Below are 62,948 nucleotides of genomic sequence, written 5' to 3' on the forward strand. Positions count from 1 at the left end.
GTATGAACGAAGAGAATAACTCCTATAATATAAATATTAAACGATCTAGATTGCTCAAAACACAGTAAAACCCAGCTTGGTACTTAACTTAGACGGTGTCTCCTGGGAAACCGACGAAGAAGCCATAATTCACTAGAAAATATCCAAAAATCGAGAGCACAAGAAAAATGCGGGTTACTGCACAAGTCGTGCTAAACGGAGTTGGGTTCTGAGCGGATGCATTGTAGTAGTACCGAGTGAGGTTGAACGGCTCTCCTCTATTGGGGTTCTCTGTCGTGGATTAATCTAAATAGTGCGGGACCTCTGGATTATACGCCCAATTTTATACCGACACCATTAGGTGAGCGAGCTAGTTAACCTAGCACTCCTTTACATTTTTTCTCTGGTATATTTAGCAGTAAATTACCTAAGAATAAGTGCTTAAATGGAGCTTATTCACTGGGCGGCACAGGTTCGAGCCCAGAAACAAAGTTGTTAGACATAGCGCATGTTTTCCTTCATACCTAACTATATTTTGTTTATGCTTTGTATACCACTAATGTTACAGTATTATAATAATGAATGTATACATACAGTATTTACTAATTTCACAAATAGAATTAAATATTTGTTTCCATTTTTTATTATTGTAATGTTTTGAGACTGAGACAGACTTAAGGTCAGGTAAAACAGGGTAGGCGCAAATTTTATTTTTGTATTTGATACAGTATTTGGTTATGACCAATGTAAAGAGGGGTATTACTGTACAGTACCTTAATGTATCACAACCATATCCTTAGCACTCTGAAGAAGAGCATATTTTTCTAGAGGCAAAAAAATCATACCAGCTATTGAAAGTGAATTTTTATAGCATAATCATGGATTATCAAATCATACACCAATGCTTGCAGTCACACACCAGTACCCTGTATCTGTTTAAAGGGCAGAATCATCCACCGGTAATGTTATTCCTTATAATAAATCTAAAAACATACATATTTGATTTCTACTGACATTGAGGATGAGAACATTAGAGCAAGAGGAGTTAAGAGTCCATCTTAATTTTCTATGAAGATACTACCATATAGAGGTATTGGGTCCTTTAACTGCCCAAATAGTACTACATTGGATCCCACCCTTTGCCTACACATACACCGAATAGTCTGGCCTATTCTTTACACATTTTCCTCTTTCCTCATATACCGAACAACACTCAGATAACAAAAAAAAATTCTTCACTCAAGTGGTTAACTACTGCACTCTTAATTGTTCAGTGGTTACTTGCCACTTAGAAAGAGTAGAAGAAACTCTTTAGCTATGGTCAGCAGCTCTTCTAGGAGAAGGACACTCCAAAATTAAACCATTGTCCTCTAGTCTTAGGTAGTGCAATAGCCTCTGTACCACGGTATTCCACTTTCTTGAGTTAGAGTTCCTTTGTTTAAGGGTACAGTCAGGCACTCTACTTTATCTATATCCTTATTTCTTTACCTCACTGGGCTATTTTCCCTGTTGGAGCCCTTGGACTTTTAGCATCTAGGTTTTTCAACTATGGTTGTACCTTAGCATATTAATACTGTAATAAAAATGCACACAAACTACTGTAGGAATAACTAGCTAATCTTTGCATTAACCATTATGCTCACATGTACAGGGCTTTCTACTTTCAACTTAACTGTTTCCTTAGGTTTCTTCCAACCACAGCTATTATTTTTACCATTTATTTAAGAACAAGTACTTTGAGCCAGTCCTGTAAGAATCTAGAAAGATGACTCCTTGCCAAACTACTCTAGAATTAGAATAGTTCCCTCTGAACTCCTGAAGATTGTACAATTAGCTGAAGATACTCATCATCTTTACCATGAAAATTTTTATCTCTACTTTTTGCCTTATGAAATTAAGCTTGAAATTATTTCTCTCCTCTCTCATTCTGAATTTACATCAGATATAAGTCTTCATCTCCTCTTTCCATGATTTTCTGGACCTTCTGACAGGTTCTTTTCTGTCCAGTTGTTCCTCACCCCTTCAAATGACATGTCCACACCATCTCAATCTTTGAATTCTTAGGTACTGCATTTTGCCAGTTGTAAGTACCCCCATTTTTCCAAAATTTTTTAATACGATTGTCCAACAGAATTCGCACATTGAATCTTGACATTCTATTTTCCTTGTCAGCATCAATATGTTTCTTCTCCTTAGCAAAGTGAAGGACTTCTGTACCAATCATAAGTCTTTTCTTTCTTTACTTGATGTGACAGCATTGTACTAAGGCACAAGTAACCCAATAACAACAACAGCAGCAACAAATTTCTGCCTATCAAAGAAGCCCTTATTAAATGTTCTAATATCAGTTCAACTTTCTTAATAATATTCAGAAGAGAGCAAACAAATGTAGTTACTAAAAGCACATTTGAAAAAAGTACGAGTTCCAACAAGTAGTAACAATGTTATTTTCATTAGTAAAATAAATTTTTGAATATACTTACCCGATAATCATGTAGCTGTCAACTCCGTTGCCCGACAGAATTCTACGGGAGGGATACGCCAGCTATCACTATACTAGAAGGGGGTGTACTCACAAGCGCCACCTGTGGCCAGGTACTACAGTACTTGTTGTTGACGCCACCTCACTTTTTCCTCGGTCCACTGGTTCTCTATGGGGAGGAAGGGTGGGTCAATTAAATCATGATTATCGGGTAAGTATATTCAAAAATTTATTTTACTAATGAAAATAACATTTTTCAATATTAAACTTACCCGATAATCATGTAGCTGATTCACACCCAGGGGGGTGGGTGAAAAACCAGTGTACAAGACTAAAGGATAGCTAAGTATCCCGTATTTCATATAATCAGTTATCCACAATAACAATGAAATAATAAGTACCTGGTAAGGAAGTCGACTTGAACCGTTACTCTGCCTTTAATAAGATCGTCTTCCTTACTGAGCGCAGCGTTCCTCTTGGAAGGCTGAATCAACTCAAAGGTGCTAAAGTATACAGGGCTGCAACCCATACTAAAGGACCTCATCACAACCTTTAACCTTGGCGCTTCTCAAGAAAGAATTGACCACCCGCCAAATCAACAAGGATGTGGAAGGCTTCTTAGCCGACCGTACAACCCATAAAAAGTATTCAAGAGAAAGGTTAAAAGGTTATGGGATTATGGGAATGTAGTGGCTGAGCCCTCGCCTACTACTGCATTCGTTGCTACGAATGGTCCCAGGGTGTAGCAGTACTCGTAAAGAGACTGGACATCTTTGAGATAGAATGATGCGAACACTGACTTGCTTCTCCAATAGGTTGCATCCATAACACTCTGCAGAGAATGGCTCTGTTTGAAGGCCACTGAAGTAGCCACAGCTCCCACTTCATGTGTCCTTACCTTCAGCAAAGCAAGGTCTTCTTCCTTCAGATGAGAATGTGTTTCTCTAATCAGAAGCCTGAATAGTAAGAAACTGAGTTCTTAGAACTTGGAAAAGAAGGTTTCTTGATAGCACACTATAAGGCTTCTGATTGTCCTTGTAAAGGTTAAGACCTTTTTAGATAGTACCTAAGAGCTATAACTGGGCAAAGTACTCTCTCCAGTTCATTCCCCACCAAGTTGGACAGGCTTGGGATCTCGAACGACTTAGGCCAAGGACGTGAAGGAAGCTCGTTTAGCAAAAACCGAGCTGCAAGGAACATGTAGCCGTTTCAGATGTGAAAACAATGATCCTGCTGAAGGCGTGGATCTCACTTACTCTTTTAGCTGTTGTCAAGCACACGAGGAAAAGAGTTTTTAATGTGAGGTCCTAAAAAGAGGCTGATTGGAGAGGTTCAAATCTTGATGACATAAGGAACCTTAGGACCACGTCTAGATTCCAGCCTGGAGTGGACAACCGACGTTCCTTTGAGGTCTCAAAAGACCTAGGGAGGTCCTGTAGATCTTTGTTGGTGGAAAGATCCAAGCCTCTGTGGCGGAAAACCGCTGCCAACATACTTCTGTAACCCTTGATCGTAGGAGCTGAAAGGGATCTTACTTTCCTTAGATATAACAGGAAGTCAGCAATCTGGGTTACAGTGGTACTGGTTGAGGAAACTGCATTGGTCTTGTACCAGCTACGGAAGACTTCCCCTTGAGACTGATAGATTCTGAGAGTGGATGTTCTCCTTGCTTTGGCAATCGCTCTGGCTGCCTCCTTCGAAAAGCCCCTAGCTCTTGAGAGTCTTTCGAAAGTCTGAAGGCAGTCAGACGAAGAGCGTGGAGGTTCGGGTGTACCTTCTTTACGTGAGGTAGACGTAGAAGGTTCACTCCTAGAGGAAGAGTCCTGGGAATGTCGACCAGCCATTGCAGTACCTCTAAGAACCATTCTCTCGCGGGCCAGAGCGGAGCCAACCAACGTCAGCCGTGTCCCTTTGCGAGAGGAGAACTTCTGAAGTACCCTGTTGACAATCTTGAACGGCGGGAATGCATACAGGTCGAGATGGAACCAATCCAGCAGAAAAGCATCCACGTGAACTGCTGCTGGGCCTGGAATCGGAGAACAATACAATAGGAGTCTCTAGGTTATCGAGGTAGCGAACAGATCTATGGTTGGCTGACCCCACAGGGCCCAAAGTCTGCTGCAAACATTCTTGTGAAGGGTCCACTCTGTGGGGATGACCTGACCCTTCCGTCTGAGGTGATCTGCCATGACATTCATACCGCCCTGAATGAACCTCGTTACCAGCGTGAGCTTTCGATCTTTAGACCAGATGAGGAGGTCCCTTGCGATCTAGAACAACTTCACGAAAGAGTCCCTCCCTGCTTGAAGGTGTAAGCCAGGGCTGTGGTGTTGTCAGAGTCCACCTCCACCACTTTGTTAAGCTGGAGGGACTTGAAGTTTATCAAGGCCAGAAGAACCGCCAACAACTCCTGCAATTGATGTGAAGTGTCCTTTGCTCCTGATTACATGTTCTCGATCATTCCTGTCCGTCCAAAGTCGCACCCCATCCCGTGTCTGATGTGTCCGAGAGGAGACGGCGGTCGGGTTTCTGAACAGCCAAAGGTAGACTTCCTTGAGAAGAAAGCTGTTCTTACACCACGCGAGAGAAGACCTCCTCTCTTCGGAAACAGGAACTGAGACCGTCTCTAGCGTCATGTCCTTTATCCAGTGAGCAGCTAGATGATACTGAAGGGGGGGAGGTGGATTCTCCCTAACACGATGAACAGGGCCAGCGATGAAAGTGTCCCTGTTAGACTCATCCACTACCTGACTGAGCATCGGTTCCTTCTCAGCATGCTCTGGATGCATTCTAGGGCTTGGAAGATCCTTGGGGCCGACGGAAAAGCCCGAAAAGCTCGACTCTGAAGATCCATACCCAGGGAGACAATGGTCTGGGATGGGATGAGCTGAGACTCCTCAAAATTGACCAGGAGGCCCAGTTCCTTGGTCAGATCCATAGTCCATCTGAGAATCTCCAGACAGAGACGACTTGTGGGAGCTCTTAAAAGCCAGTCGTCTGACGGAGCCGGACACAAGATCATGGTACTGCTGCACAGTCTGTGAACTGTCAACCATGGGGAAGCGAGGAAGTACAGTGACAACCCGAAGCTGTCTAGACTGTCTGGGTCGTACAGACAACTCCTTATCGGGTTGCTGAGGTTGCCGCACTGCGTCACAACAAGTCACTTCTGCTGGTTGTTGAACGTCTTCCCAGTGACACACTGACTCCGTAAACAAAAAATCCTTTAACAAGGACTAAGCTTGGACTGTATGTCTTGCAACACAGCTCAAGGTCTATGGGAGCAGGTGTGGTAACAGACGGGGTTAGTGACTGAAGTGGAACCATTACCTTCCCTGGAAGCATGTTATGCTTAAATAAAAGTCCATAGGAGGCTACGCAGCTAAAGGCTCCTCTCCAAATGACAGAGTCCTCAAGGGAATATCAGAAGGAGGGAGAAAAGCACATTCTCATCTACAGGGACCATATCCGAGAAAAGTTAAGTTCTCTCAGTGAGGGTTTCAATGGTGCAAAAGCAGCAGACTAGAAGGCAACATTATGAAACTGCTTGACAGTCTAGTGAGTTGGCAACAACCAAAGATGTATGACTGAGAAGCATGCGGTAAGGTATGCAGAGCATGTTGTATGCAGAGCATGCTGTATGCAGAGCATGCTGTATGTAGAGCATGTTGTATGCAGAGCATGCTGTATGCAGAGCATGTTGTATGCAGAGCATGCTGAATGCAGAGCATGCTGTATGAAGAGCATGTTGTATGCAGAGCATGCTGTATGTAGAGCATGTTGTATGCAGAGCATGCTGAATGCAGAGCATGCTGTAAGCAGAGCATGCTGTATGCAGAGCATGCTGTATGCAGAGCATGCTGTATGTAGAGCATGCTGTAAGGTAAGCAGAGCGTGTTGCATGGCGTTTAACATTTCTCAGAAATTCCATGACTAGTGCTAGAGTGCTTCATGCATGCTTGCATGGGGTTTTAATATCAACATAATATTTACCTTACATTCATAACTCATGATTCATTTTTGTTTTGAAGATATTTTTGCCATATTTTGCGATATTGTTAAAAATATATTGCAAGGAATACATAGATATTTTTATATAAGTAAGACAAATAACCTCCATTATCATAATGTTTGTGTAGGCATACATGAATATGATTACAAATGCAAGTTATGAAAGTAATGAGGTGTTATTATTGTCATTTGTTATTTCTCAAGTTGAGGAGAAAGTGGCAGATGCATGCGTTGAGGTGGCTGACTCATAGCATGAGGTTGCTGCCTCAAGAGTTGCGCTTGCTGTAAGGGTTGCGGATGCGCAGTAGCAGGTTCCTGAGGAACGAGTTAAGGTTCCTGAGGTGTGAGCTGCGAGAGTTGAGATAGCGGCTGCGCAGAACGCAGTTCTTGTCTCGCGAGTTGAGGTTCCTGAGGAGCTAGCCTAAGCTGCAGCGAGTGCTGAGGTGGCTGCCTCATTGATGGAAGAGGTTGTCGTACCTCAAGAGATTGTTGCCTCGCTGGTGGAACCGCAAGCGGAAGCGGAGGAAGAAAGGCATAAGACTCCTGCTCCCATTGCTGAGGTTGCCTTAAGGAAGGTTAAGGTTGCTGCACAACGCTGGTAACTGGCAACTCAGAACGCGGAGAGGTAGCCTGAGGAACCTCAACTTCGTACGCCTGGCAGACTGGACTGCGGTGAGGCGGAGCTCTCGCAGGAGGAGGCGGAGGTTGCTGCACACCGCTGGTAACTGGCAACTCACGCATTAAGACCCCAAGCTGCGACTGCATGGACTGCAGCAAAGTCGTCTTGGGATCAACAGACGATAAGGTCTGTTGTGGCATCGCCTTACCTCTCTTAGGAGGTGTGCAGTCACCTGAGACTGAGGAGAGTCAGAGCTAACCCAATGACTGCATCCGGGTTGTTGAACTCTAACTTCGTACGTCTGGCATAGGTCTGGACTTTACGTTTAAGAGGTCTTGAGACCTGAGACCAGCGTTTTCTCCCCGAAATTTCTTCTGCAGACGAGCAAAATAAGGGCTCAATCGTCTGCGGGTGGGAGTGACGGTCTCTTAAGACACGCCCGCAACCACCGAGGATACTTCTGTGCGCCGATCAAGGCCTGCCGAACCCTTTTGCCCTTCGACATTGCTTCTCCCCTGGGCTTGGGAGCTTGCAAGAGGTCCCGGACTGGGAGGACGACTGGCACGCACAGAAGTACCCTCACGCACAACACTGACACACTTTGCGCTAATCACTTATCACTTTTGATTTTCTGTTTGCACTTATTTCACTGAACTCGAAACTTTAAGTGGTTTGTACCTGAAACACGCAATTCTATCCTTTCTCAAAAGTTAGTAATTGCGAAAACAGAATTACAATGTAACAGAAAAATCTAATGAAAGATAAATAATTCAGTGGCTGGAAAGAGACTAAACACTAGATCAAATAAACTACGTTTAAAATCTCTCACCGCATAAAGCTTGAGAACAAGAAAAACTCTAGAAACGTTTACCTTCTTCCCCTAAAGAGACTAGGGAGAAGAGCAAAAACGATAACAACGTTACTCGCTTGAACGAAACGTTTATCCTCCTCTTTCTCCCTCCGTCTCTATCTCTCTCTCTCTCTCTCTCTCTCTCTTGACTTAGAACCTGAGAGAAGAGCCCAATCATATATATCGTTAAAACATATTATTGTTAAAGGAAAAAATTTCCCAAAATGAAAAGTTCCTTTGTAGAATTAAAACCATTAAGTTAAGAAAGAATGAACAAAACGCTAGACACGGTTACTCTTACTGCAACGTGACACCGTGAAAATTCTCTCTCTATCGTAACGATAGAGCGCAAGTTGAACGTTCTGAAACGTCAACAACTGCAGAGACAAAACAAAACGTTAGTTCAACTTTGAAAACAGTACGAGACTATCAAAGAAATTCTTTCAAAAACATTAAAATAGCATAATATGTTAACAGGTAAAACCGAAATGACGGGCTCAATGTTAATTAACTTCGGTACAAGAAAAGACCGCCTACCATTAGGAAAGGTCGAATATATAAAAATTAATTTTAATAATTTTATAATAAAAGGAAGTTAATCGAAGAGGCCTATAAAAGGCGGAGAGATATAAAATAAATCTATAACTTTTGTTAAGCAAAATTAAGAAAGAGTCTATACTCTCTTAGACACCAACACTTCCGTCAAAGGGAAGGGTCGGCCATTTAAAGGTGAAAGAGAGTTCATACTCTCTTCGTCACCATAATTAAATTAATTCCAAAAGCTAACTAAGCTAATATAGAAGTTTCTAGTATAGCGAATAGCTGCAAATTTTAGAGAAATACTTCACCAAACCGTGAACAATACTCCAAAATCATAAGCGTATCCAAGAACGTCTTGCCGGAAGCACGACAGAGGAAAAAGTGAGGTGGCGTCAACAACAAGTACTGTAGTACCTGGCCACAGGTGGCGCTTGTGAGTACACCCCCTTCTAGTATAGTGATAGCTGGCGTATCCCTCCCGTAGAATTCTGTCGGGCAACGGAGTTGACAGCTACATGATTATCGGGTAAGTTTAATATTGAAAACTATGTCTTTCCATACACTGGCTTATAAAGAACATGAAAAGAAAAAGATCGTATGACATTTTGCTATGAGATAAGAAAAGCTGTTAAGTAATGAAATTCCATAATAAAATCCTTCCAGTTTTTGCTCTGAGATAAAGCAAGATACTGGAGGGTTTAAAATATGTTCATTCAATTCCTTGCTCTGAAATACGTAATTATAAATATTGTAACCAAAACTATAATAATTCCTCTTCTTACCCTGAAATTGGGGAAGATACATGCCTGACGAAGATCCAAAAATTCCAATACTGTATTCCACTTCTTAATTTGGTGTTAAGGAATATGTTATTGGCTAATAAAGACCCTGAAATACAATCATACCACTTAGTTCTGGAACATCTTTTAAGTTTTCCTTAGTTAAGTATCTAGCATTTCCACTTTCTGTTTTGAGGTTCTGATGTTACTGTATAAGTAAATCCTGCCAAATTTGAGACCATATAATTAATCTGCAATGGAAGGACACAGACATGGTTTTGAATATTTATGAAAACCGGGCACAATAAAAGTTTCATTTGAATTTGTGCACAAAATTTATGCGTAGTACTGAATAGGCATTAATAAATTTCAATGTGCTTTAGAAAAAATATTTTGGCTATGCTACACTTTAGATAAATACTGTACTATGGTAATTCCTCATTACTAACAAGTAAAGGGAACAAAATTCTCATGAATTTAATATAAATTCCACCTATTAAAATGAAACACATTACTGTAAACAGTCCCCAAAGGAAAATATTCCTAAGTGATAGAAATACCCATAATCTACTTATTACTAAAAATATCAATAATGTGGCCTCATGGAACCTGCTAGTAATGAGAGATTACAATAAAATGTATAACAATAATATTCTATACAATATCAATTTAAAAATATAAATATCCGAGCACCATGGTAAACATCACCAGTAACATCAAAAATGAAACTAAGAAGTACGTTCGGATTGGAATCCATAAAATCTTTGCTTTCAGACGGAGGCTCGTCACATACAAAAGAAATGAGTCTATGTCTTGTTGAGGCGTCAGCTGGTATACAAATGGTCTTGCGTGCAAAGTGCTTCCGACCTGAAAATTCAAAAGTACGATAGTTAAGACTGAACCCTTGGTCCAAAAAGTTGCTGTGTTATTATTTGCCACAATATTTTACAGCATTATATTACACTTTACACATCAAAACCCCATCTTTATCATCTCACTGGAGAAATTAAAACAAAACCTAAAATCAATGCACATCACTTGCATGAAAGGATACATTAAACGTACAGGAAACAGTTCTACTTGGAGAGAAAATTAGCCTTTGTTCACTAGCAAGGTGGAGATGAAGTCTGCAAGTTTGAGAACTAAAAAAGATAATCATGATAAATCATCTCACCCGTTTGGCAATTTTTTTCTACCCTGCTACCACGATTAGGGATTTTCTATCACTGTTTAAAGTAGCCTTTCTCTAAAGAGTTTAGTTTCCAGTCTTAAAGGTTATGCCCTACATTTCTTCAGTTTCCTATGACCTGCATACGTTTGCATGGCATGATGTTGTATACTGTAATCTACATTTTACATTTTTCTGTTGTGTGTACTTCATTGTATCTAAGTGTCAAGACTACAATCAGTGGTAAACATAAAAACCTCTTGTTTTGTTGATTTGTGATTTAGTAATCTTATTTACTATTAGACTTCCCAGATACACTTCTCTCAAATGTGTCACTGAACTGTGTTTAGGTCTACTCCTCATACACAAATTATTGTTACACTCCCTTCCCAAATTTCCATTAAAAGGTCACATGGACAAGTGTTTGCATGCAACCCTTAAGAGCCGTTCATTAAAGAATTTATATTTACTATCCTCTTCTTCAATGCTACTAAAACCAGTTTTTTCAATTTCTTTCTTTATATTTAAAAAATCTGACTTATGACAGGGTTTACAGTTTATAAAAATAGTGTGGATACTATCATAAAAGGCATCATCAATCTCTTTTCTTGTCCATACATTTACATATTTTGAAATCTATTCTAGGATTTACCTACTAATAATGTGCTTCAAAAACACTTCTTATTTTGAGCAATAGTATTTCTCCCTTAATGTGGCTTCCAAATTTCCCAATACCCTAACATATTACTTAATGCAGGTTTTACAAAGTATAATATGTACTCCAGGAACAAATTTTTCATTTGCAGAGGTTCTATTTCATTTATGTAAACCTTCTCCTCGGGTTATAATTATCATTACAAAAAGAAATATTTCAGCAAACATCAATAGAACTTTAGGAAATATTTTCCAACTAACATGAAGAATTTCAATATCTTTTTCCATTGATTTATCGCTAATTTAATTTTCATTACTAAGGAATAAAACTTTTTGAGTGATAAAAGTGTTAGTTACAAAGAATTCTGGATAGTCAAATCTTTTGAAATAAAGAATATATCCAAATTCAGTATCATGGACGTCAAGTTACATAAACTGAAAGCGTCGAGAAATGCCTAGTAAGTCTACAACAGCACAGTACTTATTTTTTTCTAACACATTCTTTTTATATTACCGAGGTATGAACCACACATACACGACTTTCATGAATGCGATCTGCCGATGATTTTGACAAAATTACCGTTTCCATGACTTTGGTGGTAACAATCACCATATAAAGCCTTATTTGCAACTACCGTTAGGTGTTTACAAGTATTTGTCTTCTATGTGATATTTTGCAGAATGCTTGCTGAATACAAGCAGACTAGTTGATGGTATGCCTGCAACCATCTTCAAATATGGTCCACTATTTAATTTTTTTGCAAATCTGCACAGTACAGTCAGCCCTTAATGTTCATGGTTTTGACATCGCAAATGTTACTATTTGTAGGAAGGATAACAAATTCCTCATTATTAGCATTACTAGCTAAGCTACAGCCCAATTGTATTTTTGTAGTATTTATAATTATACAGAATAAGATTGATATACCAGAGAACTCAAAATTATATAAGAGTGAATGAACCTTGCCTGAAGACATAAAATGTAAGCAGTTAGATATATAAGAGGAAATATAGCACAGCATACATAGTCATTTTCAATATTAATCTTACCCGATGATCATGTAGCTGTCAACTCTGTTGCCCGACAGAAAAATCTAAGGTCGGGATACGCCAGCGATCGCTATACAGGTGGGGGTGTACACAACAGCGCCATCTGTCGAGTAGGTACTCAGGTACTTCTTGTCAACAAGAACTCAATTTTTCCTCTGTCGTGCCACCGGCAAGACCTACTTGGATACGCTGTTGTTTCTGGAGTTGTTTTTCACGATTTTGGTGATGTATTCGCTCTAGATTTTAGCTTTCGCTATTCAGGAACTATTATCATTAGCTTATCAAGCTTTTTGATTAGATTTGGATTAATTGTTAATGAACTTTGCTAGATTTTGGATTTCCCCCTTGGCTAATTCAAGAATTCAAGATGTCTGACCATTCTCAAGTCCCTAAGTACAGGCAGTGTAGCGTTAGGGCTTGTTCTAGGCGTCTTCCGAAGGCCTCCATAGATCCTCACACCGTTTGTTCCAATTGTAGGGGTAAATCCTGTCAATTGGAAGATCGATGTGAGGAATGCGCTGGGCTTTCGGAATTCGATTTTAACGAATTCCTAAAGAATGCACGTAGGCTAGAGAAGGATAGGATCAGGAGGAGTTCTTCTCGCTCGTTTGATTTTTCCTCTCCCCATGCCCCTCAACCTACTCCTTCCCCTGTAGTGGTGACTCCCGACCCTGCTACTAGTGCTCAACCCTCCATGGCGGACATGATGCGTGCCATTCAGGCTCTTGGTGACAGAGTGGAGTCATTAGCTAATGACCGGAATCAACTTTTGGCCGATGTCAAAGAGTTGAAAACGCAAAGTGCAGTGGGAAGTGTAGTGAGTGCAAGTGAAGTGAAAAGTGTCAGTGTCAGTGTTGCACATGAGGGTACATCTGTTCGTGCCAGTCGTCCTCCCAGTCCGGGACCTCTTGCAAGCTCCCAAGCCCAGGGGAGAAGCAATGTCGAAGGACCAAAGGGTTCGACAGGCCTTGATCAGCGTACGGATGTACCCTCAGTGGTTGCGGACGTATCTGTCAGAGATCGTCCCATCCACAAACAGACGAATGAGCCCTATCATTCCTCGTCTGTGGAAGAAGTTTCTAGGAAGAAACGTTGGACCAAGGTCTCACGACCTCTCAAGCGTAAGGTCCCTTCCGAGCGAGTCCAACGGCCCAGGTGTAGCCACTGGGTCAGTTCGGACTCGCCGCAGTCTTCCGAAGACTGCACACCTCCCAAGAGAGGTAGAGTGGTTCCGCAGCAGGCAACTACTCCGTCTATTGCCGCACCAACCACGGTAGACCCTAAGTGGTCCATGCTGCAGACGATGAGGTCTCAGCTTGCTTCCTTCATGCAGGAGTATCGTGCTGAGAAGGTTGACACTGCACCTGTTAACCTACAACCTGCCACGGTTGTGCGCTCAGCAGATACTGCAGCTGCCTGCTCCCACACTCCACCTGTGAGAGCTCCACCACCGATGCGCAGTCGACCCTGCCAGACGCATGTTCATGCTGCACCCTCCGTTGACATGCGTGAGCTACCGCATCAGCAGTGGGAAGGTGCTGTCAAGCTGCCGTGTTTTGACGCAATGCGGCATGCTCCGCAACCCACGGCAGTCCCTCCCACGCACCAGCACTCCGCTTTTGTTGTTGCCAGCTCGCAGACTGACCAGCAGCGGCATGATGTTGGATCCGCAGCTACGCATGCACCCGTGCTGCCGGACTCAGCCGTTCAGCTTTCTGCTCCACCTTTGCCACTTCCTCCTCAGCATTCGGATGATGGAGTATCTGATGACGACGAAGCTGCGCATTTGGACGATCCGCACTCCGACTTAGAAGAACCCAAGTCTACGCCTCCCTCCTTAGACTTTAGGAAAGTCCTTGCCCTGTTCAGGGAGTTGTATCTGGAACAGTTTGTGTCTGCAACCCCGCGCTCACCTCCCTCCGAGTTCGCTTTAGGCATGCAGTCAGCAGCTCCTGCCTTCACGAAACTCGTACTCGCACGCTCATCCAAGAGAGCTTTGAGGGTTATGGGAGAGTGGTTGCAGTCCAAGAAGCAACTGGGAAAGACTGCTTTCATCTTTCTGCCTACCAAGCTTGCTTCCAAATCTAGCGTCTGGTATGCCACGGGAGAGGAACCCGGCTTGGGAGTTCCTGCCTCTGCCCAAGGCGACTTCTCAAGTCTGGTTGACTCTCCCCGCAGGCTGGCTATGAGACGCTCCAAGATTTGCTGGTCCTTCTCTGACATGGACCATCTGTTGAAGGGAGTTTTTCGTGCTTTTGAGATCTTCAACTTCCTCGACTGGTGTTTGGGGGCGTTAAGCAGAAAGACTTCCCCTTCGGATAAGGACTCTGCCATGCTTATCATGTCTAGCATGGACAAAGCCATTCGGGATGGGTCTGGTGAACTTGCGGCTTCGTACGTGTCTGGAGTGCTTAAGAAGAGAGCCCATCTTTGCTCCTTGTCTGCTGGGATCACTCCATGCCAGAAGTCGGAGTTGTTGTTTGCTCCGCTTTCCAAGTGTCTCTTTCCGGAAGAGCTGATCAAGGGGATGGCTGCCTCGTTGATCCAGAAGGATACCCATGACCTGGTGGCGTCCTCCGCACGTAAGGCCAAAGCTTTACCTTCCGTGCCTAGACCTAGGATGGACACACCAGCGTCTAGGTTCATCCCGCCCTTTCGTGGCAGAACCTCCAGCAGAGGAGGTACCCGTGCCGACAGTCATCGCGGCAAATCGAAGAAGGGTTCCAAGTCCTCAAAAGGCAGAATTTGACTGCCTACCTCTCCAGACAGCAGTGGGAGCCAGGCTCAAGAACTTCTGGCAGGCTTGGGAGAACAGAGGTGCAGACGCTCAGTCTGTGAAGTTGCTAAGGGAGGGGTACAGGATTCCGTTCTGCCGCAGTCCCCCTCTAGCAACTTCTCCCATCAACCTCTCTCCCAACTACAAGGAGAAGGACAAGAGGCTAGCGTTGCAACAAGAGGTGTCTCTCTTGCTACAAAAGGGAGTGGTAGTCATAGTCCGGGACCATCAATCCCCGGGCTTCTACAACCGTCTCTTCCTGGTAGCGAAGAAGACAGGAGGTTGGAGACCGGTGCTGGACGTCAGTGCTCTCAATGCTTTTGTCACCAAGCAGACGTTCACAATGGAGACGACGAAGTCGGTCCTAGCATCGGTCAGGAAGGAAGACTGGATGGTCTCGTTGGACCTAAAAGACGCGTACTTTCATGTCCCCGTCCATCCAGACTCCCAACCTTTCCTAAGGTTTGTCTTTGGAAAGGTCGTGTACCAGTTCCAAGCCCTGTGCTTTGGCCTAAGCACGGCACCTCTTGTGTTTACCAAACTGATGAGGAATATTGCCAAATTCCTTCACTTGGCAGACATCAGAGCCTCCCTCTATTTGGACGACTGGCTTTTAAGAGCTCCGTCAAGTCGTCGCTGTCTGGAGAATCTCAGATGGACTTTGGATCTGACCAAGGAATTGGGTCTCCTGGTCAATATAGAGAAGTCCCAACTCGTCCCATCCCAAACCATTGTCTATCTAGGTATGGAGATTCAGAGTCGAGCTTTTCGGGCTTTTCCGTCGGCCCCCAGGATCAGTCAAGCCCAAGAATGCATCCAGAGCATGCTGAGAAGGAACCGATGTTCAGTCAGGCAGTGGATGAGTCTAACAGGGACACTTTCATCGCTGGCCCAGTTCATCGAGTTAGGGAGACTCCACCTCCGCCCCCTTCAGTATCATCTAGCTGCTCACTGGAGAAAGGACATGACGCTAGAAGCGGTCTCAGTTCCTACATCCGAAGAGATGAGGTCTGCACTGACGTGGTGGAAGAACAGCATTCTTCTCAAGGAAGGTCTACCATTGGCTGTTCAGACCCCCGACCACCTTCTCTTCTCGGACGCATCGGACACGGGCTGGGGTGCGACACTGGACGGACAGGAATGCTCGGGCACGTGGAATCAGGAGCAAAGAACACTTCACATCAACTGCAAGGAGCTATTGGCAGTTCATCTGGCCTTGATAAACTTCAAGTCCCTCCATCTAGGCAAGGTGGTGGAGGTGAACTCCGACAACACCACAGCCTTGGCGTACATCTCCAAGCAAGGAGGGACTCATTCGAGGAAGTTGTTCGAGATCGCAAGGGACCTCCTCACTTGGTCAAGAGATCGAAAGATTTCGCTGGTAACGAGGTTCATTCAAGGCGACATGAATGTCATGGCAGATCGCCTCAGCCGGAAGGGTCAGGTCATCCCCACAGAGTGGACCCTTCACAAGAATGTTTGCAGCAGACTATGGGCCCTGTGGGGTCAGCCCACCATAGATCTATTCGCTACCTCGATGACCAAGAGGCTCCCGATTTATTGTTCACCGATTCCGGACCCAGCAGCAGTTCACGTAGATGCCTTTCTTCTGGATTGGTCCCATCTAGACCTGTATGCGTTCCCTCCGTTCAAGATTGTCAACAAGGTACTGCAGAAGTTCGCCTCTCACGAAGGGACACGGTTGACGTTGGTTGCTCCCCTCTGGCCCGCGAGAGAATGGTTCACCGAGGTACTGCAATGGCTAGTGGACGTTCCCAGGACTCTTCCTCTAAGAGTGGAACTTCTGCGTCAGCCGCACGTAAAGAAGGTACACCCAAGCCTCCACGCTCTTCGTCTGACTGCCTTCAGACTATCGAAAGACTCTCAAGAGCTAGAGGCTTTTCGAAGGAGGCAGCCAGAGCGATTGCCAGAGCAAGGAGGACATCCACTCTCAAGGTCTACCAGTCAAAATGGGAAGTCTTCCGAAGCTGGTGCAAGGCGAATGCAGTTTCCTCAACCAGTACCTCTGTAACGCAGATAGCTGACTTCCTTTTACATCTAAGGAATGTAAGATCCCTATCAGCTCCTACGATCAAAGGTTACAGAAGCATGTTGGCAGCGGTCTTCCGCCACAGAGGCTTAGATCTTTCCACCAACAAAGATCTACAGGACCTCCTTAAGTCTTTTGAGACCTCAAAGGAGCGTCGGTTAGCCACACCAGGCTGGAACCTAGACGTGGTTTTAAGGTTCCTGATGTCAGCAAGGTTCGAACCGCTTCAATCAGCCTCTTTTAAGGATCTCACATTAAAGACTCTTTTCCTCGTTTGCCTAGCAACAGCTAAAAGAGTCAGTGAGATTCACGCCTTCAGCAGGAACATAGGTTTTACATCTGAAACGGCTACATGTTCCTTGCAGCTTGGTTTTTTAGCTAAAAACGAGCTTCCTTCTCGTCCTTGGCCCAAGTCGTTCGAGATCCCAAGCCTGTCCAACTTGGTTGGTAACGAACAAGAGAGAGTACTTTGCCCAGTAAGAGCTCTTAAGTACTATTTAAGACGTACAAAGCCATTACGAGGACAATCAGAAGCTTTATGGTGTTCTATCAAGAAACCTGCTTTACCGATGTCTAAGAACGCAGTTTCTTATTACATCAGGCTTTTGATTAGAGAGGCCCATTCTCATCTGAAGGAAGAAGACCATGCTTTGCTGAAGGTAAGGACACATGAAGTTAGAGCTGTCGCTACTTCAGTGGCCTTCAAACAGAACCGTTCTCTGCAGAGTGTTATGGATGCAACCTATTGGAGAAGCAAGTCAGTGTTCGCATCATTTTACCTCAAAGATGTCCAGTCTCTTTACGAGAACTGCTACACCCTGGGACCATTCGTAGCAGCGAGTGCAGTAGTAGGTGAGGGCTCAACCACTACATTCCCATAATCCCATAACCTTTTTTAATCTTTCTCTTGAAATGCTTTTTATTGTTGTTTTTTGGGTTGTACGGAAGGCTAAGAAGCCTTCCGCATCCTGGTTGATTTGGCGGGTGGTCAAATTCTTTCTTGAGAAGCGCCTAGATTAGAGGTTGTGATGAGGTCCTTTAGTATGGGTTGCAGCCCTTCATACTTCAGCACCTAGGAGTCGCTCAGCATCCTAAGAGATCGCTAGGCTCAGTAAGGAAGACGTACTTAAAAAGGCAGAGTAATGGTTCAAGTCGACTTCCTTACCAGGTACTTATTTATTTTATGTTTGTTATTTTGAATAACTGCTAAAATGAAATACGGGATACTTAGCTTCTAATGTTAACATGTATGCTGGTCTCCACCCACCCCCCTGGGTGTGAATCAGCTACATGATCATCGGGTAAGATTAATATTGAAAAATGTTATTTTCCTTAGTAAAATAAATTTTTTAATATACTTACCCGATGATCATGAATTTAAGGACCCTCCCTTCCTCCCCATAGAGAACCAGTGGACCGAGGAGAAAATTGAGTTCTTGTTGACAAGAAGTACCTGAGTACCTACTCGACAGATGACGCTGTTGTGTACACCCCCACCTGTATAGCGATCGCTGGCGTATCCCGACCTTAGATTTTTCTGTCGGGCAACAGAGTTGACAGCTACATGATCATCGGGTAAGTATATTCAAAAATTTATTTTACTAAGGAAAATAACATAATAACACAGGAAGGAGAATGAACTGAGACTGAGGCCGTTGATGTATATCATACAAAAGTCTATCAGGTGTTGTTCTGTATTTGGCCTTATATAACTTTAAAGGCTTCTGTGTATTTGGTGTTATATAATTTTGAATGCTATTACACGTACTTGAAAGTCTTTTATCTCAAGGCTAAGATACAAAGTTTTTTGTAGTCTATGTAAATCTAACCAATATTAAATCATTATTTGTTATAAGTCAATTTTTATTGGTTGAAATTCAGCGTCATGTCCATGAGATCCATGGAAATAATCAATTAAATTAGCATTCTGGAAAAAAAATTTAGGTTAAATTACCATTCACAGCGATGGGATGCATTAAAGGTTATGTATGTGTAAACCATAATTAACCATGTCCTAATTACTAACTAAACTTACTAGGTAAATATTAAACACATCTCATAAAATAAACTTAATCTAGATTTAATACTTTCTAGTATAAAACCTGAAAAAACTTACCTTATTAGGTACTTATAATAAGAAATAAAATTCCTACCTTATTAAGTACTTTAAAATCATTTGAAACCTTTGCAGCCATGACTAGTGGTACTATACTTGAAAACATCCAGCAGAGAAGGTTGCAAGTCATAGCTGTTAAATATATCCATGATATCTCCACAGGTTTTCCGTGTGTCACGTGGCCACTAAACTGAAAAAAAAAAAAAATAAATTAAAATGATATTTTCCTTATAAAATAAATTTTTGAATATACTTACCCGGTGAATATATAAATAGCTGACGTCTCCGACGGCCCGACAGATTCCAAAAACTCACGAGCGATCGCCATGAAGGTTGCGGGTGTGCCCACCAGCGCCGACTATCGGCCAGATACTGCATATACTTCTCAACCAAACCAGTTCTGCTCAGTCCGTAGGGTCTCTATCGGGGAGGAAGGGAGGACCTTTAATATTATATATTCACTGGGTAAGTATATTCAAAAATTTATTTTATAAGAAAAATATAATTTTTAAATATTAAACTTAGCCGGTGAATATATAAATAGCTGATTCACACCCATGGTGGTGGGTAGAGACCAATATTAAAACAATAAAGGCGTATATGCTCAAGAGTTTTTGACCAATATTCACAAAAACAAACTTAAGTATAGGTACCTGGTAAGGAAGCTGACTCTGATGATTACTTTGCCTCATTAGTCCGCTATCCTCACGAAGCCCAGCCATCCTCTCAGGATGCTGAAAGACTCCCAGGAGCTGCTATATCCAGGGCGAACACCCCTATAACAGGACCTCATCAATACCCTTAATCTGGGCGCTCTCAAGAAACAACATTTTGACCACCCGCCAAATCAAAAAGATTGCGAAAGACTTCTTAGTCTTCCGTACAACCCAAAACAAGATTAAAAATTTCAAGAGTAGATTAAAAGGATATTGGGATTAAGGGAATGTAGTAGTAGAACCCTCACCCACTACTGCACTCGCTGTTACGAATGGACCCAGTGTGTAGCAGTCCTCATAAAGAGTCTGGACGTCTTTCAAGTAAAATGAAGCGAACACCGACTTGCTCCTCCAAAAGGTCGCGTCCATAATACTTTTAAGGGATCTATTTTGCTTAAATGCCACCGAAGTCGCTATCGCTCTAACTTCGTGAGCCTAGACCTTAAGCAAACTACGATCCTTCTCACTTAAATGAGAATGTGCCTCTCGAATTAAAAGTCTAATAAAGTAAGATAACGCATTCTTAGACATGGGCAAAGAGGGCTTTTTAATGGAGCACCATAAAGCCTCTGAACAACCTCGTAGCGGTTTAGTTCTAGATAAGTAAAACTTAAGAGCTCTAACGGGGCACAGCACTCTTTCAACTTCATTACCTACGATCTCAGAAAGACTAGGTATTTCAAAAGATTTAGGCCAAGGACGAGACGGAAGTTCATTCTTGGCCAAAAAACCAAGTTGAAGAGAACATATTGCTTTATTTGTTGAAAAGCCGATGTTCTTGCTAAAAGCACTGATCTCATTGACCCTTTTAGCCGAAGCCATGCTCACCAAAAAAAGTGTCTTGAGGGTAAGATCCTTCAGGGAGGCTGAATTTAAAGGTTCAAACCTGTCTGACATTAGGAACTGTAGGACCACGTCCAAGTTCCAGGCAGGGGTTGAAATATGACGCTCCTTAGAGGTCTCGAAAGACTTAAGGAGGTCTTGGAGATCTTTGTTATTCGAAAGATCCAAACCTCTATGCCTGAAAACAGAAGCCAACATGCTTCTGTAGCCCTTAATGGTGGATGCAGAGAGGGAGCGACCGTTTCTCAGATATAGCAGAAAATCCGCAATCTGCGCTACAGAGGTACTGGAAGAGGAAATAGAGGAGGACTTGCACCAATCTCTAAATACAGTGGAACCTCTACATACGAATTTAATCCGTTCCAGAACCAACTTCGGATGCAGAAAATGTTCGGATGTCGAAACGAATTTTCCCATAAGAATACATGGTAATTCATTTAATTCGTTCCTCAGCCTAAAAACCCATAATAAATCCTTAATAAATGGCTACACATAATTATGCATAACAATAACATAACTGCATAATATGAAAGAAGCATGTAAAAAAGATAAATATAAAGAAATAATGAATAAAAATGTGTTTTATTGCCACTTTACCTTAGAGACAGGCCAACGCAGGTGTAGGATTTGCTACCCAGGAGGAGACGGACGATCGGCGAGAAGGTAGACATGGTGTTAACATGTTCTTTAAATAAATACTCTCTCTCTCTCTCTCTCTCTCTCTCTCTCTCTCTCTCTCTCTCTCTCTCTCTCTCTCTCCGTTCTTCTTCACTGTTAGTGTTAGAGACGTCTATTAATTTTTTTTTCTGAGAGAGAGAGAGAGAGAGAGAGAGAGAGAGAGAGAGAGAGAGAGAGAGAGATTAAACAAAAATGTGTTGTGTACATATGATTTTTACCAGCGTTAACGAGTTGAAAGACAGTTAAATGTAACTAAAAAAACAATATCAGCGAGAATCTGAATTCCTTTATTAACTAAAACAAATATTGATACAAACACACTCGTGTGCGTATTCGCAAACACACACACACACACGCACAAGGAGACACGATCGGTGAGGAGGTAGAGATGGTGACTGCGATAACATACCGTAACTTACACTACGGAAATTTTAATCTAACTAAGCTTATTTATTTTTTTATTTTATTTTTATATTTCATATTTTTCACATTTTTTTCTTTTGATTTTCTATTTTCATCACTTTCAGTGACGAGTTACGGTATGTTATCGCAGTCACCATCTCTACCTCCTCCCTGACCGTCTCTTTTACTGCGTAGCAAAATTCTTGCACCTGTGTGTGTGTGTTTGTGCATACGCACACGAGTGTGTTTGAATCAATATTTGTTTTAGTTAATAAAGGAATTCAGATTAGCTGTTATTACTTTCTTAATTTCATTTAATTGTTTTTCAACTCATTGACGCAGTTAAAAATCATATGTACTCTAAATACATTTTTGTTTAATCTCTCTCTCTCTCTCTCTCTCTCTCTCTCTCTCTCTCTCTCTCTCTCTCTCTCTCTCGGAAAAAAAATAATAGACGTAGACGTATCTAACACTACAACAGCGAAGAAGAACGAGAGAGAGAGAGAGAGAGAGAGAGAGAGAGAGAGAGAGAGAGAGAGAGAGAGAGAGAGAGAGAGAGATTTTATTTAAAGAACATGTTAATGCTATGTTTAGAGAGAAACAGAAAAAGAGAGAAGTCTTATTTAAAAGAGCTTGTTAACGCTATCTTGGTTTTCTTTGCTTCACTTTTTTCTTTCTTTCTATTCATCACGCTGGCCCTTCTCACAAATGATCGTTGCCAACAATCTCTTTGTCCTTTATCCCTATCAATAAAAGGCGCTCTATCTCTTCCAGGGTATTGCTACGATGTCTTGTAATAATGGTGATCCCCTTCGATGGTTATTTGCTTTAATGGCTGCCTTCAGCTTGATGATCCTCGAGATCATAGGCCTATTCCGGCCATATTGTTTAGCCATACAGTATCACTCACATGCACACTGCTCTCATATTTTTCTATAATTTCTTGCTTCAATTCTAATGAAAGAATTGCCTTCTTCCTGTACTGAAACTTAGCTTCTTAGGCACCATGATTATAGGTAAAATCACAAAGGAAATGTGAGAAAAGGAAGAAAATAAGCACTGTTAATAACAGACCAAACAGAGGACAACCACATGATACACACAAGAACAGAGAACTGAGCACTCGACACTCAATGGCGTAATGTTTACTTCGTGTGTCGAAATAAAATTCGGGTGTAGAGTCAAAAATTTGCTCGAATTTTACTTCGGATGTTGGAAAATTCGGATGTAGATACGTTCGGATGTAGAGGTTCCACTGTACCTCCCACTTCGACTGGTAGACCTTGATGGTAGAGGATCTTCTAGCCCTCGCGATCGCTCTAGCTGCCTCCTTCGAAAATCCTCGAGCTCTCGAGAGTCTTTCGATAGTCAGAAGGCAGTCAGACGAAGCGCGGGGAGGCTTTGATGAAGTCTCTTTACGTGAGGCTGTCGTAAGAGATCCATCCGCAAAGGCAGACTCCTTGGGATGTCTACCAGCCATAGAAGTACCTCTGTGAACCACTCTCTCGCGGGCCAGAGGGGAGCAACCAACGTCAACCTGGTCCCTTCGTGAGAGGGGAACTTTTGCAACACCTTGTTGAGGATCTTGAAAGGTGGAAAGGCATAAACGTCCAGGTGAGACCAGTCCAGCAGAAAGGCATCTCTGGATCTGGGACCGGAGAGCAATAAATCGGGAGCCTTTTTGTCAGTGAGGTCGCAAATAGATCGATGGTGGGTTGACCCCAAGTCATCCAAAGGCTCTTGCACACATCCTTGTGGAGCGTCCACTCCGTAGGAATCACCTGACCTCTTCGACTGAGACAGTCCGCCAAGACATTCAACTTCCCTTGGACGAACCTCGTCAAAAGCGAGATGTTTCGATCTTTTGACCAGATGAGGAAGTCCCTTGCGATGACGAAAAGAGCGTGGGAGTGAGTGCCTCCTTGCTTCGAGATGTAAGCCAAGGCCGTGGTATTGTCTGCATTCACTTCTACCACCTTGTTTCGAATCAGACTCTCGAAACTCCTCAGTGCTAAATGGACGGCTAACAGCTCCTTGCAGTTTATGTGAAGGCTCCTCTGGTCTGTGGCCCAAAGACCCGAGCATTCCAGACTGTCCAGAGTCGCCCCCCAACCCAAATCCGATGCGTCTGAAAATAACACATGTTTTGGGCTCTTGACTGCCAGAGAAAGACCTTCCCGAAGTCTTATATTGCTGTCCCACCAAGCCAGGCAAGCCTTGACTGGATCGGAGATTGGAATCGAGACCGTCTCTTAAAGTTTTCTCCTTGTTCCAATGGGAGTCTAGGTGGAACTGGAGAGGGCGTAGGTGAAGTCTCCCTAGAGCGATAAACTGTTCCAGAGACGAAAGCGTCCCTAGGAGGCTCATCCAGTCTCTCACAGAGCAACGGTTTTTCTCTAGCACGAGACGGACTTTGAGCAAAGCCTGCTCGATCCTGTTGGCAGACGGAAAAGCCCGAAAAGCTAGACTCTGTATCTCCATCCTCAAATAGAGAATCGTTTGGGAGGGAGTCAGCTGTGACTTCTCCATGTTCACCAAGAGGACCCACTCTTTCGCAAGATCCAAAGTCCACTGTAGGTCCTGCAGACAGCGATGACGGGACGACGCTCTGAGTAGCCAGTCGTCCAAATACAGGGAGGCTCTGATCCCCGATAAATGTAGGAACTTCGCTACATTTCTCATGAGCCTCGTAAAAACAAGAGGAGCAGGGCTGAGGCCGAAGCACAGTGCTCGGAATTGATACACCACATTCCTGTACACAAACCTCAGATAATGTTGAGAGTCTGGATGTATCGGAATGTGGAAGTACGCATCCTGCAAGTCGAGAGAGACCATCCAGTCGCCCTCTCTGACTGCTGCCAAAACGAATTTGGTGGTCTCCATCGTAAACTTTGTTTTTACAACAAATACGTTGAGAGCACTGACATCCAGCACTGGCCTCCAACCTCCTGTGTTCTTCGGAACCAGGAAGAGACGGTTGTAAAAACCTGGGGATTGAAGGTCCGAGACTTTTACCACTGCCCCCTTTTCTAACAACAGAGACACCTGAAGATGTAACGCCTGTCTCTTTGTCTCCTTTCGATACCTGGGAGAGAGGTCTATCGGATCTTTTACTAGAGGAGGTCTCCGTACAAAAGGAATTTTGTAACCCTCCTTCAGCAACAAAACAGACTCCCGGTCTGCACCCCTCTTCTCCCAGGCCTGCTAGAAGTTGGTCAATCTGGCACCTACTGCTGTCTGAGGACGTGGGCAGTCAGACTCTGCCACGGGAGGATTTAGATCCTCTCTTCTTGCCTCGCTTACTATCGGTACGAGAGCCTCCCTTACTGGGAGCTCTGCCACGAAAAGGCGGGATAAACCTTGTCGCTGGAGTGTCAAATTTAGGTCTGTTGACTTAAGAAGACGAAGGCACAGCCTTACGAGCAGACGTGGCCATTAAATCATGAGTGTCCTTCTGTACAAGAGACGCTGCAATATCTCTAATAAGCTGCTGCGGGAACAAGGCAGAAGACAATGGCGCAAAGAGAAGTTCTGACCTTTGACAGGGAGTGACACCTGCAGACAGAAAAGAACACAGAGTCTCTCTTTTCTTAAGAACCCCTGCTGTGAAAGTAGCAGCAAGTTCATTAGAGCCATCTCTAATTGCCTTGTCCATGCACGACATAATCTGAACAGAGACATCTCGGTCTGCTGACGAGACCTTCCTACTCAAGGCTCCCAGAGACCAATCCAAAAAATTGAAAACCTCAAAAACACGGTAAATTCCTTTGAGGAGATGATCTACATCCGAAGAGGACCAGCAAACTTTCGAGCGTCTCATGGCCAGACGACGAGGAGAGTCTACGAGGCTTGAGAAGTCTCCCTGGGCAGAGGCAGGCACCCCCAAGCCGAGAACTTCTCCCGTGTCATACCAGACGCTCGCACGAGAAGCCAATTTGAAAGGGGGAAAAGCAAAAGCGGACTTCCCCAAATTCCTCCTGGACATTAACCAGTCGCCCAACAAACGCAAAGCTCTCTTAGAAGAGCGAGAGAGCACTAACTTCGTGAACGACAGAGTCGAAGAAGCTAGGCCCAGCGTGAACTCAGATGGAGGCGAACGAGGAGCAGCAGACACAAAATGATCAGGAAACAGGTCCTTAAAGATAAGCATGATCTTCTTAAAGTCCAGGGAGGGCTGAGCAACCCTAGGCTCCTCCCCCTCCAAAAGAGTCCCCAAAGGAACATCAGCAGGAAGGGGATCAACGACTTCCTCATCCGAAGGAACTTCATCCGACAACGGCAAAGTCTCGCGATACGGAGAGGCATGCCGAGGAGGCAACGCTTGACAAGCTATATCAATATGCGACGGAGCCGCAGCAACAGCTGAGGAAACGACGTCACGTCGAGACTGCAAAGACTGAAAGTCTTGAGGCTGACAAACAACAACAGACTGTGTCGACTTACGTTCGACATCACGTCGGGACTGCACTGACTGCAGGACTTGAGTTTGAAAAACAACACCCGACTGTGGCGACTGACGTTCAACGTCACGTCGAGGCAACGGAGTCGGCCGACGAACGTCACGTTGAGACTGCGGGGATAGTTGTTGAACGTCACCATGAGTCTGCGGAAAACAAGGTTCCACGTCACGTAACTGACGTGAATGACGAGGAACACGATCAGAGTCGCGTTTAACAGCACCGATAACATTAGCGCTAACGTCATAAAGACTAGACAAATCTCGCTTAGGCGGTTGAAGACCAGAGTCACGCTTATCGGACTAGCGAACCGCAAGCAAAGGATCTTTACGAACCTGTTCATGCTCATAAACCTCCATTAAAGATGAAAGTTTCAACTGCATGTCCTGAAGGACACTCCACTTCGGGTCAACGGGAGTCGGAACTGGCCGTGACATCGGCAACGTATGTGCATGCAAATCATCGCACCGAACGAGACCCTCGGACCCAGTGTCACGTTTACGCTTAACAGGCGAACAGCCATCCGATGACTGAATACGGTCAGAGCTGCATTGAAGGTTCATGAGTGCCAATAGGGGGTTCAGAAACTACCACTACAGGAGAAGGATTAGGTCCAGGGGCATGGGAAGAGGAAAAATCTAAAGATCTAGAAGAGCTTCTCCTCACCCTATCTCTTTCGAGTTTCCGAGTATATTTTTCATACTCCAACCACTCGAACTGCGATAAAACCACACACTCCTCACACCGATCTCCTAATTGGCAGGATTTACCCCGGCTATGAGCACAAACAGTATGAGGGTCGATAGAAGCTTTCGGAAGACGTTTGTTACAATCTTTCGCATATTTGCGATATACAGAAGGGTCAGCCATTATGAAAATCCAGAGAAAATCCAAAGGAAAGCCAAGTTCATCAACAAAAAACAAAAAAAGGGTTTCAAGAGTTTTATTGAAGGAACAAACCAACACAGCGAAAGCCAATAAAACCAAAACTAAGTACTTCACCAATTCGGTAGAAAACTCGAGGTCTACAGCAAGCGGAACCAATGTTGTCGGTGACACCGACAGAGAAGAACTGGTTTGGTTGAGAAGTATATGCAGTATCTGGCCGATAGTCGGCGCTGTGAGCACATCCGCAACCTTCATGGCGATCGCTCGCGAGTTTTTGGAATCTGTCGGGCCGTCGGAGACGTCAGCTATTTATATATTCACCGGCTAAGTTTAATATTTAAAATAAGTATTTTACAATTCGAGAAAACTATCCATATCATTCTAATGACTTTATGATACAATAGTACAGTATGAAGTAGTCATAAGAGACTATAATCATATCTCTAAACAGCTTAATTTGTTCTTAATGGGGAAAACTAAAGCAGAAACCAACAAAGGTAAAGAAACTTAACAGCATGGTGGAAAGAGATCAACGACAATGGATGGAAAGTGAACAGCAGAAAGAAATGAAGCTTTGTATACCATTCCCTGCTGGGGGAGGCCACTTTAAGTGAAAATGGATGGTAAAAATATAATTATAGTCCCAGTATTAGATATTCAAATAGTGTTTTAGCTTTACCTTTCTCTAATACATTTTTACCGGCTTACATTTCCCATTGTTTAATATTTTCATTATAATTTTTCATAAATAAATAATTTTTTTTTTTTTTTCAAAGTTGCAGGCATGAAAATGTAAACATAAGATCTTATATAGTTTTAATATTTAGTAATTATAAAAGTACTGTTTGAACACAATGAAGAAAAAGGACTACACATTTTTTATACAGGTATTGTCTCAGTGTATAATACATGAATGATTCAAACAGCAACAAATAGACATCTATACTTTACCAGAGCAATATGATAGCTTTTAACCGTAATGATCAGATCAGCCAAACCAGTAATAGCCCTGAACATTGTCACGCACAGCATCAAACCGACTATCAGTCCTAGTTCACGATTTAAGTGCTGGACAAACCTCGTACTCTCATCAATTTGCTGTAATATTAATATTATATCATTAAAAAGTCCTGAATTTTGTTAATAAATTAAGAATGTATTTTTATATTAATCTTGCCAAAATGGACCTTAAAACTCAAATTATTATTAACATCATAAGTTTGAATTTTCAATTAGTATAATCTAGCTGAGAATTTCAGCACTTTCTTTTCCCTGGGAAGCATGTACAAGTACATGATGATATAGAATATATTTCCTACTTCTGCATGGCATGAAATATGTTCATACTACACAGCAATCACTGAATAATTGTAGTTAATGGCAGATAAATACCATGATCTGGAATTTTGTTGGATCTGTATGATCTATTTATACTGAATGTGTTTTACAGCATTAGTAGAACACTAATCATACCAAAATTTCACTTCAATTGCCTGATATTTTACCATTAATAAAAATCAATTAGTAATACAGTAGGTAGTAGTAGGTTGGCCAGGGCCCCAGCCACCTGTTGAGATACTACCGCTAGAGAGTTATTGGCTCCTTTGACTGGCCAGACAGTATTATATTTGATCCCTCTCTCTGGTTACAACTCAGTTTTCCTTCTCCCACACATACCCCTAATAGTCTGGCCTATTCTTTCTACATTTACCTCTTTCCTCATACACCTAACAACACTGAGATTACCAAACAATTCTTCTTTGTTCAAGGGGTTAGAGTACTATTGCACCATAGTTGTTCAGTGGCAACTTTCCTCTTGGTAAGGGTAGAAGAGACTCTGTAGCTATGGTAAGCAGCTCTTCTAGGAGAAGGACACTCCAAAATCAAACCTTTGTTCTTACTGAATGGTGCACTAAAACCACTAGGTACCAACTGATGAGTTAGGCCTGAAAAATTACCCTTAATCAAAGACTTGTTGACCTTCTGAACTTATAAAGCTTTGTCATTAACTTCTTTGGTAGAGTTCTCTTACTTGAGGGTACACTCAAGCACACTATTCTATCTTATTTCTCTTCCTCTTATTATTTTGAATTTTATATAGAAATCTGATTTTGACAGTTGAATCACCATTTTCATAGCCAAGGAATGCAATGGTATCAAAATAAATCAGCTAAATTCAACAAAAACCTATTTAACAGAAGTATTCTGTTTTATTGAATGTTATTTTAAACAATGAACCTATTTGATTGAAATACTCTATTTTATTGAATGTTTTACATGTGATCAAACATGAACGTTCCACCAAGTTATTGTCAATTAGGAACAAATATGCTCCTTGTGAGAAAAGTCGGTTTAGATTTTAGGCAACCAAAGAAGTCTTTACATATCTTCACTATCTTTGTCATCAATTTCACACTTGTTCTGTGTGCCCTAATAATTTTAACACTCCCTGCCGTACTGGCAAAGACTAGCGCAGGATAAGTTTTTTTCTTCAGCAAGAACACTTGGCAGAAGAACAGCCAGTTTCATGTTGACATCGTACGATTTCTGTGAGAGGCATCTGCCATAGTTGGTTTCAGATGGCCATCAGACTCTTTGTGGTAGCCATTCTGCAGGGGATCCAACTAAGTATCCTAAAAAGCAATGCTAGTTTATCCCCAAACTCTGGCTTAGATATGGACTCTCAGCAGATGTTATCTCAGAACTCCAAGGGTAGAAGCATCTGCAAAGAACTGATTACATCTCTTATCTGCCTTCATGTAGACTTGCAGCCAGGTTACTTTGCCAATAAGAGAGAATCTGCAAGTACTGTCAGTGCCAGTAAACACATGGAAAGCTGGCAAAGCCTTTGCTCTTTCTATCCCTATGGCTCTCAATGTTGGCTCTATCCTCATAACCCCAGAGGCCATAGAAATGGATGTGTTCTTCAGCACGAGGTCATAGTTTGCTATGACTAACACTAAGACATCTGTGTCTGAGGAGAAGAAAACCAACTGTGTACCCGATAGGTTTTACTGTAATGCTAGGCCAGCCTGGTTGATCAAGTGTGTCAGCTTCTTCATGATTGTTGTCCTGGATTAGCAAGTCTTTGTTGCTCCGGGTGTGCCTTAAAGAAGAGGTGATGACCACTTTGTATGATTGTTCTACTCTAGTCTTTGCAGCAAGATAGTTATTTGGTCAGGTTAGCCTTCATCTTGTTGTGTGAAAGGAAATTGCTCACTGGGATGTGTTTTATGTTTGTATCATCACTGACTTGATACTGGATTAGTGCTCTTCCTTGTTTTCATTTTATTCATGGTACCACTCTTCTGAGAATCATCCCAGTATGTGTCAAACACAATGATGATTTCATCTTAATTTTGTGTGAGGGACATCAACCTGTCGTTGAAGCATTCACCGTGATCTTGGCCATCTTTTGAGGAAGAAACATTGTCCAGTGGAAATGTACAGGGCCATGTAAATGGTGTTGAAGAGCCAGATGATAATGAATCTGAGCAATCCATTTCAGTGTTAATGTAAGTTATAGACTGACAGTTACTTTGTTTGATTTTAATGGTTTAAAGATCCTCCGGATTTGTTTGCAGTTACTGAAATGCAGGAATGCTAGAGTACTGCAGCAGAAGGGTCTAAAGTAATTAAAGTATTGAGGATTTCAAATCTGGAAGGCATGCTGTGAACCACCATAACTTGCTGAATGGTGCACTAAAACCACTAGGTACCAACTGATGAGTTAGGCCTGAAAAATTACCTTTAATCGAAGACTTGTTGGTCTTTTGAACTTATAAAGCTTTAAAGTCATTAACTTCTTTGGTAGAAGCTAAGAAAACCAAAAATGTTTTTATCAAAAGTAATTTTTCTGCCGTTTCAAACCATAGCATAACTCATCAGTTGGTAGATAGTGGTTTTAATGCACCATTTCAATAAGGGTAATGATGATATACGGCACTTCCTAGATTTTAAATCCTCTCGTAGAGCCTAAATTCTTTATTTTCTTTACAATTTTATTCTAAAACACTAGCATTCCCACATTTTAGTTGCAACTTTAGACAACTAGATTGCAAAGCAGAGCACCAAAAGGGAGATGACTAAACTGCAAAGTAGAACACCGAAAAGGAAATGGTGGTCTACCTCATTTATACCTCCTCTTAATGAGAAAAGCTCCCCTTAACAGCCTCTTATTCCTTTCTGGGTGGCTTGGCAATTTGTATGATTCCCTTAGCCCAAAATGTTTTGCTTTTGAACTAATCTGTTTAAAATTCGCTAGTACCATTCAGTTGTATCGTGCTTCAATGATTGTGTGTGCCGTTAGCTTGCAAGCTCGGCCACCAATTCATCGCAGGTTTTTCTTTCTTACAAAATAAATGTAAGGATTATTACCACAGTTGCCGAAATAAGTCTCTTTAAACAAATACACATCAGTTCCCATGCAAGGTTAAACAATTAACCATAGTTTAATAAGGTTTTAAACAGTTGATTATAAAGTAAAACAAAATGAAGATATAGAGGAAGAACCAGGATACTTATTTAGTGTTGATATACCATAAAAAAGGCTCTATAGTCACTCAAACATAAAGAGCACACTTGTATCTGGTAAGAAAAGTGTGTGTTTTTTACCCTGTCCTTCTTTTGCTAACTGAGAGAGAATAGACTTTGATGCACGAATATACTTTACATGTAGTTTCCAGACATACCTGCAATTAATATATTTTACTTTACAGTACAGTACATGATTACATTTTGTGCTTTTCTATACCAAATTAGGTAATCATGTTATTTTGATTATAAAATAAATTTTTGAATATACTTACCCAGTGAATATATAGCTGCAACTCTGTTGCTCGACAGACAACTCTACGGAAAAACTCGCCAGCGATCGCTACACAGGTTGCGGGTGTGCCCAACAGCGCCATCTGTCGACCAGATTCCCAGCTCTCATGTAAACAAAGACTCAATTTTCTCCTCGTCCCACTGCGTCTCTATTGGGGAGGAAGGGAGGGTCATTTAATTTATATTCACCGGGTAAGTATATTCAAAAATTTATTTTATAATCAAAATAACATTTTTCAATATTTAACTTAGCCGGTGAATATATAGCTGATTCACACCCAGGATGGTGGGTAGAGACCAGTAATATATGTTTACACTTTTATGAGCTAAGAGTTTTTTATTTCATTTTAGAAGTTATCAAAATAACAAAAACAAAATAAATAGGTACCTGGTAAGGAAGTCGACTTGAACAATTACTCTGCCTTTTAAGTACGTCTTCCTTACGGAGCCTCGCGATCCTCTTAGGATGCTGATCGACCCCTAGGATCTGAAGTATCAAGGGTTGCAACCCATACAACAGGACCTCATCAAACCCCTAATCTAGGCGCTCTCAAGAAATGACTTTGACCACCCGCCAAATCAACCAGGATGCGAAAGGCTTCTTAGCCTTCCGGACAACCCAAAAAACAACAATAAAAACATTTCAAGAGAAAGATTAAAAGGGTATGGAATTAGGGAATTGTAGTGGTTGAGCCCTCACTCACTACTGCACTCGCTGCTACGAATGGTCCCAGTGTGTAGCAGTCCTCGTAAAGAGACTGGACATCCTTTAGATAAAAAGACGCAAACACTGACTTGCTTCTCCAATAGGTTGTGTCCATTATACTTCGCAGAGATCTATTTTGCTTAAAGGCCACGGAAGTTGCGACAGCTCTAACTTCGTGTGTCCTCACCTTAAGCAATGCTTGGTCTTCCTCACTCAGATGTGAATGAGCTTCTCGTATTAACAGTCTGATAAAGTAGGATAAAGCATTCTTTGACATAGGCAAAGATGGTTTCTTAACTGAACACCATAAAGCTTCAGATTGGCCTCGTAAAGGTTTAGTTCGCTTTAAATAGAACTTAAGAGCTCTCACAGGGCATAAGACTCTTTCTAGTTCATTGCCTACAATCTTTGATAGGCTGGGAATATCGAACGATTTAGGCCAAGGTCGAGAAGGCAGCTCATTTTTGGCTAGAAAACCAAGTTGTAGCGAACATGTAGCTTTTTCTGACGAAAATCCGATGTTCTTGCTGAAGGCATGAATCTCACTGACTCTTTTAGCTGTGGCTAAGCATACCAGGAAAAGTGTCTTTAAAGTGAGATCTTTCAGGGAGGCTGATTGTAGCGGCTCAAACCTGTCTGACATGAGGAATCTTAGTACCACGTCTAAATTCCAACCAGGTGTAACCAAACGACGCTCCTTAGTGGTCTCAAAAGACTTAAGGAGGTCCTGAAGATCTTTATTGTTGGAAAGATCTAAGCCTCTATGCCGGAAGACCGATGCCAACATGCTTCTGTAGCCCTTGATAGTGGGAGCTGAAAGGGATCGTCCTTTTCTCAGGTATAAGAGAAAGTCAGCTATTTGAGCTACAGAGGTACTGGTCGAGGATACGGATACTGACTTGCACCAGTCTCGGAAGACTTCCCACTTCGATTGGTAGACTCTAAGGGTGGATGCTCTCCTTGCTCTAGCAATCGCACTGGCTGCCTCCTTCGAAAAGCCTCTAGCTCTCGAGAGTCTTTCGATAGTCTGAAGGCAGTCAGACGAAGAGCGAGGAGGCTTTGGAGTACCTTCTTTACGTGTGGCTGACGTAGAAGGTCCACCCTTAGAGGAAGACTTCTGGGAACGTCTACTAGCCATCGAAGTACCTCGGTGAACCATTCTCTCGCGGGCCAGAGGGGAGCAACTAGCGTCAACCTTGTCCCTTCGTGAGAGGCGAACTTCTGCAGTACCTTGTTGACAATCTTGAACGGTGGGAATGCGTAGAGATCTAGATGTGACCAATCTAGGAGAAAGGCATCTATATGTATTGCTGCTGGGTCTGGGATTGGTGAGCAATATATTGGGAGCCTCTTGGTCAGCGAGGTTGCAAAGAGATCTATGGTTGGTTGGCCCCAAGTGGCCCAAAGTCTCTTGCATACATCCTTGTGGAGGGTCCATTCTGTTGGAATTACTTGCCCTTTCCGACCGAGACAATCTGCCATGACATTCAAGTTGCCTTGGATGAACCTCGTTACTAGTGTTATGTCTTGACCTTTTGACCAGATGAGCAGGTCCCTTGCGATCTCGTACAACGTCAGTGAGTGGGTCCCTCCTTGCTTGGAGATGTACACCAAGGCAGTGGTGTTGTCCGAGTTCACTTCCACCACTTTGCCTCGAAGGAGAGACCTGAAGCTTTTCAAGGCCAGATGTACTGCCAGCAGCTCCTTGCAGTTGATATGCATGATCCTTTGACTCGAGTTCCACAGTCCTGAACATTCCCGACCGTCTAATGTCGCGCCCCAGCCCACGTCCGATGCGTCCGAGAAGAGAACGTGGTTGGGAATCTGAACAGCCAGGGGAAGACCCTCTCTTAGGTTGATACTGTCCTTCCACCAAGTCAGACAAGACTTCATCTTTTCGGAAATGGGGATCGAGACCGCTTCTAGCGTCTTGTCCTTTTTCCAGTGAAAAGCTAGATGGTATTGAAGAGGACGGAGGTGTAGTCTTCCTAATGACACAAATTGTTCCAGGGATGATAGCGTCCCTACCAGACTCATCCACCGCCTGACTGAGCAGTGTTCCTTCTTCAGCATGTTCTGGATGCATAACTGGGCTTGGCTTATTCTGGGGGCCGACGGAAAAGCCCGAAAAGCTAGACTGTGAATCTCCATCCCTAAATACACAATAGTTTGGGATGGGACCAGTTGCGACTTTTCCATATTGACAAGGAGACCCAATTCCTTGGTCAGATCTAGAGTCCACTTTAGATCCTTCAGACAGCGACGACTGGAAGAGGCTCTGAGAAGCCAGTCGTCCAAATAAAGGGAGGCTCGGATGTCCGATAAATGGAGGAATTTGGCTACATTCCTCATCAGCCTCGTAAACACAAGAGGAGCTGTGCTTAGGCCAAAGCACAGGGCCCGAAACTGGTAGACCACCTTTTCGAAAACGAATCTCAGAAAAGGTTGGGAGTCCGGGTGGATGGGGACGTGGAAGTAGGCGTCCCTTAGGTCTAACGAGACCATCCAGTCTTCCCTTCTGACCGCTGCTAAGACTGACTTTGTGGTCTCCATGGAGAACGTCTGCTTTGTGACAAAGACATTCAGAGCACTGACGTCTAGCACCGGCCTCCACCCTCCTGTCTTCTTTGAAACCAAGAAGAGGCGGTTGTAGAATCCCGGAGATTGAAGGTCCGAGACTTTGACCACCGCTCCCTTCTCTAGCAAAAGAGACACTTCCCGTTTCTTGTCTTCCTCTCTGTACCTGGGAGAGAGATCGATGGGAGACGTTGCTAGAGGGGGTTTCCGTACAAAAGGGATCTTGTACCCCTCTCTGAGCAACTTCACAGATTGTGCATCTGCGCCTCTCTTCTCCCAGGTCTGCCAGAAGTTCTTGAGTCTGGCTCCCACTGCTGTCTGAAGATGCGGGCAGTCAGAGTCTGCCCTTATAGGACTTGGATCCTCTCTTCTTCCCTCAATTCCCTTCGGCACGAGCACCTCCTCTGCTGGAGGCTGTGCCACGAAAGGGCGGAATAAATCGAGATGCTGGAGTGTCCATCCTTGGTCTAGCTGACAAGGTAGGCAAAGGGGGAGCTTTGCGAGCTGAGGACGCAACAAGATCGTGAGTGTCCTTCTGCACTAACGAAGCGGCTATTTCCTTAATCAGGACTTCTGGAAAAAGGCACTTGGAAAGAGGAGCAAAGAGAAGCTCAGATCTCTGGCACGGTGTAACTCCAGCAGAAAGGAATGAGCAGAGATTTTCTCGCTTTTTTAGGACTCCGGACACAAATGATGCAGCAAGCTCATTAGACCCATCACGTACGGCCTTGTCCATGCAGGACATAATGAGCAAGGAAGTCTCTTTATCTGTCGAAGAGATCTTCCTGCTTAGGGCTCCTAGACACCAGTCTAAGAAGTTAAAAACTTCAAAGGCCCCAAAGATTCCTTTCAAAAGGTGGTCCAGGTCCGATGATGACCAACATATCTTTGAGCGTCTCATGGCAAGGCGGCGGGGAGAGTATACAAGACTTGAGAAGTCGCCCTGGGCAGAGGCAGGAACTCCCAAGCCGAGAACTCCCGTGGCATACCAGACGCTCGATCTAGAAGAGAGTCTAGCAGGGGGAAAAGCAAAGGCTGTCTTCCCTAAACTCTTCTTGGACTGCAACCAGTCTCCTATCACCCGCAAAGCTTTCTTGGACGAGCGTGCGAGGACGAGTCTAGTAAAGGCAGGAGTGGTAGACGGCATGCCTAAAACAAACTCTGAAGGCGGAGAACGAGGAGCCACAGAAACAAACTGGTCAGGAAACAGCTCTTTGAAAATGGCCAAAACTTTTCTAAAGTCCAAAGAGGGTTGAGTAGACTTAGGCTCGTCCAATTCTGATTGTGGTTCATCTATATGTGCAGCAACATCATCATCAGAAAGTTCCTCATCCGACAACTGATGAGGAAACGGCAACGGAGTGGGTAACGGCTGGTTCGCTGAGTCCGGTCGCACTGGTGCATGCGTGACTGAGCCGGACACAATGTCATGGAACTGCTGCCCAGTCTGTGAGCTGGCAACAACCATGGTAGCGCAGGGACGCACAGCGTCTACCCCAGACTGTCTAGACTGATGGGGTTGCGCAGTGGAAACCACACTGGGTTGCGGAGGTTGACGCACCGCGTCAAAACAAGGCAACTCTGACGGTTGTTGAACATCCAGAACGTCAACGGCAACCTCCGTGCGTCGCTTAACGTCAACATGCGGCTGGCAGATCACACTGGAACGCATGGGTGGAGGAACTCTCTCAACTGGTGTGCGTGAGAAGGTTACCTCAGCGTCCACAGGACGCACAACCGATCGCGTGGAGGGTTGTAGGCTAGGTACTGCACTAGCTGGTACGGCAGCAACCTTCTCCGCACGAAAGTCCTGCATCAGAGACGTAAGTTTAGACTGCATGTCTTGCAGTAGAGACCACTTAGGGTCTACGGGAGCAGGTGCGGCGACAGACGGTGTTACTGTCTGAAGCGGTACCACTTTGCCTCTCTTAGGCGGTGAGCAGTCATCGGATGACGGCAACGAGTCCGAACTGACCCAGTGGGTACAACCGGGCCGTTGGACTTGTGCTGAAGGGACCGATTTACGTTTTAACGGTCGCGAGACCTTGGTCCAAAGTTTCTTGCGAGAAACACCTTCAGAAGACGAGGTATAAATGGGCTCTCTCGTCTTAGGTAGGTAGGAGCGATCTTGGGTAGATACGCCCGATACCACGGAGGGAACGTCTGTTCGCTGATTAAAGCCTCTCGAACCCATGCGTCGTACGACATTGCTTCTCCCCTGGACTTGGGAGCTTGCAAGAGGTCCCGGACTAGGAGGACGACAGGCACGAACAGACGAACCCTCAAGCGCAACACTGTCCACAACACTATCACTTGGCACTTTAGCACTTCCCACTGCACTTTGGCACTTAAGCTCCTTCACATCCGCCATGAGCTGATTACGGTCACTAGCAAGGGACTCAACTCTCTCACCCAGAGCCTGGATGGCACGCATCATGTCAGCCATCGATGGTTCCTGAGTGCCAGGAGGGGGGTTAGGAGCAACCACTACAGGGGAAGGAATAGGTTGTGGGGCATGAGGAGAGGATGCATCAATAGAACGAGAGGAACTTCTCCTAACTCTATCTCTCTCTAGCCTACGGGTGTACTTTTGAAATTCGATAAAATCGAATTCCGAAAGGCCAACGCACTCCTCACACCGATCTTCCAATTGACAGGTTTTATCCCGACAATTGGAACAAACAGTGTGAGGGTCAATAGAAGCCTTCGGAAGACGCCTAGAACAGTCCCTAGCATTGCATTTCCTAAATTTGAGAACTTGTGAAGGGTCAGCCATTTTGAATTGGTCAAGGGAAATTCCAAAAAACGATCAAAAAGTCATCAACAAAGAATCCGATATCAAAAAGAGTTCAAGGATTTGTGTGAAGAAAAACCCTGCACAGCGAAAGCTCAAAACTAGAATATAGTACTTCACCAATTAGATGTGAAAAACTCCAGTTTAGCAACAGCGAGTAAAGTACGTCTTGTCGACACCTCGACAGAGAGAAAATTGAGTCTTTGTTTACATGAGAGCTGGGTATCTGGTCGACAGATGGCGCTGTTGGGCACACCCGCAACCTGTGTAGCGATCGCTGGCGAGTTTTTCCGTAGAGTTGTCTGTCGAGCAACAGAGTTGCAGCTATATATTCACCGGCTAAGTTAAATATTGAAAATTTGTTTTTTCAAAAGATCAGAAGAGTACCAATTTAAAATATGTTGTAACTGTTACTACTAATAATTATGAAATAAATGGGCCTCGTAAAAGTTCAAAAGTTTTAGTCACTTGTAAAATATTTAGAATTTTTGATAATTCAAAATAAATCAAGTGAAAATTTATATGGCTTACCACTCTTAAAAGCCCTTAAGTACATAATATCCCAATTCAGTCTTACCACCTACCTTTTTAACTGCCAATAATGAGGCAGCCCCCTGAAGAAGCGTTTCCCTTATAATACTTAGGAGCAGCGACAATAAGTGACACTGGGAACAATACAGTAGAATACCAACGATCAACGTTACATCCCCTATCCAAAGAGAGGCAACAGCAATACTTGCAAATACTATCTTGAGAGTGGCATTGCTGATGGGAGAAATTCAGGGTATTAGCGAGTCGTTACTTCATGCAGGAATAAAATATCTACTATTTCCAGTATACTGTATGGTATATATTCTTGGAATATTTCACAAGAGGTAATGCAAAGATTCTGTATATTTTCAGCATGCACTACTCTTTACTTATAGCTTTTTATTCTTTCCCTATTCGAATCTCATCTTGAACTTTACTTTGCATCTATTTTAACCCACTATGAAAAAACCAACTCATTGGGAAGGTCCTATTCAAGTTAAGCAATGGAAATTTGGGCATATGGCTAGGGCCAAAGTCACTTAGCGCAGAGGTGAAACTGGTTGGGAAAATCTTTAGTTGAACTGTCAAGTAAATGCTGAGGTAAAATACAAGGCTGAAAAACAAGTGCATTTTAATGCTGAAGGGACGCTGCAAAGACAATTCAGTAGTGCCTATTTTACACTGCGAGAGGTGCACTAATGGCAAGAAATACAGTACTTTTGTTTACCTTCAGTACTATACTTCATAATACTAATGTACAGAGCACAAACCACTCCCAAAATAGAGCTTACCACTTCACTTTGAAGGGACAGCCTCACATTTTTACTATTAGTATGGTTTTTAACTTTCACAGACTTTTAGGATGATTTTATATATTCATAACTTTAGATTTAATTCAAATGGAGGAAAAAATATACTGCACACTTTATAATGTAAAACAGACTACTTACCACGAGACGATTATTGAACATGGAATGTGTTTGGCTGTGACTAAATGAAGTACCATAGCTGAGAGAGATAAGGTGAGACACAGAAACCCTATCATAATCCACGCAACCCATATGTGATCTAGGCGTCTGTGTTTTACCACTTCCCAGGGCGAGCATGTTGCTATGAGGTACACCTGTGCAAAAGGATAGTAAATTAGCATTGTGCCACACAATATCATTTTTATTTTATCACTGTGTATGTATGACATGGAAGATATAATATATAAATGCATGTGAAAAAAAACAAAATTAACTTGACATTCTGGCTAAAAGTGTAACTAAATACTTAATTCATACAACTGATATTTGCGGGGGAAGGATATGTAATACAGTGTTGTAAATAATGAATTACATAAATTTTTAAATAAAAATAATTACTTTTATTCATATAAAAACAAATCAAACCCATTTTCCATTAAAAAACACCTACGGTAGATGGTTTCCATCTCTGATAAAATGAAGGGAAAATCATTTTTTTCCTTTAATGTAGGTATATAATTTCTCAAATACATTATACAAAGTAGCATACAAAAGCATCAAATTAGTTACGCACTCACCTTCTAGGAATAACAGGAAATATTTCTTCTTATTTCTAGTTTGCATTTATGGGTGAAATTCTTATTCACTCAAACTTCACAACTGTTCACAATGTAACCATAAATTCTATAGGTATATACAGTACTAATTACTATTGTATAATACATCTATAACTGGTCTCCGTCCTCCTGAGCTTTTGGGGACCAGGAATAATCTTCTGTAGAACTCCAGGGAAGGGTTCAAGACCTCTTCTATCACACTTCTCTAAATGTTTCACATATCTAATTGCAGTAACTGAAGTTTTGCTGTATTACTATAATAACTTAGATCCAGGACCAGTTTCTTGATAAAGGCAGGTTGGTAGTTAGCGAGACTCAGTAGCCTTCTTTAACCACAGCCAATACCCACAGGTCAGGCTGTAGTCTTTCCAAAACAACAAAGAAGTGAATCGGTCTTCCCTCTGCCGGACTTTGGTTGAAATGACTGTCATACTGTTGTATGATAAGCTCTTCGAGTTTGGTTGGAAATCCTTCTGGAATATCTTGGGTAACAGAATTCTGTTGTGTTACCTCTTGAATGAAAGGGCCTTCTTGTTGGCCCATCTGAGCTTAAGAAACCTGATACGCTACTGGAGAGTTGGGTGTGTCTAGAAACCGACCTCAAGACATTGGTTTTGAGTTCTCTTTTCTGCTTGACCCACTACTTTATCAACGTTAACTTCTTTTAACACCTGACCCAAAATAGGAGTAGAAATTAATTTCGTTTTTGTGCTTCCGAGACTTAATACACCATAGAAGTACATACTTGTTCTCTTCTCTTAGTCGCACAAAGTTTGATAACGTTTCGGCAATTCCATCTGATACAGTACTGCTTTATATGGGCAAGTCAGATTCAGTAATCTAAAATTACAGTACATCCAAATCCTTGTGAACAGCAAAATCCTCCTCTGTGAGAATAGAAACAACCCTTATAATAGAATTGGAAAGGAAAGTTATTCAGTCAGAGTCCTTATCTGATTACCTATTCAACATGACTGACGTTGCTACTTCTCCTTTACCAATGTTAAGTACCATAGTTTGTTTTGACAGTTTATTTCAGTACCGGGCATTTGTTCCTTTTCCAGTATTGTGGATTTTAGTTTTGGAAGGGGTTGGCCTGCCTCTATATCGGCAGCCATTTTGGGTATTGTTCGCTTCGGTAGTTTGTCAAGTTAATTTTGCCTATCTGGTACTCTGTCATCTAGGTTATATCACTTACGTTTTATGACCAATTTTATTATCATTATTTATTATTGGTTTTTACTATGTATTTATTTGTTAGCAAGTCCAATTTGGACCTACGAAGAATAGCGATGTAGTCTTTGTTATAGTTATGTTCACGCCTCAGGAAGGTGCTCGTTTTAGACTATATCTTTATGTTTATTTGTTACGTTGTCGTTATTTTTCGTTCTTGGTTATTACAATTACTAAGAAAAAAGCAATAAAATTTTTATTTTTCTTACATTATTGTGTGATGTTAGTTTTTATTATGTAACCTTGAGAGCGTGAGCATACAGTGCTCGTTTTCTGTTTCTACAGTTACGAGTTACCCCTTCTCTCGTTTTCTTTATTAAGCTCGAGTAAGGGAGGTGGATTTCCTGTTTTCCGTTTTTATACGATCACGAGTTATTCCTGCCTCCTCTTATTCTCCGAGTTGATGATATTACATTTAATGATATTCACGTTTTATTGTTGTGGTTACTGTTAATAGAGCTAGCACTATTAATAGGTTACGTTTGTGTATGAGTCATTATTTGGGGTCGCTTTATGCCGACACCCTTAGCTCCGACTTGAGTTACTGTATACTCCGCTATAATGGATACTCATTGGGTGAGAACTAGTCAGATATTTGGAGTGCAACGGTCAAATCCGGCACTCAGACTGCGGCTGCGGCCTTTTGCACACGAACCTTTGTCATGATTGATCACAATTACATTATTATGGTCCCTTTTTTCATCGAATCTCCGGCTTCACTTGAGATAACAAAGACATTCAGTATTAAGGAATGTTATCGTACCGCTGAGGGTCACAATTTCACGATGACGGACCTTTGTCACTGGATCTCCGGTACAAACAGAGATCAATCAGACGATCAGAACCGGAGTTAACATTTTGATCAATCAGACAATCAGAACCAGGGTATGAACCCTTTTTCATGAATAATCACAATATCGTTATTACGGTCCTTTTCATCAAATCTCCGGCTTAACTGGATATCGTACAGGCATTCAGCATTGAGGTTAATATTAGCTCTCATCTGATGTTCACGTTTTCACTATGACGGACCTTTGTCACCGGATCTCCGGTGGCAACAGAGATCACTCAGACCACGGGTGGCCAATCTTTTGTTTTAGCTGTAAAGGAAAGGATTTAACATGAATACAAAGTAAACTGTACTTACTTTAATGACACTTTGAATTTGCGTTGATAACATTCATTAGCTATTCTTGAAGTCCTAATGAAAATGTATGAACATAATTAGCAATTTTAAAGAAAAGTCATTCAATTTACTATCTTTGGGGTATAGTGCGACACTTGTAATCATGAAAGGCGCCACTGTTGGCGCATGCGCCATAGGTTGGCCACCCCTGACTCAGACGTTCAGAACCGGGGTTAACATTATTTTACCGATGAGGTTTATAGTTACATGTTACGTGGTTACTGGATATTAGTATTCTATTGATTCATCTGTTCACTGACCAGAGTCTCAAGGAACAGTAGATAGCCTCTCATGGCATGGTTGGTTTCGACCTGGCTTTTCATTAGAAGGGGCTAGCGTTCGGTTCCAAGTACTGAGTAGAAATTTATTTCTATTTGAACACGATGTTGTATGGATATTTATCCATATTTATACATAGCTATAATTAAATATATGCATAAATATAGACATTATTATTAGTTATAGTTATACGGCTGATCCCAGCCTGTGAATAGGATCACTAACCAGAGTTTCAAGGAACATCCAGACTTATGTCCCCTTTCTTTTACAGAAGGTCCGCCTACATGGTATGGTTCCCAGAGTCATGCACGCTCTGCTACGAGCTGTCCTCCCTACTCCGGACCCATGATGTAAGTTGGTTCTAATATGTTTCCTTTTGGTATCCTTTGGCGATGATTTAATTTGATCCGGATTAATGTATGCATTGCTTATTGAGGAGAACGGTCTTCTCCTTCATCACTAATCCCCTCACTTCTTTCAGGATGATGATGAATCTCTCCGGCCTGCAAGAGCGGCTCTCCGCCCTTGGGTATCAAGGTTTGGAAGGAATGCTCCATCTAGAGGACCCTATCTCCTCGGAGTATCCTCTCTAGGGTTAGACACCGACCCCATGGACGGGCAGGTAGGTGGTGATGAGTTTTGAGCCTTCAGCTTTGCAATTACCTGCGTCACCGACCTCGGACCCTCAAAGGATCCAGATGTTCATATTACCTTGCATAAAACCATGACTGCTAAAAGCAACACATTCAAGGGAAAGCCAAGGGGCTATGACGGAGCTCAAAGATATGGTGGTGAGTCGGATCCGTTCAGGAACTCGGATGACTCCCCCTACAGCCCCAGGCATATCGAAGTAACCTCCTTCGATAAAAACAACACAGAAAATTGCCTTACATGTCCCATATATAGATGGTACCATAACTCTGGATGGCATAGTCGTCCGCCCTCTGGAGGACCTAGAATTTACTCTCAGGGACTAGAATTCCCATTCAACGGATTCGTTCGATTGAAAGAGCATGCCTTGGTTAGGTTAGACAAGGTACCGAAGGTAACGGTATTATTTCCTAAAGGGCAGGCCCAATCTGTCTGGACCAGGATGTTGTCGGTCTGGGGGGTACGATAATTCCAAGCTCACCTCACACAATGGGGAATACGCCATATATACAGCTGCTCTCATTGTTGCCTTGCTTATTATGGATAAATGGACAGGTCTTACTATTCAAGCTGACAAAGAAGGTTCGGCCATACCGGCTCTTAAAGAGCCGGACCCCACCTCGGGGAGACGCTACCCTCAATTTATCCCACCGAGACTTTGTTTCAGATATTCATGAAGAACCAATCTCTGCCCTTCCAATTCGACCTACACGTTTGGTGGTCTGATCGGGTTAGTTGTGGGAAATACGTTCTGTCTGAGGCCTCTATCAGACAGGAATCGGGCAGGCGGATAGTTTCCTCCTGATGGGGTAAAACCCTCTTCCCTCAGGAGGAGGTGAACAAGGTTCTACAAGATGATACAAGAGCAACCCAAAAGTGCAGGAAAGGCGGGTCCTCACTGCCAGAAAGAAGGTTGAAGACCAAAAGCAAGCTTTCTTCAAGAAGAAGCAGAGAGTTGCCCTCTACAAAACCAACCGGGGTCACTGCCATCAATAGTCAATTACCCACTCGACATCACAGTCTTCCTCTGATTCGACGACTATGCATCCGGATCCCCCCTCATCAGGTGGGATACCTCACTGGTTCACCAGGTGCACAGCCCAACCCCGTTTGGATGCCCTCGCCTGCAAACAGCCCTAGCTCTGAACCCTCAGGTTCCTTTCCCGGACACCAGAGAGGAAGATACAGGAGTAGAAGACAGTTCCGCCATCAAGGCGGACCTAGGAAAAAGGGGGCTCGGGGAAGGAAAGGAGCTAGGTTCACTCCCTCACAACGAAGTAGTCCCGGTAGGGGAGAGACTTTACCACTTTCAAGACCATTGGACCTTCGGTCCGTGGGCTCATAGCATAATCTCTAAAGGTTTGAGGTGGAAATGGCCACAAGGTCCTCCTCCTCCACCAGTGACCTTCTCCCAGAAATCCACTCCCATCCTGAAAGAGTACACCACAGAGTTACTCAAGAAGAAAGCAATCAAACGGGACCGATCACCGAAGTTCCAAGGCCTACTGTTCACAATTCCGAAGAAAGGCTTGTCGGCATTGAGAGTGGACCAGGACTTGTCAAAGCTAAACTCTTACATTCTCTGCGGCAAGTTCCGGATGTTGACTATCTCTCAGGTACGGACCTTACTTCCCCGTGGGGCCGTCACCACCTCTGTCGATCTTACCGACGACTATTATCATGTGCCTATAGCTCGAAACTTCTCTTCTTATCTGGGTTTCCGCCTAGGCAGGAAAGCCTTTGTGCTCAAGACAGGCTCTTCAGCCTCAACATTGATCCCAGGATATTCACGAAACTGGGAGAGACAGTGTTAGAACAACTCAGGAACCAAGAGATACAGATCATGGCTTATCTGGACGGTTGGCTCATTTGGGCCCGGTCGGCCATAGAAGGCAACAGAGCTACGAAGGAAGTACTTCGATTTCTCGACAACCTGTGATTTCGGGTCAATCTCCAAAAGTCTCGCCTGCAACCATCAGGCCACTTAGAATGGTTAGACATTCAGTGGGACCTTTCGAAGCACACGTTGTCTCTCCCTTCCAAAAAGGTAAGAGGAATAGCTTCCAAGATCAAGAATTTTCTCAAACACAAACAGATGTCCAGAAGAACCTTAGAAAGTATTATCGGCCTTCTCCAATTCACTTCAATAACAAAAATTCAAAGACATCAATCGAGTTTGGAGAAAGAGAGCTACAGTACCTTTAAGAGACAAGGTCTCGAAGATCCCCTCTGTCTTGAAAATGAGACTACGCCCATGGTCCGAACCGAAGAACCTCTCCAAATAAATCGGTTCCTCTACAATTCCCACCTCCACAAGAGACATTCCATACAGCCGCGCCTCTTAAGTGGATGGGGGGATTACTCCGAACATCAGATGTTTCAGGGGTCTTGGTCACCCGTCATGAAACAGACCCATATCAATTTTTCTCGAAGCCATGGCAGTGTTCTTGACCCTGAAGAGACTCTCTCCTCCGAGGTCGAGCCACATCAGAGTAGTGTCAGACAGCACAGACGTGGTACACTGCGTCAACAGGGGAGGATCCAAGTCACCCAACCTGAATCGGATCCTGGTCACTATCTTCGCCTGGCCAACAGAAAAGAACTGGATCCTGTCAGTAACTCACCTTGCGGGAGTCCAGAATGTGAGAGCAGACTCACTAGCCAGGATGAAACCACTGGAGTCAGAATGGTCTCTAGACATAATTTCATTCCAGTGGATACTCAGGAACCATTAGAAGGTTTACCTATTTCCCCCAGTGAATCTTCTAATGAGACTTTTACACAAACTACGCTCCTTCCGGGGGGCAGTGGTTTTAGTACCACCTCACTGGCCAAGAACAGTTGGTTTCCTTTCCTCCTCGAATTGAAACTCCGTCCCTTCCGGATTCCGTTCCCTAAACTGACTCAAGTAATCCAAACTCACTGTGTCAGCTTGCTCAAGGGTAGCCGAAACTCTGACTTTGTGGACTACAGGAAGTTTGCAGCTCGTAGAGACGCGAATATTGAACCGGAAATCGATCTCTTCATCGAATCAGACAAAAGGGACTCGACAATTCGCCAATATGATTCGGCCGTTAACAACTAGCAGATTCCCTAAGAGTTCAGACCATACTCGTATGTCTCCGAATATAGACATCTCTTTCTTGAGGTTCTTATTTGGCAAAGGCCTAACAGTTAGCACTTTAACCATCAAGTCAGATTTGAAGAAGATCTTCCTTGTTGGGTTTAACATTAACCTAGCTGATTCCTATTTCTCATCTATTCCAAAAACATGTGCTAGACTTTGACCTTCGGTTTGGCCACATAAGGACTCTGGTCTTTGAACGGTGTCCTCAAAACTTGCGCCGGACACGGACAATGAATCCTGCTCTTATCACTCTTCTTAGGATGACTTTATTTCTAACGGCTTTGGCCTCAGGTGATGGAATATCAGAACTAGCAGCTCTCTCACAAACCCGGAAAACATAGATTTCCTCCCTACAGCTGAAGAACTCCTTTCTCCAGACAATGATTTCCTAGCTAAGAAATGAGGATCCGCAAAATAGGTGCTCCCCTCGGAAGATTATTCTTCTTCCCCAGGATCTTTTCTCTGTGTTCAGTCACTACTCTCAAGGCCTTTTTTAGCTAGAACTGCCACCCGCTCGTCTGGCCCCTTGGTTATCGGGAACAAGGAGGTACCGTTTCCATTCACGGCATCAGGCAACAAATCCTCTACTTCTTTAAACATACTAATCCGGAATCATTTCCCCAGGTTCATGATATACGGACAGTAGATACCTACATCAATTACTCCCAGAACAGGGACTTTGATGATTTTTAAAAAATATACGGGTTGGAAATCCCCTATGGTTGTCATACGCCACTATCTAAAGATTTTACAGGACCTTAAATATCCGACGATGGCAGCGGGCAGCCTATCCCCTCTCCATTAATCCCTGCTTCTTCCTTTCTTCCATCTCTTCTCTTCTCCCTCCTACCCGCCACTCACACCACGTCGCCACTCTCCTGGGTAGTTCGTTAGCCCTATGATATTTGCCATGTTTAATTCCTATGGATTAACTGTTATTGTAGTTACCGTTCCTTTAAGGTTTAGATATGCTTAGACATGTAAGGTTTGATGCCTTTTGCGATTTGACACTCAGATGATTCCTTGTCGTCTTAGTTATTTAGCCTTACACTCCCTATGTCATTTGGCTAGTTGGTAATTGGACGTTTCTTACATTATTATATTATATTATTGTCGTACATGGTGATTGTATTCTCCGCATTATGTTATTACTTTATTGGGCTTGGAAGGCATTCTCTGGTACATTTTCACCGGCCATCACAGATCGACCCAGAAAAGGGATTTTGACAAAGGAAAAATCTATTTCTGGGGAGAGACCTGTGACGCCCGGTGAAACCCTTCCCAGTTATTTATGTACGGACCCACCCTTTCCTTGCCAAGCCATATGTTCTTGCAGAAGGATGACCTGGAGAGTGCGAGTAGTAGGTGTCGGTGGGGTAGCCCAACTGTATTCTCTAGGGCCTGTCACGGCCCTCCCCTTTGATGAAGGGATTATCTAAATGGAAGACAGCCTGTGAATAGTGGTTTTCACACGCCCTAGTTAAATACATGATACCCACAAGGTGATCGCGCGAGGGTTGTAACCTCTGCATTCCATGCTTTTATCTTTCTCTAGTATATTTGGAAGATTTATTTTAGAAAAGTGTAAAGGACACTTTTCACCGGGCGTCACAGGTCTCTCCCCAGAAATAGATTTTTCCTTCGTCAAAATCCCTTTTTTGTTACCAAACTTGCATAACCTGAATTTAGATTTTCTTTTATGATGCATTATGATTGGATCACGACTGGTTACTAAATTGCCATCCAAATCATGGTCAGGTATCTGATTAGTCTTGTACAACTAGCACTAGTGTGTTCAAGACAGTCTAAGCATTAAACGTGAACCTGAATCTCCAGTCCTTGTTTGAATCTGAGATAACAATTTCTTGAATCCATCCATAACAAAGTTATAGAGTTGCAATGTGCAAACTGTCTTGGAAGTAACCCCTTTTTGTCATTTTGATAGAATAAGATACCCCTGAACTAACGTAATCATTTTATTAGGGTACATTATCGAAGAGGTGATACTTCCTCACTTTCATCGTCAGTTTCTGAGTTTTCCTCTTTCGCATTTTCCTGTCATGTAGGAGAATCTGTATAAACATCAGTTGATTTCTTGGTTTTTAGACCTTTTAATATAGGGAATAGTTGCAGGAGCGAGTAGACTCATACTATTTTTGGATGTACTAGCGCCTACAATAACCCTGTTTGCATTATATTGTGACGAAATAGTGACTGAGCTTGCAAGTGAACAGTGAACACTATCTAAATCATAATGAAAATTATCCAAATTAGTTAAAACTTTGTCACTTCTTCAGAATTTAAGGGAATCATACAATATGCCACACCATCCACATAAGTAATATAAGTCTGTTTACAGCCATCTTTTGATAGTGTTGAGCTTCATAAGCTCTTGACATCACTTGCTTCCTTTAATAAGCTTCAGAAGTCTAGTGAATACTCCCTTAGTCTTGTAAATTTTGGTCCTTCTCAAACCATGACCAAACCTTACCCAACCTCCTATAGTAATTTTAATTTGAATAGCGTTTTATTTAGTAAGGGTTCTGAACATATGCTGCGCTCCACAGATTTGAAATCCTTACATAGACCCTCAAAATCTTTACATTAGTTCCTTCTGTTGCCAAACCCTTGCAAATCCACAATTTTACTCACTGTGTAAGACTAAACTAGGTTGTGAGGCAGAAGACCAAGCAGGTTGTACTAATCCTAATTCCCCTCCGCTTGCTAAAGTAAGTGCTTCGCACCCTGTCGATTAAACCGGGCTTCTGGAGAAGAAGCAATATGAACACCAGAGGAGAATCATAGAAATAAATGATGAATTTTCTATGAATGGTGAAATGGTTAGAGGATAGCTCTGAAAATGACAATCCGTCATAAATGAAATAAGCTGGGGGAATTCCTGACAAATCTATTAACGGATTCAAGATAAGGGAGAAAGATGGACTTACCTTGAGACTACTATTTTTCTTAAATATTTTCTAAAAACAAAACACTCATGAGACATTCAAGATCATAGAAGAGCATGTGTAAGAGAAAGCAAATTCTTTTTTACCACTAGGTCTTGAGTGTAAACCTATTGCTGTACACTAAAATCTTGCTAATCCTGATCCTCTTCATCCGAATTGCTGGCCTATAGTTTTTGTTAAAACATCTTTTTAATGAAACGTTAACTAACACATATCCTAGGCCAAAATTGTTCATGCCTACCTAACCTATCTTCAGCAAATTCGAACTATCTGTATTGGATTATCTGGATAGAGTTCCTCCCCATATGGTTTGAATTAAAGAGAGTTTACAATACAGTATTTTAAACAATAGCATATTTTAACATGCAAATAACCACAGAGCTGTACTAACCCTTTCCAAAAGAGTCTGAAGAGTCTCTGATTCGCCACATCTGAGCACTAGACATGTCATCAAGTAAGCTATCAGGAACATTACATTTGGGATGATGTATATAAACAAATAGTTACCCAAACACTTGCTAGTGTGAGGAGGTTCTGAAAAGTAACACACTTGCAATTACTCTCATTAATAGTCATTACAGTCCTACATGTACTGTGTTAAAATGGTGAAATCTATACAATACTCCACCTCAGCAAAGAAATAAGTACAACAATTCTTCATACAAAGGGTATGGCTTTATGACTTATCATATATTTTTTCATAATCTGATGGACTATCTAAAGTTTTACAAGTCAAATGGATTCAACTTCATGTAACATTTTATTAATACAGTATGGCCAAATTTTCATCACAATACTTACCGTTATGAATAGTTTTGTTACGAACGAGGAAGACACCTTCTTTAATTCCCTGGTCTCGTCTGAAAGGTGAAATATTTTCTTATTATGATCATTCAACAAGAGTATGGCAAACTCTTTCATTCAAAGGACATTTAATTTGGAGAATTAATTCTAATTCTGCTTAGTAACACTTTATATTAACTGCCGAAAAATATTTATGCTTCATTCCAAGCATTCATTGGCTACATAAATTCTTAACTAATGCACATCATACAACTGTTATAATAAAGCACCTGTATATCCTTGTCCCAAAAATGTTCAAGCATCAAAATATCAATAAATGTAGACTGAAGTTATAAAACATTTTGCAGTAATAGTCTGGTGATTTGAAGAATCCATTAACAATGAAAGTTTACAGTAAGTTACACTTTTAATGTAGAGCAGTATATGATTTAAAAAATTAAATTTTCAGTACTGTGCCTTTACGTACGTAAATCACAAATTACACTTCATTACCTCTAGAGTTCACGTTTTTTGTGACAGCTTAAACTTGCTCTCAAAGAATATGGTTCTAAATATGTTCCATTAATGATAAAATGGGCATATTCCAAGTCAAGACTTCCTAGGTTGGTTTTCTATAGGAGATTTAGCTAGTAGTGACCAACTTTGTACTCATAAAATGAGATACACTTTAAGGAGGTTGCATATCATGTGACCTCACAGTACCAGAACCTTCTGGGGTCTAGCCTGGCTACTGTGCCAAAATCAGTTAATTAGTAAAGGCTTACCTAGCTAGCCTAGGCTTTTGCTCTTCAAATTACTAGCTCCCTAAAACAACACATTACAGTACTTGCATCCCCTTCATGTTATTTATCCCGTTTCATCGTCTATTCAAACTTCAGACCCCTCCCTTGGTAGATAACCCTGAATCACTAAACACTGTCTTTTCAAGTACCAATTAATCTTTCTATCCAGACATAATCTCAACATTTCAATGAAAGTAATTTATCCATTACAAAAGTAATTTCTGGGTCGACCTGTGGCGGCCGGTGAAAAGTGTCCTTCTTATATATCTTTTCTGATAAAACCTTCCAATTATACCAGAGAAAGATAAAAGCATGGAATGCTGAGGTTACAACCCTCGCGCGAGCACCTTGTGGGTGTCGTGTATAAAGCAAAGGCACGTGAAATCCACTATTCACAGGTTGTCTTCCATTTAGTTAATTCCTTCGTCAAAGGGATGGGCCGATACAAAGGCCCTAGCCAACCCCCAGCGCCACACCACCCACGCCACGACGCGAGCGCCATCTGAACAACATCCTTCTTTTTGGATTTTTCCTTCGTCAAAATACCTTTATAAGACCCAAGAAACTGACCTTTCACATTTACCTAAAATATTTTACAATTAGAATTCAATTCAATATTACCTTGGTTAAAAGGTTGGCACAACTAGCAACTGACAAAGAATGAGGATGCTACATACCGAGAAGCAGCCTGGGTCGAGGCATGCCGAGGGTCAACATACGCAAACTAGTTTAAATATGAAATGGAAGTCACATATCCTATATACTTGTGTTTTATATAATTTGTATGCTAATTACAGAAATTTATAAGTATTTTTAATCCTTGACTCACTAGTTTTTCATCAAACTGATAAAATCATTCATGAAGTGGATAGACTTATCTATGAAGTAAGAAAAATTCCTTTGTTACATCATCAAGTGATTTTGCCTTTATTACGAAATGAATACCTTTGGTGCATAAGTGGTACTGTATGAATAGATGCTGAAATAACTATTAATATAGTAGCACCCTATGACATGGTTAAAGTATCGTGTTGAAAAAGGGGGAGAATGAGTCGACTCTCATCTCCATAAAAGAACAAACTCTTTTGCCTTTGGTAAATCCTCAACACCTGTCCCTTCCCACTAAAGTACTAAGTTCAAGTATGTCTGTAAAGTAACCTACTTATACAGTAACGTCCTAATCCGGTTTATACTTTACTCACTTAAAGCACATGTTGTACTGCAAAACAGGTCCTATGCAGAGGAACAATACCACAATTGCACAATATAAAAGGTTCAAAAGTTTAGTAAACACATACCACCCAACGCCATCTTTTGCCCAATCACGGAAACCTGAGAGAAAAGTTGAAAATGGTATTACTTTCTGTATATAAATTTTGCAAAAATTATGTCAGGCTATTGTAAAAAAGTGACATTATCCATATATAGAGAGATAAGATTCCTTTAAAACATATACTTATAACAACATACATAACCACTGCCAATTGTTAATTCTGAATTGTTTGGTCATAAACTTCAAATTAAACATTGCGTTTTTTACCTAATAGTGACAAAATAACATCACGAGGCTTGAGGATCCTCTCTCTGACGTATCGTAACACAGCAACGGTATTGTGACTGCCAGCATCACCATCTGTGATCATTATTGCCTGCAAAAAAATAAAAGTGTAGTCTCTATGCTTCCCTCATTCAAAGGACAGGATGTAGCTTTCTGTACACTCATTATTTTCAAAATCATCATTCTGTACCAAAGCACTTGATCGGACATAAGATCAAGGTCCAGTCCAATACTTCACAATGATAATGAAAGTCATTTATCTCATAAGCAACATTATACTGATGCTCTGCAAAATAAAAAAAATAATAATTCATACTCATAGATATCTCTTCAACCATTTGGAAAGGATATTGGAGAAATGCCTTGAAAACCAATAACTTAATATTTTAAGTAACACTATCAACAAGCCATTAAACAAATAAGTTGACAGACATATATAATCTAAAACATTCCACTGTCAATATAACAAGGCATTGTTAATTCTTACCTACACTGCATTTCATAATAAATCATCAAGAAATAAATGCATTAAAGACAAGGAAAATTGGAAAAGAAAATAATTACAAACAACAATGCCTAACAATTAGTCCATGTTTGAAGCATTATTTATTGTAGCTGAGTAATGTTAAAACCAAGTACTGTAATACAAAGAAGGGCAACTTCTAGGAGAAGGACACTCCAAAAACCATTGTTCTCTAGTCTTGGGTAGCGACATAGCCTCTGTACCATGGTCTTCCACTGTCTTGAGATAGAGTTCTCTTGCTTGAGGGTATACTCAGGCACCCTATTCTATCTTGTTTCTCTTCCTCTTTTTTTTTTTTGGTTTCTATAGATTATATATGATAGATCTAATTTAACGTTAATAATCTTCAAATATTTTATTTTGATTGTTATCACTTCTCATGTACTATATTTATTTCCTTGTTTCCTTTCTTCACTGAGCTATTTTTCCCTGTTGGAGCCCTTGGGCTTATAACATCTTGCTTTTCCAACAAGGGCTCTTACTTCATAAAAACAAGAGGAAGAGAAGTAAGATAGAAAGAGCGAGCCCAAGCGTACCCTCAAACAAGAGAACTCTAACCCAAGACGGTGGAAAACCATGGTACAGAGGCTATGGCACTACCCAAGACTAGAGAACAATGGTTTGAATTTGGAGTATCCTAGAAGAGCTGCTTACCATAGCTAACATACAGAATACACAATATCTTTATATAGTTATAATTATAAAGTCAGCTCTCAACTTACACATATTTCGTTTAAAAAATCAGGACAGAAGTAAATTATAGTGCAATTAAATTTCCTTAAATAAAATAGTGTACTGTACAATAATTCTTGCACTTTACTATGGAGTATTTGAATATGTACTATGCACATAATCTCTACACATCCCCAGTAAAAGTATATAATACTGTGCTCTACAATATAATTTTTTCATTATTTAAATTGTAATACTATTCAATACCTAAAACAGCGTGCATACTATTCAGATACATTTGTACAGTGGTTATACAGTTTTCTTTATAAATAAAGCCAACATCCAAAAACAACTCTGTACCATTCTGTACTAATGTCACTGTAGACCTAACATCTTAAACAACAATTAACAAACTTCATTTATTCGAGAATTACATATTTCTTTTTATTCAAGAATTGCAAATTTCTTTCAGCAAGGGCAGTGCAAATCCCCTACCGAAAGAGAGGCACATGTAAGTATAAAACCCTTATCAAGTGATATCATATCAAGAGGCAGGAAAATCACTTCCACATTCTCAAGGGCAGTTTTGAGGGATTAGAGATGGCTGAAAGCATCATCTATTATTATTAAGAGGTTCTTCATTGGCATCTCCTCGTTATGGGATTTTTTCACCTTAGGAAAAAATCATTTGTGAAAAGGTACAATATTTCTTCATCTTAGGAAAGAAACATTTTTGAAATCAATAATTTTGCAATCATCATTCATGCCTCTGTACACAAGGCCTAGCTTTTTCATATGAACATCTGTATACCCGCTCGGTTATGCAATCTTTCCTAACCCTGAGTCCAGAGGTTTACTTTGCACTTTTACACATGTACATGCATAGACCGAATTCAAGAAAGGATGCTAGCCTTTTGCTTTCATGAATTTGTTTAGGGAGTGTAAGAATGGTGATGATTCTAAGGGAGTTTCAAGTTCTTCAGATTGCACAACTTACCATAAACTAGTCAGCCATCCCTTACCTGCCTTAAATTTCTTCCTTTCGCTCTCCATATGAACAGTTTATACAGGCTAATTGCTTTTCCTCCGAAATCTCTTCCACCAATAGTGATATAGGTTAATTTTACATCTTGTCCTCTAGGTAAACAATACTCTCACAGTTTTAGCTATTTATTGGTCACAAGCCTAAGACATCATTGTTGATGGAGTAGGAGTAGCACTTTATGTTTCCCAGATTTTTATTCTTTCTTTCTCAGTTTTTGGACCACATCAATGACACTTCATGCCTAAGTACCGTATAAGATTTAAAGTCTTCATTTTCTCATCAAGAGCTGGCACTTACTTAATTCCCTAGACTTTGAAGGGCTTTTCTTAACACTTAACTGCTTTTCAGAAAGCATATTTACCAAAACACTAAATATCGTACACAGTATGCACGATATTACAGTACACAGACACAAGTCCAACAAAGAATGATGCAATACTATTCAGGCCCATTTATGAGCATGAGCTACAAGCAGTGTCACACTTCACTGTACACCTACTGCTAAGTTGTTTTATTTGTGAGTGTTGCACAATTCTGTACATGCATGTTTTCAGTGCATAGAAAATTGAATTTTTCAAATGAAGAACTTCCTAAAGATAATTTTTTTCAAGCATGTACAGTGCAAATAAACAAATTGATATTAAGTGACCTGCATGTAAGTTGAAACTAACTGTTCAAAATTTTCAGGTAAATTTCTTATTCCATATTTATAAAGCTGTGATTTTACTCATACTTAACAACTGCAAGTGAGAGGTTAGCTAAATGCTCCAGTAAACTATGGAATTACTTTGGGCATTTTCACTAGTATGTACTTCTCACTTGTTGGGAAAGCTCTTATAATCATTATCCTATAAGATGACTCAGTGAGTTAAGTGATAGTTACAGAATACTCATAATGAATCAAGTCTTAGGCTGGAATACAGTAATAGCCTAACTAACCAAACCCTTGTCTTATAGTATTGTACAATAAACGACTACAATTAATATATTTCTACATACATATACCATGGCACTTCCCCCAATTTTGGGGGGTAGCCGACATCAACAAAGAAAGAAAACAAAAAAGGGGACCTCTACTCTCTACGTTCCTCCAGCCTAACCAGGGACTCAGCCGAGTTCAGCTGGTACTGCTAGGGTGCCACAGCCCAACCTCCCACATTTCCACCACAGATGAAGCTTCATACTGCTGAGTCCCCTACTGCTGCTACCTCCGCGGTCATCTAAGGCACCGGAGGAAGCAGCAGGGCCTACCGGAACTGCGTCACAATCGCTCGCCATTCATTCCTATTTCTAGCACGCTCTCTTGCTTCTCTCACATCTATCCTCCTATCACCCAGAGCTTTCTTCACACCATCCATCCACCCAAACCTTGGCCTTCCTCTTGTACTTCTCCCATCAACTCTTGCATTCATCACCTTCTTTAGCAGACAGCCATTTTCCATTCTCTCAACATGGCCAAACCACCTCAACACATTCATATCCACTCTAGCCGCTAATTCATTTCTTACACCCGTTCTCACCCTCACCACTTCGTTCCTAACCCTATCTACTCGAGATACACCAGCCATACTCCTCAGACACTTCATCTCAAACACATTCAATTTCTGTCTCTCCATCACTTTCATTCCCCACAACTCCGATCCATACATCACAGTTGGTACAATCACTTTCTCATATAGAACTCTCTTTACATTCATGCCCAACCCTCTATTTTTTACTACTCCCTTAACTTCCCCCAACACTTTGCAACCTTCATTGACTCTCTGACGTACATCTGCTTCCACTCCACCATTTGCTGCAACAACAGACCCCAAGTACTTAAACTGATCCACCTCCTCAAGTAACTCTCCATTCAACATGACATTCAACCTTGCACCACCTTCCCTTCTCGTACATCTCATAACCTTACTCTTACCCACATTAACTCTCAACTTCCTTCTCTCACACACCCTTCCAAATTCTGTCACTAGTCGGTCAAGCTTCTCTTGACCGATTCTGATTCACTTAATAACTTTTAATTATTGAATTGATGTGAGATTGAATAAAAAAAAATTATAACTAAGCATACACCTATAATGCAAACATAATTGTGAATGTGCTGACATAAAGTATTTGGTACGGAAGCTTTCTTTAAAAGTAGAGTACTTTAACCTGAAAGAACAACAGAAAAATTACAAATATGGAGACAATTTAAGGAATATGACTCAGGTTTGTCTTTGTACTGGAACAAATCCATTAGTCTGGGGAAAACACATAGCTAACTGCACCTTTCTAAATATTGAAAGTATCAGTAAAATTAGAGCTTTTTACAACGTATGTTTAATACCACTTGACACTGAGTCTCTATTAAAGTTAGCGATAATACTACAAACCATTGCAAGCAATGTACCTCACACGTAAATAGTTCATCCAGCGCCGAACTCACTGTACTCGGAACTGGAGACTGGTGTGGTAACGATGATCGTGGCTGGATGCAAGTCTCTACCACATGAAATCCATGTGGGTCCTCTTCCTCGTCAACAGATGCATCATCGATGTCATCTCTCCCAGCACTAGCTAAGAGTGATCTATTCATTCTTCTTTGTGGAGGACCTGTAAGCAACATGATTTATGAAAAAAATTTCTAAATTCATTATTCATTGCAAAGAATTATTCATCACCCTCATTGATAATTTTTCAAGAGGTTTTCTCTAAAAGTTTATGTATAATATGCTCACACTACTCTCTCTCCACTTTATATATACTGTATATCATCTTTCTGAGTGAAATGGTTTGCCTTTCACCATGATCAGCAAGGCTGTACTAGTCAGGGTCACCCATACTAGGTTAGTATGCTGTGAGCAATCAGATGAAAATTTTCCACCATCACCAATCCGCACTGGCCAGCGTGGTAATGAAAACTGGTCAATCCCCAACAATACCCTCCCTCCATGATTTTCTAAGGCTTTCTTATTAGTTTTATTTTGCTGCTTCTATAGTTTCTATTTTTCCTACTTTCAACATTGCTTCCCTCATCATCATATGATCAAAACCATCTCAAGTATTGAGTTCTACACATATTTTCCTACCTCTAGAAACTTGTCCAGCAACTTCTTCATTTGTAATACATGTACAGTATCTTCCTGATGAACCATAGCTAAAAATTTCTGCATTTAATATTTCTTCAGAAATAGAATATTAATACTAAAATTTAAAATTACAATACGAACCAGCAGGTTACCTGGCTTCCTCCTCAAATATCATTTGTATTGTCATCTATCAATTTGAAAGTGTATTATCCTCATCAAAATTTAACATTACTGTATATATGTACATAAGTTTGAGGCAGTCAAAGTATTGCTCTGAGGTAGATGCATAGTGCTGGAAGAACCTCTAAATACTTGACATGTAAATTTTCAATAAATTCCCCCTTAGAACTAAAAAGATGTGAAAAACATTAGAGATATCGAAGCAAGGTTAAGATAATGTAATTAAAGACAGTTTAGTTATGGTTTAACACATCAAAAATACTATGTATAAACTGTAACTTAAGTACAGACACAGCATCCACACAGCATCCTAGAACAGTATAGGCTTGGTGGAGGTTGCCCAATGAGTAGGAGCATGGCGTCCTAGGTTACGTACATTGTTAGTTCAGGTTAAAGTTTTGATGTTTTGTATGTTTTACACGTCAATAACTACCTAAGGCGAGAAAAATTTAAGATTCATGAAATTAACATTAACCTAGCCTTTGGAAAAAAAAGTGGCGACCCTATACACAGTACTATAATTTTGGTTTTTGGTGTACTTTCTCGCAAACACTAAATTTGCCACTACAGTATATTAGAAATAGTTTTGTATGGGACATTTCAGAATTTTTCCCACAGGTAATATGAGGGGCAAATGAGACAATTTTAGAGTATTTAATGCCAAAAATGTGAAGGGTAACTGCGCTGTAATACATTGTTGTTCCAAGAGGCAAAAGTTGCTTACACATAGGTTAATCTAAAGCAATGTGGGGAGTATTTTATTTTTCTGTAATGTAATCATTACCCCATGAGGCTGTGAAACAAAAAAAAATTGTTTTGCACCAACAATAACAAGGTAAATCTTTACCCATGAGCTGTCATTGGTAAACATTAAACCCTCCTACTCCCCCCCCCCCCCTCTCTAACCCAACCTAGAACATTGTGTCATTGCCTTCAGTGACCCCCAACTTCTACGGAGACTTATGTTGATATGTTCTTACCCATAGTATACACAAGTGTCTTTGAGTGGCACACGAGTAAAGTTATCGCCAATATTGATCAGAAATGCATCAAACACAAGATAATAATTCATGAAAGTAGGTAAATATTACAATTGCAACAGCAGTAGTTAACATACACATTTAAATATGTATGCCTAGCCCAACTAAGGATGCATGTTTTGTATATTGTAACTTTGCTCGTGTGCCGTTCAAAGATATGTAAATGTAAATTGCGTAATTACATGATGCTCTAGGACAGTTTAAGCAAGTGATGTATGGTTGGAGGGAAGGGTGCAAACCCTCCCTGATGAGTAATAAATCAACTTCTAGATATTGATAAGGGGGAACATGAAGGTTTGATGTTTACAAACGATGGACTATACGGATATTATGTTCCTATTAATCATACATCGAAGTACTTATCTCTGAACAGCATACGAGTATGTATATCAGGGAAAATCTAGTTCTGAGGAGAAGGGGCGTATGTACAATAGTGGCCACCTGTATGTATGGTAATGGCTGACTAAGAATACGGCAGTGTAAAGAGGGTTAGGTAAGTAGATAAGGACAATGCATGTAGGTAAGGTTAGGGGGAATGTTTAGGTTAGTTAGTGTCCATTTTTTATGCACGCTGGAGGAGGAACTGGCCGCTGATATACAGAGGCTCCAGAGAGAATATAATATCGGTTAGCTTGGTCAAGGTTAAGATTGATTGATTGATATAAGTTTTCTGACATAATAACATGGTAGTCATTGACGCCTTCAAGGTTAAGAAACGAACTTGTAAATTGTTAAAACAATAAATTAGTAAATAATAAGCAAGACCATATTAAAGCTTGAATTATTCTCAACATACCTAATTCAGTCTAAATACTGCTAATGTATTAGTTTCACAGACATAGCCTAGGATAGACCAGTATTATCCTAGATTGTGATATACGTAAACCTTGTCAGTCCACAGCTGGTACTGGATAATTAATCTTGCAGAATTTCAACAATTCTTCTTAATTTTCGCCATTGTGGCCAAATTTAATTGAAAATTGAGGAAATTTGGGGGGCGTTGCGTTAGTTAAATGCCAAAGTTCAACCTGGCTAACTTTGGCACTGGTTATCGTCATGTCTTTCTTTGTTTACATTAGTCATTCGCAATTCTTCATCTTCTTCCAATTTTCTGTAAGATTTTACTTTTTTATTCATAGATTCTTATCTTTAATCTTCAGCTTATTAATGATTTTCTATCTTATATGGGAAAAAATCAGCGCATAATGATTTTCAAAGCAAAGGGTAACGTTGTTTGAAAAAATCCATATAGAAATGTAAGTTTTTACTATGGTCTTTCACTGTCTTGGGGTAGAGTTCGTTTGCTTGAGGGTACACTTTATCTTATTTCTCTTCCTATAGTTTTAGATAAAGTTTTTGAAGTTTATGCATGAAATATGTTTTAATGTTGTTACGGTTCTTGAAATAATTCATTTTAATTATTATTTACTTCTCCTGTAGTTTCCTCATTTCCTTTCCTCACTGGGTTATTTTCCCTGTTGGAGCCCTTGGGCTTGTAGCATCTGCTTTTCCAACTAGCGTTGAAGCTTAGCAAGTAATAATAATAATAATGATAATAATAATAATAATAATGCTTGTAATTTTCAAGTCAGCAGGTTAACTTATTTATAGTTTTGAGTTTATTAAATTAGCCTACGGAATTATTCTTTTCAAATGCTCACTGTGTTAATTTTATTACGATTATAATTAGTACAAAGTTCAATCTTTTTTACAAAACCAAAATTGTAATTCATTGCGTTTCTTGTTGTCTCCACTTATGGAAAAATTCACTTTTCTTAAGTAGTCTACATATTACGCCGGATATTTTTATGCTACATATATATATATATATATATATATATATATATATATATATATATATATATATATATATATATATATATATATATATATATATATATATATATATATATATATATATATATATATACACACAGTAAAATTTAAAGTAATGTGGATAGACTTAGATTGCAATATTATAAACAATTTATTTAGAAAATATGGGTGCGAGAAATAGAAATTTCAGTTTTTGAGAGGAAACTTGGAGTAATCCACACTGCCTTAGTCGTACTTTTTCTTATAAATTTGGGCCTACAGCTGAATTTAAACCTATTGATATACAAGAAAAACCTTTACTGCATTTGCTTACTTTTAAGTTCCATGTTGAAGCTCATAATTGATATTTTTGCAGAGATATCTGCGTCTGTACCACTCAGAAATTGACAACATAGGTCTACTGACTACCTTTCATGAGTTTCAGTGTAAGACCTACATGTTATCATTCACCCTTTTCTCCTAACGTTTGTACAGGGAGCGATAGGATGATAACGTAGGCCTAAGGAGTAAGGATAAGATTAACCCAGGCATTGTCATACGCTCTTCGTTGTCTTCATGAATTGTTTAAATAAGATAAATATTCAAAATTGTCTGCAATTGTTTTCGGTAAAATAAAGTGAAGCATTGCATACTTCTACATCAAATTGATTGAGACAATGTTACAGTTTGTCCAATAACGAAAGGAATTTTTTTTTTATTGAGAATTACAAATCATTTATTTTTGCTACACAATGCACTGAGATTTTTTACTTCCATATCATGGTTGTTCAGTTAGCAAAACACACATAGCCTATAGATATACAATTTTATCTTTAAAATAAGTATCGTGACTTTTGGGAAGGGCATGGCTATTTTGCTATGCTAGTTAGAGTTCTCTTGCCTGAGGGTACACTCGGGCACACTATCCTCTCTTATTTCTCTTCCTTTTATTTTGTTAGTTTTTATAGTTTGTATACAAAATATTCACTTTAAACGTTACTGTTCTTAAAATATTTTATTATAATTATTAATTACTTCTCTTTTTTCCTTTTTTTTCATTTCATCACTGAGCTATTTTCCATGTTGATGCTCCTGGGCTTATAGCAACCTACTTTTCCAACTAGGGTTGTAGGTTAGCAAGTAATAATAATAATAATAATAATAATAATAATAATGATAATAATACGTTCCACTTTACTTGCAACCCGCCATAGCTGAATAGCTACCAAGTACAAATTTCATCTTGTTGGATATGCGAATTTCCTAATCACCCACATTAACAAGAATGTTATACACATTCGAGAGATAAAGTGTTTCAATTCTCGGGAAAGTTAAAATTTGTTAAAGGCATTTATACATTAGCCTACCCTAAGGATGGTATAATTTTAAGTATTTTCAACTTATGGTTACTCATAAGTGTACTTAATTTTGCCTTTCCTAGAGTGTGTCTTGTCAGGCAACCGACCCCTTAACGTAAGGATAAGGGTGGGAAAGAAAAAGAGAGATTTTATGATTACATTAATACTAGTTCATAGGTCTAAATTAGGAAAAAAAGTCTCATGAAATTTGATTAAAATTTTTATCCAAAATTATATGTTGCTAGAGACGCCAAATGAGTTGATATAGCACAATCTGCTCTATTTCCAGAATCATGAGTTGATATAACACAATTCCCAGAATCATAGGTATATGAACATACGTGCCACAAAAACATAAATGAATTCTACTATCTCTCTCTCTCTCTCTCTCTCTCTCTCTCTCTCTCTCTCTCTCTCTCTCTCTCTCTCTCTCTCTCTCTCTCTCTCTCTATATATATATATATATATATATATATATATATATATATATATATATATATATATATATATATATATATATATATATATATATATATATATATAATGTGTGTATATGTATATATATACGTGCATACATACACAT

At 41.2% G+C, this 62,948-nt stretch overlaps 1 protein-coding gene across 2 annotated transcripts; it reads right to left on the minus strand.

The window, feature by feature from the left end:
• Nucleotides 1-9,635: 9,635 nt before the first annotated feature.
• On the minus strand, nt 9,636-60,272 carry LOC137656817 (uncharacterized). Of its 2 annotated transcripts, XM_068391129.1 has the most exons (11): nt 59,989-60,272; nt 57,294-57,496; nt 52,647-52,755; nt 52,309-52,438; nt 50,322-50,380; nt 49,912-50,054; nt 39,444-39,616; nt 38,547-38,727; nt 28,010-28,156; nt 19,112-19,264; nt 9,636-10,127 (listed from the first exon to the last, which is right to left on the minus strand). In XM_068391129.1, the coding sequence occupies exons 2-11, from the start codon at nt 57,477-57,479 to the stop codon at nt 9,930-9,932; spliced, it is 1,479 nt and encodes a 492-aa protein (XP_068247230.1). In that variant the 5' UTR covers nt 57,480-57,496; nt 59,989-60,272; the 3' UTR covers nt 9,636-9,929. The 2 variants fall into 2 exon arrangements, with proteins under 2 accessions (XP_068247230.1, XP_068247229.1); XM_068391128.1 differs by lacking the exon at nt 59,989-60,272 and having other exon boundaries at nt 57,294-57,509.
• Between the last annotated feature and the right edge of the window lie 2,676 nt (nt 60,273-62,948).

The sequence above is a fragment of the Palaemon carinicauda genome, chromosome 17 (genome assembly GCF_036898095.1).
Source record: "Palaemon carinicauda isolate YSFRI2023 chromosome 17, ASM3689809v2, whole genome shotgun sequence".
Classification (NCBI taxonomy): Eukaryota; Metazoa; Arthropoda; class Malacostraca; order Decapoda; family Palaemonidae; genus Palaemon; species Palaemon carinicauda.

Bases quoted from the DNA above. Each gene is read 5' to 3' on its own strand.
- LOC137656817 (XM_068391128.1), bottom strand. From the start codon at position 57,509: ATGTTGCTTACAGGTCCTCCACAAAGAAGAATGAATAGATCACTCTTA. The intron at 52,439-52,646 runs GTAAAAAACGCA...CTTTTCTCTCAG, and splicing joins TGTTATTTTGTCACTATTAG to GTTTCCGTGATTGGGCAAAA. The intron at 50,381-52,308 runs GTGAGTAAAGTA...TTCACCTTTCAG, and splicing joins CAGTACAACATGTGCTTTAA to ACGAGACCAGGGAATTAAAG.